At 42.3% G+C, this 62,871-nt stretch overlaps 1 protein-coding gene and 1 long non-coding RNA gene across 2 annotated transcripts; one reads left to right on the forward strand and one right to left on the reverse strand.

The window, feature by feature from the left end:
• Positions 1–15,912: 15,912 nt before the first annotated feature.
• Positions 15,913–38,840, reverse strand: LOC310680484 (uncharacterized protein). The gene is made up of 3 exons (XM_083447171.1): positions 38,441–38,840; positions 37,330–38,099; positions 15,913–16,472 (listed from the first exon to the last, which is right to left on the reverse strand). Exons 2-3 carry the CDS (start codon positions 37,718–37,720, stop codon positions 16,291–16,293), a joined length of 573 nt encoding a protein of 190 aa, XP_083303297.1. The 5' UTR covers positions 37,721–38,099; positions 38,441–38,840; the 3' UTR covers positions 15,913–16,290.
• On the forward strand, positions 16,391–22,781 carry LOC310680485. Its single transcript, XR_014512810.1, has 3 exons — positions 16,391–16,499; positions 16,893–16,962; positions 22,716–22,781. It is a non-coding gene; the product is annotated as an uncharacterized lncRNA (long non-coding RNA).
• Positions 38,841–62,871: the final 24,031 nt, after the last annotated feature.

Consider the following 62,871-nt stretch of genomic DNA (forward strand, 5'->3'; position numbering starts at 1 on the left):
GGGTAAGCCCTCTGTGTGTGAAAACAGTAGCAGCAATAGTGATCACATCAACACCACCCATTAAAAAACACTCTTATACCACTTTAAACCCAAAGAAGCCTGGGAACTGTAGTTTCTCAAGGGTGCTGGGAATTGTAGCTCAGTGAGGGGTCTCCTCCCTACTCCCAACTCTTAATGTGGTATAAGAGCTTTAAAGAAATGGTGCGGATGTGACCTCCATTGCTTGTTGCTGCTTATCTTCTGGGCTGATTTATTAACTATTAAATCGATATTATATCCCATTACTTCCTCCAGCAAATCTTAGGAGTCTTTTGCAAACCCATTTGTGGTCTTATTTTGCCCGCACAGTGCTTTCTAACATGCAATCTGCCCAGGCCAGCCCTACAGGAAGGTGAGAAAACAACCTCATGTGGTAGATGCTGGGGGCCAGGTCGGAGTACAGAGTTGTGTGTGGCACACAGTGTCCCCTGCGTCTAAGGAACCCGCTGCTCTCAGATTTAGTGGGGACACTTTTCCAGTGCCAGTACTGAAACAAGATCCAATTGCCAGCTGACTTGTGTACATGGGATGGTGAGGGTTATGGTTGGGGTGGGGCCGCCATCTTGTTCTTTGCCTTGGGAGCACAATGTCTTGTGCTGACTCTGCAGTCCAGACACATGTTCTGAGAACATGATTCCAACAAGAATTAATTGCCAGGTGAGATACCAGAAACAGAACAAGCCAAAGTGGCAGGAATAGAATTTCTCTTAGGATTTTCTTTACATTTTTTGAGAATCGAGTGCAGCTGGGGGAGGTCTCCAGGCATGCCTTTTCCTGGGCTCACTGACATTGTCAAACTGTCATGGTTTGGGGCAGGTATTCCAAACGAACAGGCCATTCTAACATGAACCTTTTTTTAATTTAACCAGATTTCTATTCCACTTAATCAAGAACAAACGCTCTAAGCCCTTTTCATAAACCAATAAGAAATGTTCATAATAAAAAACTGATAAAACCAAATTTCCAAAAAAAGAAAACATACATTTTATCAAGCTATACATAAAAGCAATAGTTTTAGAACAAATGTACAGAATAATGCTACATGTTTCTGTAAACTTGCCTAAACAAAAGAATTTTTAGCAGGCACCAGATAAAAATACAGTGAAGGCGCCTGTCTAATATTAATCCTTTATGGAAATCATTTTGGAGTAGGAAATTCATGCCATCTGTGTGTATTTAACTTTGTGCTAGTTTGCACACATGCTGGGAAGCTGCAAGCAATTTTGGCTCACCCAGCCTGCACATGGACACGAAGGGAACTGTACATGGTTTCCTTGTAACACATTGGGGTCTGGATGTGGGTGGTGTTATATGTATTACAGACCCTCCAAGTGTCCCTATTTTCCAGGGACGTCCCTGATTTAGAGAAGCCACCCCGGATTCTGATTTGATCCCAGAATGTCGCAATCTTCCTTAGGATGTCCTGATTTCCATTGGAGAAATGTTGGAGGGTATGGCGTTATCTGACCCCCAAACCATCTGAAGGCAATCCCGTACAGGGATTTTTTAATGTTTAATGTTTTATTATATATTTTGGAAGCTGCCCAGAGTGACTGGGGCAACCCAGTAAGATGTGTGGGGTATAAATACTAAAATTATCACTATGGAATGGTACGTCCCTATTTTCATTGGAGAAATATTGGAGGGTATGGTATTATTGTACATGTGCAGCATGCAGGAACTGCAAAGCAGCTCTCTCTCCCCCCCCCCCCTCTAAAAAGACATCCTTCAGTCATGTGATCCTGGCTCATGGAGCTCTCCAGGGAGGCAGTTTCAAAGTACAGTGGTACCTCGGGTTACATTCGCTTCAGGTTACATACGCTTCAGGTTACAGACTCTGCTAACCCAGAAATAGTACCTTGGGTTAAGAACTTTGCTTCAGGATGAGAACAGAAATCGTGCTCTGGCGGCGCGGTGGCAGTGGGAGGCCCCATTAGCTAAAGTGGTGCTTCAGGTTAAGAACAGTTTCAGGTTAAGAACGGACCTCCAGAACGAATTAAGTACTTAATCCGAGGTACCACTGTAATTGGGCAGTAGGGGAGGGGGGAGCCGGGAAGGATGTTGAGGGTGAAGAAACTACTGAGACAAAAGGAGTGGGTGACAGGAGAAAGTGAGTTTAGGGCAGTGCAAGCTGACCAATCAGGGCAAATGGGACACTGCCCCACCAAGCTCAGTCTGTTGGCCAGATGGCTTTCACCTGCCTGCCTTGTTACTTACAATCAGATGGTCATGTTGCAATTGATTTGTAAGGAAACCCAGGAGGCGTGATAATCCAGGGTATGTCTATCAGTATATCCAGTACTTTTTTTTCCTTAAAAAATGTTTAAGGGTATTCTCATTTTGACTCAAGAAAATCACCATTTTATAGTTCAAATCGGGGAAAATAAATACAGTAAATGAACAAAAGTGCAAAGATTCACAAAATGTTTAGGGGTATGCATCCCCCTGTGTCCCCCCCAGAAAAAAGCACTGATATATCCCTCTGTACAGTCAGCTACTTTCCCCCAGGATACACCATATAGTTTCTCCCCCCCCCCAAACAGCATTCATTTTCATTACAATTTGCATTTTGCAAATGAAAATGCACTGCCATTAAGTCTGTCTGAGACAATGTAGTAGCTCAGCAAGGCAGGAGGCTCTTTCAAGGTGTAGGCGTTTTTATATTAACATTTTTTAAGGTTAATAACAGTGCATATCTCTGAAGGGCAATCAGCCCAGAAATTTTTTTCACAGGCCTGGGTCTTCAAGTAATGATGGCTTTAGCCAGGAAAAATTATTCTATTGTATAATTATCAAAGGTCTTTCAACAATCCAAGCAGTGAATGGGTCCTCAAAGTGCTTTTAGTCGGTTTTAGAAACATTACAATTCCTCTTCATTTCATAAGACCTACTTCTGAGTTGTGAATGTGCCACAACTTATTGAAGGTAATTATTTGTCACCTCCTGAAATTTGCACGTCATTAATGAAGTGTGAATTAGCAATTTGCTCCTTCTCTTGATTCCATAGAGAGGTACACACCAGCACTTGATAGGTTAATGACCTGGATCACAGATCTGGAGAGAGAAGGGCTGTCATGGAGTTTTTTCTTTTTTAACTTCATGGATATTGGGAAGAAACAGGAGCCTTTTAAGGATGCCAAGTACAACCTCCTGACCCACACGTCCCTACAAGCATGCATATATGAGGAGCTTCCTGGGGCTCCTAATGCAAAACACTGGGATAAATTCAAGAAGTCTCACCCCAAACATTAAGGGGGAGGAAAAAACTTTTTCTTCATCCGTCACCTCAATTAAAAGCTCCCTGTTTATTTGTCACAGGCAGCTCAGCCCATTTGGGATTTGGAAAGAAGCAGCAAACAGAGCAGTGAGTCTGGATTAGGCTGTTAAAAATAACCTTGCATTTCTCTCTCCCCACATTCCTGTAAGATGCTTAGGACAGGAAAAGCAGACTTAGAAACCAATCCCTTGCATTTAATAACCACTGCATGGGGAAGGCGGGGGCACTGGTGAGCGATTTACGGCTGAGAGTTGGGATGGCAAGATTCCTCCTTGGCTTTGGTTCCCATGAAGTTTTATGAACCTTGCGTCTTTGTGCTTGTGACCTCGGTTAGATTGTGAAGATGTCATTGGGGCATGAGACAGGCAGTGGGAGGAAGTTTTATAACTTCACAGGACTTTCCCCCTGAGATCAAACCATGGATGGGGAAATAAGACTCAGGCATCCAACATTTATGGGAAATCATTCCCATTTGAAAATGCATGCTTCTAAGACAGCTGCTAAGGTCTGTGCTCACAAACTCCCTCCAATAAACCCCACGTACTATGATAATATTACCATCTGAAAGTTTGTCTGCCTCGGTTTCAGGAGACATTACTTCTGACCAAGCTAGGGGGTAGGGGAGACAGACATGCCCTTTTCAAGAAGAACCCCCATTCATTAGCTCCTATGGCAACAAATCACAGGACCTGTTGGGCAGTTTGATTGCTTAAGCAGTCTCTTTTTGCAAACAGAGTCACAGGGCTGAAGACACCCCCAACCCATTTAGCCCAATCCCAATCACACAACAATAGTGTTGAGCTCTAGAGTTGGAGATAGGGATTTGAACATAAGAAGAACCTGCTGGATCAACCAAAGGTCTATCTAATTCAGCATCTTGTTTCCCACACTTGCCAACCAGATGTCTATAAGAAATCCACAAGCAGGATGTAAGGCCAACTGCACTGTCCCCATGTGTAATCCCCAGCAACTGGTATTCAGAGGCATCGTGCCCCTGTATCTGGAGGTATCATATAGACATTGTGACCAGGAGCCATTCGTAACCCTTTTGCTCCATGACTTTGTCTAACACCCTTTTAAAGCCATCTAAGTTGATGGCCCTCATCGCCTCATCTTGTGGAAACAAGCTCCATTAGTAACTATGCACTGGCTTTGTTTGCACATAACAAAACCATGGTTAGGCATGTATGAGTAAATCTGCTGGTGCAACTAGAAAAATGTGGACACTGTGCTCCTCCCATGCGCTTGATGCACTAGCCAGAGCTAATACAAAGTTTGGCTTGGCATTATGTGTAAACTCAAGCATATGGTTTGTCTCCCCCAAACAAGTCATGATAAGTAAGCCCAAAACAAACCTTGTTTACAATTGGTTGCTTGTTTGGAGTGAGACAAACCACAAGCCCAGATTGGTACACAATACTAATCCAAACCATGGGTCCCTATAATGCTGTAGGTACAAGAGTTGGGGAAGAATAAGGCAGCCTTGATTTTCAAACTGCACACCAGCAACCTTAGTCATTTACACTTACCCATGGTTTGGCTTAGTATCACATGTGAACCAGGTCAGAGTGTTTGAGGAATTTGATCTTTGTGGATTCTGATTTGAACAAACATGAGCTGCACCTCACAAACTATTGTTTGGACTAAGTTTGCTCTTCTTGAACATTCTAGTGTCATTATCAACTTTTTTAAAAAAAACTTTTTAAAATGAGAGAAAAAACACTGAGAAATGCATATTGAGATTTTTTTTTAAAAATGTGTTTAAATGTGAATTTAAAAAATATTCAGATTATTAATGCAGAAACATCATGGAATGGACTTAAGAATGAACACAGACAAAAGTTATATGGATGGGAATAGACCATTGGTAGCTGGATTGGGTAAAGCTCAGCCCTGTGTGCATATTTTCAGCCTCTAAGCTCAGTCTATTTGTTTGGCATCTGGAATATGTGTTTTCTCTGCAGCTGATGACTTATTCCTAGTGCAGGGCTGCCACCTTCTGGAGAACACTAGCCTTTCAGCTTGTCTTATCAGGTATACGGTACACAGACAGAATACCAGTCAGGCTGACCTACTATGCACAGGGGGGAAATGTGATTCAGAGTAGCCCTTGGTGAGAAGCAGGGATTCAACATACCTGGTGCAGAGAGCAGATTTTTGCTTTGCCACCTGAGGTCATGATAGCAGCTGCATCTTGAACATGATCACTGTTACACTGGACCAAAAAGAGGCCCATCAATTCTAAAAATAATTGCCAGCAGCAAATGTGGGTTGATTCACACAGCGCTTGGGCGCATGCTTTGCTGCATATCTTTCCCCCCCATTCATTTATATCTTTACCCAACCTGATCTCAATAGTTCCAAGTAGGCGACAACACATTTAAAATATGAATACATATGAAATACTAAACGAAATAGAGAAAAGGAAGCCTCTAGCCATGAACATCAATGGAGACAGAGTTTACAGCCCTATCAGGGGCAGCCCCTGCTCTAATATGTTGTTTCAGGACTCTCTACATTTAGGTTCTATACCTTTCAGGGGCGTAGCCAGGGGGGGGCAGGGAGGGACAGCTGCCCCTCCAAGTCAATAAAAATAAATAAAAATACATAGCTAACTGCCTCCCCTAAAAAAGATCCTAGCTACGCCCATGATACCTTTAGATGTCTCTTGACTGCTTTGGGTGAAGTTAAAATGCTGCTGAAACTGGCAACATGTCACCATTTTAGCACCCAAAATCTGTGGCCTTGCTCTGCTTAACTGTAGGACTGGTTCTGAACGTCACTAAGAAGCCACCAATATCTAGCGAACCACAAGCGTTGACTAATGGGCTGCACAAAGAATTCCTGTAGTGATACGAAATGGCCACAAGGGACCGACTTCACATATTCCAGACACGATCTGTAATTACAGAGCCTTGCAGACTTCGACTTAGAAAACAGTAAACTTACATTCCACATAATTCAAATACAACTGTTGATATACAGCTCTCCGTTAATAGCACCTGCTATTTATTATTATTATAAAAAGATCATGCCTTTCCAGTATTGCCTAGTTTGGCTTTTGAGAATGGTTTGAGGCTTCAGTCCCACCATCATCAAATGGATAGACTGGACAATTTATCTGTGCTTTGAGAAGCACCCTCTGTTGAGCAATCCAGGAATGAGAAACCCTTTTCAGCCTGAGGACTTTCTTCCCTTTTGGGTAACCATCTGAAGCAGTGCTTTTCTTCAAGAAAAAAAAGGTGCCTGAACTGTGTACCCTTGAGTACCCCCCGGGGAAAAAAGCACTGATCTGAGGGCTACATACCCAGTAGTGGTCAAGGCCAGTGGCAAAAGTGAGTGGAGCAACAAATGTAAAATTTGCCTTGTAGACTGGTTTCTATGCACACTCACATAGCCCTCCATCCAGACAAGCAAGAGGTGTGATCAGAGTTCAAGGACATGCTCCAGGCAGGAATAATGTATGGGGTGTGAAGCTGGGATAGTGAGATGTGGAGCAGAACCTGGGGAAGAAGGTATGTGGCCTGGAGAAAGCTCTAAGTCAGGCTTCCTCAACCTTGGCCCTCCAGATGTTTTTGGCCTACAACTCCCATGATCCCTAGCTAGCAGGACCAGTGGGCAGGGATGATGGGAATTGTAGTCTCAAAACTTCTGGAGGGCTGAGGTTGAGGAAGCCTGCTCTAAGGGCCAAATAGAAAAGCCACATTTGGCCCCAAGCCTAAGGTTCACCACCCTGCTTTATGATTTACGATAAAGTGGCAACTTCATAAAATATACTATTTGCCATAGAAGGAATAAATGGTTGGTTCTTTTTGCTGTAAGGTCTCAAGTCTTAAAGATGAACCATTTGCTCATCCATTTCATTAGGGAAAATGGTGACGATGGGGGTATGGAATTTTCAAGGGTTTTAATCAGTGCTTTCTTTTTATCAGTGCTATTTTTCTAGAAAAAGAGGTACCGGAACTCACCATCAACCCCTCTTAGAATGGCAATGGCTGAAAAAAAGCCCTGATTTTAAGACTCTGAAATGGCATTAAAATGAAGGTTTCTTTGCTCTGCACAGCCTGAGACTTAAGCATAGCTACCTGGTTTTACCTATCCAGAATCCAGCTGCTTTGTAAGGATATGAATAATGTGTCACGCTAAAGCGTCAGTGGCAGCACTTCATAGTCATTTTTGAAAGTAATGCCAAAACTGAATCTTGGTTCCACAGCAGCAGTCTAAGCTCATTTGCATATTCTTACCCAGCATCCTCAGGGTTTTGCTTCTCATCTTACAGTAATTAAGAGAGGATCAGTTTTTAAGAACAGCCTCATCCAAGTTATGCTCACAGCAGCTGCGACTGAACAACTCAGGAATACATTCGGGATTTGTTTGCTTATGAAGCAGATTTTGCAGGGTATTTGTCATTGTAACTTCATATTAGAATGGCGGATGTGTTTTTTGCAGAATTCAGTCAACAAATGATAAAATATTTGTATGTTAGTACTCTTAATTACCAGTATAAATGATTCTGGGTTTGGGAAAATATAAACTTCCAAAGTTCAAAGGTTTCTTCAAAATTAGAATCTGTAAGTAATAATACATTTTCTGGCAAAACAAGACTTTCTTCAAGAAAACCTGACTACATGGCAAATATTTGGGGGAAATAAATACTATATATTTTTACAGCGACTGGGTGAGGAACATTTTTGTTTGCTAGATAATAGTTCAGAATGGCTGTTCATGACTCTTTTTGGCAGCTAATTACTAGCAGGTGGTTGGATATTTCTGTAGTATGCATTATCCTCTCTATTTTTTAAAAAGAAAAATCAATACTATTTTTTTAAGAGAAAAGTTAATGCTTACATGGAGGGACGACATTTGCATTAAGACTGATGGTTGCAAAGATGTCTAATCCTTCTCTTTCCAGTCATGCCCTTGGTGCTGCTATGGGACTAAGAAGAAGCTTCCATTGGCACTAGTGGAAAATTCTCCCCCTAAGCCTCATAGCCATATTTTTGTCATGATCTTGGCTGGGCGCGGGAGGATTAAATTTGGCCTTCCCTCATGATACAATTCTGATGAAAGTCAGGGCTCCTTGTGCTTAAGTATTGGATTAAGATGCAGAGGGCCTTCTCGGTAGTGGCGCCCACCCTGTGGAACACCCTCCCATCAAATGTCAAGGAAATAAACAACTATCTGACTTTTAGAAGACATCTGAGGGCAACCTTGTTTAGGGAAGTTTTTAATGTTTGATGTTTTATTGTGTTTTTAATATTCTGTTGGGAGCCACCCAGAGTGACTGGTGAGACCCAGGCAGATGGGCAGGGTATTATTATTATTCTGCTTCACACATTGTGTATTTAACATAGCATGCACTTAGGCCAGTTGCCAAACTCTATATAGTAAGAATGTAGTTGAAAAAAATTATTATCCTCTGAAAATTTTAGCTCTTTTTGTACAGTCACATTTATATAATTCACTACTTTCTCCCAAAACTTAACATTGTACAAACATGTTTTAAAGAAGCATTATCCTTATTACATCTCCAACAAAATGCTGATCTACTCTCGACATTGTCCTCTTCCTGAAATTTCTGCTAGCACCTTAGAGAGGAGCATGCAGAAACAGTAGATTCACCATGAGACAAAGCAGAATGGTACCTCGAATGCACTGTTATGTTTTATTCTGTAACAGCTGGTTGGGTAGGTGGTGGTTCCCATTGGGAAAATGACACATGCCAGCCTTCTCCAGACTGGTGACCTGCAGATACTTTGTGCTGCAACTTTAACCAGCCCCCATCAGCACATGCACCAAGTATTTGGAGAGCACCAGGAAGGCAGCAGGTTGGGAAAGTCTGGCATATAGAAAAGGGTTACTCCTCCACCTAAGCACTCTTGTCTTAATTTGAATTAAACTTCTCTTAAATAAATGAATAACAGGAGGTCCTGTTCACAAATCTCCCCTGCCACAGCTAGCTCAGCACACATCCTTCTAAGGGAATATGTGCTAGAGCCAGCACGTGCCTGAGGTACACCAGCCTGGATTGAATGTGCTTCTATTGACCTTACATCTGCCTAAGATTTGGTCCTAGGCATGATGCCCAACTGAGGACATTTGGGAAGACTGCCCTACTAATCATTAAACAGGCAGGATGGCGGATTTATGCTCTCTAAGCTCTTTTAACAGGGATTTGATGTGAACTTTGTTCTGTCAGTTGGCTCTGGGGAAAAGACTCCTCAGCAAGGCTGTTACTGTTCAATGCATGCTTTTTTGTTGTTGTTGCCTCTCCTCTTGAACCTCCTCTCGCTTTAATACAGAGTAGCCTTAGTAAATCCAGCTCCTTATCAGAGCTGACCCAATGGAGCTTGTGCTGCCTCTGTCACTCTCTATCAGCCTGGCTCACGCTGCTCCGCTAGTATCTGTGAACTGTGGGAGAACAGCAGTTTCATGATAGGCTTGGAAATGCTATTAATATGCAGGAAGGTTTGTGAGCATAAAGCCCTGTGCTAGCAGCTCGGTTTCAAAGCTCTTCGCTACAGCTAAGAACCTATCCCAATTTCCTAATCTCAATACTCAGTAATTACTCAAACATTATTCTCCTGGCTGGTCTACTTCCTACATTTACCCTATTCTTTCAGACATTGGATGCATAGATCCTTGAGCATTGCCTTTTTTCCTGTGGCAGTGACAGAAACAATCCATGCAATGAGGCATCTGATGGTCACACCATAAATTTGTGCAGTCAGTCAACTAAAACCTCCCCCCCCCATAGCATTAGAAGACTGCTTGCATCTCTGCAACACTGCCCACCCCTCAAAGACTTCCTTTCTCTCTCTCTCTCTCTCTCTCTCTCTCTCTCTCTCTCTCTCACACACACACACACACACACATTTGTGAGTGAAAAATTAGCACAGACTGAGATCAAGCCTTCATAACTCAGATTCTAGCTGGACAGAATGCTTTTACAAACACCTGGAAGAGAAATCCTTGGGAATGTGTTGAGTCAGCGCACCTGAGAAGAGAATGCTGCTGACATATGGAATAGGAATTTGAGGGACATTGAATCAGGCAGCTGAGACAGGCCTTTAGCTATCCATTCCAAAGACCCCCTTCTTGAAAAACTGGTAAGTGAACAGTGAACTTGATGACCTTTAAGTGTCTTGACCCTGGGGTCAGACTCCCCTTTTTCAGGGGATGAGGCTGGGGATTTGTGGTGTGAGAAGGAATTGCTGTCAGGGGCAGCGCCAGAAGCATCTAACCGACAGGAAGTACTTCTGCAAGAAGATCATATGGTGCTGGTGTTCCTCTGGGTCAAGGACATCTCATTCCTTTCTTCTGACTCTGAGGAACCCAGTTCAAAAGCCTAAATGCAACTACTAGAGTCTCTCCCACTCAGCTGGAGCAATCTAGTCAGATGGGCGGGATACACATAAACAACAACAATAACTGGCAAAGAAGGTTGGACTCCTTTAAATGAAAGGCTCTTCTCAGTGAAGGCACAGCTACCCACTCAAACTCCTGTTTAAGGCTTGTTTAACTGCTGCTGGAGCAACACCCAAAGTCTGCTTGCATGAAGTATTCAGCCCAAGTCCTGCCTGGAGCTGTCCAGGGTATTCTCTGCTGATCTCATGAGGTTTGTTTGGAAAGACAGCCATTCATGATCCTAATTAATAACCAAGGACAAAAATAAATTCTCCATGCCAAAGTATGATGTAAAACATCCAGAGGCTTTGTCTAATAGCACTACACATACCATAGATTTGGGAACAAACCATGTAATTCTTCTGGTCCCAAAGCTTTTAAACTCATGTCTTGAGGGTAGGTTTGAACTTCAGGCTGCCAATTTCACAGCCATTTGGCTTATGCAAGCAGCCTTCCCTTTAGCGCTATTTCTTTTGCTGCCACTGGGCTCTGCTGGAAACCTTCCCTGCAGCACCCGTCACATCACAGCTGATGGGCTTTTCAGAAATGCATCCCCTGCCATTTGAAGGTACTGTGAGGCAGCCAATGAAACGAACACAGCAAGGGAGCATCAGTTAGTTGTTAAAAAGCATTTCTCTCTCTCTGCTCAGACAATGTTTCCTTTGAAACAGCTGCCACTTCCCAACCTCTCACCCTAGATTAATCCCTTAGGGCAGCGGTTCTCAACCTGTGGGTCCCCAGATGTTGTTGGACTACAACTCCCGTCATCCATAGCTAGCAAGGCCAGAGCTCAGGGACGATGGGAGTTGTAGTCCAACAACATCTGGGGACCCACAGGTTGAGAACCGCTGCCTTAGGGGCTCTCCTGCTATATTCCCTAGCTCAGTGTTTCCCAACCTTGGGCCTCCAGCTGTTTTCGAACTACAATTCCCATCATCCCTGACCACTGGTCTTGCTAGCTGAGGATTATGGAAGTTGTAGTCCAAAAACAGCTGGAGGCCCAAGGTTGGGAAATGCTGCCCTAGCTGATACAGCAATTGCAGCTAGCCAGCAGCCGGCCTTTCTCCTTCCTTGACTTCTCTTAGGGACAATTCAAATGGACACCTCCCCTCCCACTGTTGCCTCCAGTTGTTGCTTGGGGGAGGGTAACAGTTTCATTTTTCTTCCCCATGTGTTGGGGAAAAAGCAAGAAGAGTTAGCACATTGATCCACCCCAGTGCCCCAGGAATAAGCAGTGGTGGTGTGTTAATGCTGCATACAATGGGAGAGACCATGCAAGAACCCATACATTAATTCTAGCCATTTATGGGTTGCTCTTCAGTGACAGTCATGGGTCGATATGCTTTGCTTAACCTACAACTGGCCATTCTCTCAGAGGATATACTTCAAGTGGTGAATTAATCATGACCTGCAGTTGTGACAACACTTAAATTAATGTGCTCCTTGGCCCCAAAAGGTAAGGGCCCCTTTTGGGGCCAAGGAGAGGATTTCAGCTACTGCTCATGATTCTACTCCCACCAACACCCCCTGGTACACCTGGCTGAATTATATGTTTCCATAAATTGAAGATTAAAACAGTAAAAGGACTATTATTTTAGAAGTGTCAAATTTGTTTGATCTTGTCCTGGCTGAAACTTTCCTCTCCTGGCTGAAACTTTCCTCTCCTTCTCAAAGGAACAAATCAAGCTTATGGCTATCAGTGTAACTTTCCCAGCATTCTATCTTCCAGCAGAATGCACTTGATCTAAATCGTTCCTTGATGGATATCAGTGCAATGTATTGAAATCTCTCTTTTTTTGTATTAACTGCCTATTCAGTTGTCAGAACTGCTTTTAAAAGGGGAAGAGGATGGCTCTCATTCATGCAATTACAGACATTTAGCTGACAATGAGCTGGATCTCATTTCTATGCTAACAAGTGTTCATTTACTCATTCATGGACTGGAGCAGAATTACTATTTTTAAGTCCCTTCCAAGAGAAAAGAAATACCATTCTTTAAGAGTGACAGCAGTAAAATAAATGAGTGGGAACTTGGTTTCTTTCGTCATAAAAAATTCAAAAAACAAGCAGAATGAATTGTGGAGAAATCTGCTGTCCCAGATGCATACCATGTTAAAACATATTTTTTGTTAATTTGTACAGCCATCCATGCCTTACTCTATACTCTGAAGCCTAAGGGCTTCAGTGGTCAATAGCAGCCAATTATATGAGGGCTGTCGAGTTTGTTGTTCTGTGTTTTCCTGCGCCTTTGGTTTAACAACAGCCGGACATATGTATAAAAATGAAGGGAATTCAGTTTCATCTCTATTCTTCATCATTTTATCCCTTTACCTGTCAGAGGCAATGGAACAGGACCAGGAACAAAACTGAGATGAGACAGTGGAAGTCTTATGGGAGTACCATTCACAACAGTCCATTATTTGGCTTTTCTTTCACAAAGACCAGGTCCTATATTTTTCTGCATTAGCAGGAACAATCAATCAACAGTGTACAGGTGAGACCCCTTCCCTTGTTTAAAAATACATCTGTTAGGAGTTGAAAAGCAGGTTAAATTTGCTATGTTTCCTAACCCTGTCCCAATGCATTTCATTTCTATGAAATCAAAAGTAACTTTGAATTAAAGATGGGGCACTATTAACTGTCTTTCATTCCTGTCTTCTGACCAAAGGAAAAGAGCAAAATGTATCACGTTTATTTCATTTTGACATATTCCCTCCCTTTTCAGATAGTAATATTTTTGTATTACCCGTAAAGAGACATTCCCTCCTTGGCTGGTGGGTTTCGTTGGCAAATATTTGGGTACTACTGTCGGGACTGGGCTAACCATTATGCTACGTATTGTACAGAGCAGGCTTCAGCTACCATAGTTTAGTTTTCTGGCTCACTCCAATGTGAAATGTATTAAGGTTGTTTATTAGGTTTCTGCACTGGGCTTTTAGAAATCATCTCCAGAAACTCCCAGGATGGCTGTGTTCTTCAGGATAAAAACCCAATCTTGAAAGACTTAAACCTTGTAAAGTTGACCTAAATAGTGAAATTTGTGAACATTGTTTGTTGGGGAAGGAAACAAGACCTTCTATCCCCCAAGCAAAGCCAGAAAAGTTCAACAGAGCCTTTGTAACTTATTAATTCTGATATATGTGGTCCAATTCAACTGATGTCTCATGGGAAAAACTACAAAATGGGAAAATAAATTTTCTGCTTGTATATGCTGTTGATATAATTTTGGTTACTGAAAATAAACAAGATTGAAGAAGAAGAAGAAGAAGAAGAAGAAGAAGAAGAAGAAGAAGAAGAAGAAGAGTTTGGATTTGATATCCTGCCTTTCACTCCCTTTAAGGAGTCTCAAAGCGGCTAACATTCTCCTTTCCCTTCCTCCCCCACAACAAACACTCTGTGAGGTGAGTGGGGCTGAGAGACTTCAGAGAAGTGTGACTGGCCCAAGGTCACCCAGCAGCTGCATGTGGAGGAGGGGAGACATGAACCCGGTTCTCCAGATTACGAGACTACTGCTCTTAACCACTACACCACACTGGCTCTCAAAAGTTGTACAAAAGCTGTTGAACGTTTAAATAAGAAAAAATTGAGACTTTACATGCTAAATTGAAATTGATTAATTCAAACAAGGCACATTGAGAAGGGGACTGTAAGAAAAAGACCTGGGGCCTAAATTGAATAGTAGAGTGCCTGGTATCTGGTGGGCAATCTCATCCTTTATTTCCACACTGTGGCTCCAGACCAAATCATCTGTCAGGAGAGCTGTGGCCTGGCCAGGACACAGGCCTGACTAGGACACAGGCCAACTGGTAGCTTGACCAGCATAAGAAACAGAATTTAGCCTGAAGTACTGCAAGGAAGTCAACTGACAAGGCAGAATAGGATTAGAAGAGGTTGCTTAGGAGAGGCATGGAAGTTTGGGTCCCCACTTGCATTGTGGGGCACTATCACACAATATGAATCTGCAAAGGATCTTCATGTTTTTGCTTGGGCCTGATGATTCTTACAGGTAACACTTTTTAAAAAGCATAATAACCCTAAATATCTGGGCAAATTATCAGGGCAAATAATTAAAAACTCTCCTCCACAGTTAGGGGAAAGCTAAAGGCCCTAGCTCAGCAGTAGAACATCTGCCTTGCATGCAGAAGGTCCCAGGTTCAATCCCTGGTGTCTCCAGGCAAAGCTTGGAGAGATTCCTGCCTGAGACCCTGGAGAGCCACTGCCAGTTATTGGTAGACAGTAGTGAGCTTAATGGACCAATGGTCTTGACTTCCTATGTTCCAGTGTAATACAAGGCTGGCTTGCAATGCTGCCATTCTCTCTTTGCAAGCAGTCAGAGAAAATTCAGCCAGGAAAATCAAGCAGAGACATGGCCTCCTTGCATCTGTGCCCATCTTATACCACCAGGCTGATCCTGGTGGAGAACACGGTGGAAACAGATGCTCTGCCCCTGCCCATTTGTTTTGTGCCTCCCTGCTTCAGTGCTTCAGGAAACAGAAACATTTGTACGACGGGGAGAAGCAGCAATGAAAAATAAAGGCTGAGAATGCAAAAGGAGTGTGTGCAGGGCGGCGGCTGCTTCTAATTTTTACAAGACAAGACAGAAGAGTCAATCATTTCTGAGGCTGAGCAATTTTCAAAATCTTGTTTTTTACTATTGCACTAAAAAAAAAAATGAAACAGGAAGTGGAAACCTATAGAAACAAAGAAAAAAACCCCAAATTGTTCCACAGAGAAGATGGTGCTAATATGTGTGTCCAGGCACACATTGTTCCGCTAAAAAAAAAGGGCTGACATTAAACTAACCAGAAGGCGGATTAACAGCAAAAATTAGAAAGGTGGTGCATATATTTTGCACTTTTGCACTTTGTGAGACTTCATTTGAAATTGGCAATGCTTTCCGCATCTGTGGATAATGTCTCCTTTTCTGCCTGGCAACAGAGTCCCCATGCTTGTTTCAGAGTCCTCATGTTTATCTCCGTCTAAGCCTCCTTGTGCTGAAGGTTGCCAGCTTCAGACGCAGAGCAGGCTTTTGAGCCTTTAATATTTGTGCAGTGGCGGTGGCAGGAATTAACCAAAGAAGCAGGATCGCTCATTGCAGTGCTGTGGTAGCAAGAAATGCTATCCTCAGGATCAAATACTTCTGCTGAATACTCTCCATAGCCTCTTCCCAAGGAGAATGCCACCTTACACAACACTATGGGATCAGAAAAAACATGGCTTGTCTTGCAGATTCACTCCTTATTATGCTTCCCATGGGATTTCTGGAAGTCTGTGTGGAGTGTTTCAAAAAGCTGCAGCCCTCTGTTTATATATAAAGTTGCAGTGTTTGTTGGTATAGAGCTGCTTCGTGCTAGATTGTTGCATGGTCATTGGATGCTCCCAAAGAAAGGGACATTGCACACTCCAGTATTCGTACAAGGTTGCCAAGAATTGAGAATGTAGCCCTCATCAAAGTCGCAAAGTCATTTTGAGGGTGGGGAGAAAGTACCTTTTTAAAAAGGGAAGCCCATCCATTTCTACCTGTCACCCTCTCAGCACTCTCTGCATATATCCAGGGACCAGCTTGTTCATATCTGCTGGGGTAGATGACAAGAAGAAGGTTCACTGATGGAAATCACCACATCCTGAGGCTGGGACTCCTGGTGATTGTGCGTCCCCCGAATCTCGCCCATCTCATTCACGTTATTGCTGATGCAGTTCACGTCGCTCTTGTTGTTGTTGTCATCAGCGTTGGGACCAAACATCCAGTCTGCAATCAGAACAACAAAATGTAGGAGTAAGTGCTGGCAATGAAAATGGGAAGGGGAGCGAGAGGCTGGTATGGTTGATGTGTAGGAGGAGCAGCTTATTCAGGGTTTGCTTTCTATTTAGCAATCTACCTGAAAAAGGGTATTTATGTGGGGAACCTTAAGCTTGGGGGCTGAATGTGGCCCTGCAGGCCTTTCTATCTGGCCCTTGGAATCCCCCCTAAGCCACACCCCCTCTCCTCAGACCATGTCTTTAACTGGCTCTGTTCCAAGTGCTTTTTGCCTGGTTGTAATCAGTCCTTGAACTCTAATAATGCCTCTTGATTGTCTGGATGGAGGACTTTCTCTCTCTCTCTCTCTCTCTCTCTCTCTCTCTCTCTCTGGTGTTTCTAACTATATTATCTCAACAACCTCCCTTCTAGGTAGGTCATGCTAAGAGCGTGATTGGCCTAAAAGTCTCCAATGAAGCTTCATGATGGAACAGGGATTTGGGTGAGTATGTCTGGTTCAACTGTGGCATTTTATACCAGATTGGATATCTATATGTCCTGAAGCTGTTTCACATAGCTAATTGCTTCCCGGGCATTCTAATGTCACACAGTTTCTTGTATTAGTTCTTCTGCATCTGTATCCAACAAAGTAGGATAACTTTATTGTGGTGCTGCTGGTGTTGCTTTCTGGGTCACAGCCACCGTCAACAGCCTTCCAGTCATCATTTTGATATTGCTATTACTATTTTAAGAAACACCTAGGGAAGGATAAATTTCCATCCATCAAAGAGGTGTCTTTTAATAATTTGCCTGAGGACAGGGAACTTGAACAAAATAGATATGCTGAGAAATGGAATAAATTAGTAGGTATACTTTTTAAATGAAAAGAAAGACACTTTACTAACCTAGCACTGAATTGTTTGGTCCCCAAATGTTCACTTTCTCATGGTTGTCTCAGGGCTCCTGTTTCCTTTCTACATGGAGACCTTTATCACACAGTGTTTGCCTCATAAAAATAAGCAACCATTTTGCAATCTCTAATGCAGTTCATGGAATACAAGATACACATAGTTTTAACAGAAGATGTTGCCAACTTCTTCTGTTGGGAGTGCATTTCAGACCACAAAGCAGTGTGGTCATAGTCAGCAGCTGTAAATATTCAGATGCAGCGAGGGAGTTTTGTATCACTAGTGACTGTAGCAACAGTACTAGATATTGCAACAGGTACAGCTGGTGTTACATTGCAGCTGTAAGGGAGGGTGTTCACACACAAAAATGCCTCTGAGTACCACTTGTGGTGGCACAGCACCCACGATGGTCTTACTACTCTGCACTAAGTGGAGTTCTTATAACTCCCCGCTTTCATTACTGAAGGAAAGTGTTTGTATGACCATTGAACAAAAATAGCCCCACTAGTGTTCCGTGGTCTCTGGTGACATGGCACTTGGTTTCAAATATGTAGGTCTAAGACAAGTCTACTCTGGAGATAATGACCTGTCTGGGCTCACACATCCCCCCCCACTCACTTTCCTAGGGGACTTACAGCTACTGTAATCTCCCCAAGCAAGAATGTATTGGAATCTCTTCCCTAATTAAACATCCCTGGGGATTTTGAATCCCCAGATCCCTAAGCATCTCCCATCACTCAGCATTTATTCAGCCCGTCAGCCCTTCTTGGCTGTCTGAGAAAGAGAAAATCTACTCTTCATCTTCCCGAGGAAAGACTGCGGAATGCAAATGAAAGCGAACTGTTAATTCCCAGGGGAAATAAAACCAAATTATGTCTGTCAGAAGAGACTTGCCACTTGAAGTGTTCCTTGCTGGGAAGTAGCCTAATATTTAGCAGTGCTGGAATGCAACCTATGTGTTTGCTGGAAGTCACAGAGGGATCATGCGGCTGCACTAAGGTCCTGCTTGTGGGCTCTCCCTGGGCATCTGATTGGCCACAGTGAGAACAGGATGCTGGACTAGATAGAGTTTCTTATGTCCTTAATCCATTGTGACCAGTGGATTTGTGCCCACTGACACCACAAACAGAAATGAATGATGCTGCAGACATGGAACTATGGTGTTTGTTTTCTATATAACTTGCTTGGTGCCCATTGGTCAGGAGTGACTCAGCCAGAGAGGCTGAGAAGGCAATGGGGTGCTAAAATTTGGAATTGAAAAATTGAAAAGGGTAGACCAGCAGCCAACAGCACAGTAAGGCTGCTCGCTTGACCTCCATCCAGCTGAGTCACTGCAGCATACCAAGATGTAGAGGGGGAAGGAGCACTGGTGGAGCCAAACCGCTGAGCCCCTCCCTTTCCCTTGCAGCAGCAACTCAGCCAGATGGAGGCTGGTGAGCGATTTAGCCCCACCATGCTATCCACTGCTGGAGTAGGCAATTAGGAAGGGAAGGACATTAACAGTCAAAATGAGAAGATAGTATCCTGGTCCTGATCATTCACAAAATGACTTGTGATGCTGCTCACCATATAATAACTTTAACCTGCTACAGCAAATCCAATGAAGAATCTTGTGGTACCTTAAAGACTGACAGACTTATGGCATAAGCTTTCATGGACTAAGCTCTGCCACATCAGATGCAGAGTTTTAACTTTGGAGGAGGGAGCAGAAATCTGAAGACTGCCAACTCTAATACAGGTTATTTGTGCACACTAAAAAATATATTTTGAAAAGGCATCTCCAGAATCTCCCCCAAAGGCAAAATAGAGGCAATGATTTACCAAGAAGAAGTACCAAAAAAGAAAGACTGTTGAGTAAACAGGAACAAAGATAACATATGTATTACTGATATAAAGCTTTAGCTTATCTGTTTTCTTCCATATATACTTAGCCTAGTGGAGGCCAGGTTCTCCACTAGGGAGATGGCCTTTTTGGTGGTGGTGCCTCAGTCACAGAATGCCTTCCTTGATGATACTTTGTATTTTTTTTTATTTAAGCAATTTCTATATCACTTAGCTACAATAGTTACTAAGTAATATACAATAGAGAGCAATACCTTAATCTCTCCAGGCCTTTTAGTACCATGTTTAGTTCTTGAGACAGATTATTTTAGGGATGTGGCTTTTAGAATAGTTTTATGTTGAATAGGCTGGTTTTCATGTGGGTATTGTAGTGAAGGTAAGTGTTCTAACTTGGTTGATACTGTCTGAATTTTGGGCAAATTGCCCAGAGGATGTTGTTAATGGCCAATCAATCTCAAAAATACATATATAAAAGGGAAGTGACTGACGCAGAATAGCAAGTGGCAAACAACCTACTGAGAAAGACAAAACCCATGGAAGAGATGAGAAAATGGTTAAGGATCTTGGTTCAGTTTGCATTTTAATGCGAACCTACTTAATTTGCACTTCCTGAAATAATGCATGAACACAGCCATCCTTCAAAATCCACAAATCTCAAGATTTTATTATGCTGTTCTTCAGCTGACAAATGTGTACAAAAAAACAGTGTCATATTAAAGGATGGTGTGCATAAAAAGACATATCTCAGTGAAAATAATATACAAAAAAAGCATTATATTAGGGAGAATTGCTTGAAAGTGGGTGTATATTAGGTGAAATTGCATACAGCAATGTGCACCAAAATACTGACAAATTTTCATGAGAACTTTTTTTAAAAAAAGAAACAAACAAATAGTAAACAGATATGGACATGAGGAGAACTGAACTTAAGACTAGGGAAGTGAGTAATGGAGAGAAACTGAAAATGTTAAATTTGCTGACCCCTAAAAAAAGCAGCTGAATTACTGTCAGGATGTAGACAGAAGAGATGGAGAGAGCTCTGGAGTGAGCATGGCAGTTCCCAATAAGGAAACGGTCTCCAGCCAGTGCCCTGAAGTGCCAATGCCAAAAGCAGGAATATTTCAGTCTGCTCATTGAAGATAAGGCACCAATTTAGAAAAGGCTCCCGAGAGGCAGAAATGTAGACTTGGTAATAGATTCTAAGTGACAAGATGCAGAATGTCTCTCAGCCACAAAGGCAGGCATATTAAGGACTCCATATCTATGCACTCTGATTGAAAAAAAACACACACAAACCAAACAGTTCTCTCTGTAAAAAAAGTTGCTTTTCTCTTTGTAGTTTGCATTTCACTCTAGATGTCATTCAGTGACACTTCACCCTGGGAGACCCTGTTAGCAAACTGTACCATATCGTTCAGCTGATCTAGGTTCCACAAAAAAGGCTCCCACTATAAATGGAAAAATTACACACACACACAACATAGCAATAATGAAATAGTAATAACAGAGATTAATGATATATGGTTTATTATTGTTTATATTTTGAATTAGATATATATGGGGGCACCATTTTTAAAAAATTGTTTAGGGACTCTAAAGGTCTCAATCCAGCCCTGCTTATATGCAACCATCCTCGCACATCCTCCCACACTAAATCTTTCTTGCAGAGGCTGTATTCACTAGGAAGATGCCTACTTAATTTCTGAAGTGAATATGGAGAAGAATGCAACATTAATCATATGCTCTAATGGTCCCTATATACCAGGGACCATTTCTATTTTTCAAAAGGGTCTCAGGGTTCGTCCTTACATTCGCTTGCACCATGCCTAGAACGCATGGGTCTGGGTGGTTTTCCCCTTGCCCCACTCCTTTCCAAGGGAAAACCTGCTCTTTAGCGATAGATTGGAACAAATGGCAATCTGGGGAAATCCCAAATTGCTGTTTGCTATGATTGAGCACTAAAGAACAGTTTTGCCCAGGAAAAGCAACAGGAAAAGCCCTCAGGTAAACCACTCTGCCATATGTCCCCCCCCCCCCAATTTTGGCGATACTTTATTAAGATGTTGTTCGTGTAAAATGCTATGCATTCAGCCTCCCTCTCTAGAACCCCCGGAAGTTAAATATCACACATAGTGCAAATGCATGTATATACATAGCATGAACACCAAGGCTACATGCAGGGCACAGCCTGTGTACAAGAGAGGGAGGGAGGGAGGGAGAGAGAGAGAGAGAGGGAGAGGGAGAGAGAGAGAGAGAGAGAGAGAGAGTGAGAGTGAGAGTGAGAGAGAGAGAGAGAGAGAGAGAGAGAGAGAGAGAGAGGGATAGGGGGTGGTATGGCAGTTTTATATTCAGTGCTCATTAAAACACAATCATAAGGCTGTATGGTTCCAATTGTCTGTGTATAAGTAGAGCAGAGTCAGGGCACCTCAGCAGTTATGAAAATAGAAGACTGTGGCTGATAAGCAAAATCTCAGCTAATGAAGTAGAGCTGAGATTATTAGCATGCGGCCACAAACAATGAAACCTGTCTGTTTTAGAAAGACACATTTTCTAACTAGATCATTTAATAGATATCACTTCCATTAATGCATTGGGTAGAGGTAGGGTTGTCAAGATTTATTTTGGCAAAAACTTCTATGCTTTTACCAGATATCACATAGAAATTTAGCAGGTAAAGTCCCCCACACCGCCGAGCATGGAGATGAAATTATGACAAAATTTTTACCCACTAAATCTCAGCCCACAATAAGAGAAAAGGTGTCTGTGTGGAGGGTGGTGGTGGTTAGAAACAGACTGGCAACATGATTTCCCACCATAGGAGCCTACTCCTAGGGGCTGAGCTCCCTTCGCTCCTCCCCAATAAAATATTAGAGGGGGCCATGCCCGCCAAGTTGATGGACATTGCCATGATGTGTGTGAGCCACGTCTTGTGATTGATGGGGCAGGGCTTACCTGGGCCCCCCAAATATATTATTCAAGTTGGCACCCCTGTTTCCCACTGCGTCCGACTCATATCTCCCAAACTGAATAAAGGTCTCTTTCCTTCTAAACAAGATTTTATTATTTTCACTCTCTGTCCTTTCAATGAACACTGGCAATTGTATGTTTTCCTCTGTTTTCAGAAGACCTTTCAGTTCAACAACTGAAATCCTCTGGGGAGTCTGGTTTAGCTTCTGCCTTCCAAACAATTGGTTTATTGTAGCAAAAGTCTTGCCCTTTGAAGTGGAGTGTTGTGGAGACTCTGCATATTTACTCAAAGATAAATCCCACTTAGTTTGGCTTACTCCCAGGAAAGGGTGGGGAAAATGGCAGCCTTAGGGTAAAGGTCATAGTTCAGTGAAATAATGCTCTCTGTGTTATATGGGTTCAATCATTGACACCTCTAGTTGGTTTTTTTTAAGATGTAAGGCTGTACACACAGTAACTTGCTTGTAGCACAAAAATGTAATTTTTCCTCAGTCTGGAATAATTCATGCTCATCCTCAACATGCTGCTTTCAATCTAGATGGATTCTAGATCCTGCTGTCAGCAAGAGTAATTCTGGTTATGCGATACACGTTTGAATGTCCTCCCTTTGATTTGGTTATCCATACAATTTCTTTCCTGCGTGCCCCAAGAGAAGGAATAATAATAATAATAATAATAATTTATTATTTGTACCCCGCCCATCTGGCTGGGTTTCCCCAGCCACTCTGGGCGGCTTCCATAGAAACAAATACAGTAAAATATCACAGATTAAAAACTTCCCTGAACAGGGCTGCCTTAAGATGTCTTCTAAATGTCAGGTAGTTATTTATCGCTTTGACATCTGCTGGGAGGGCGTTCCACAGGGCGGGCGCCACTACCGAGAAGGCCCTCTGCCTGGTTCCCTGTAGCTTTGCTTCTCGCAATGAGGGAACCGCCAGGAGGCCCTCGGAGCTGGACCTCAGTGCCCGGGCAGAACGATGGGGGTGGAGACGCTCCTTCAGGTATACTGGGCCGAGGCCGTTTAGGGCTTTAAAGGTCAACACCAACACTTTGAATTGTGCTCGGAAACGTACTGGGAGCCAATGTAGGTCTTTCAAGACCGGTGTTATGTGGTCTCGGCGGTTGCCCCCAGTCACCAGTCTAGCTGCCGCATTCTGGATTAGTTGTAGTTTCCGAGTCACCTTCAAAGGTAGCCCCACGTAGAGCGCATTGCAGTAGTCCAAGCGGGAGATAACCAGAGCATGCACCACTCTGGCGAGACAGTCCGCGGGCAGGTAGGGTCTCAGCTTGCGTACCAGGTGGAGTTGGTAGACAGCTGCCCTGGATACAGAATTGACCTGTGCCTCCATGGACAGCTGTGAGTCCAAAATGACTCCCAGGCTGCGCACCTGGTCCTTCAGGGGCACAGTTACCCTATTTAGGACCAGGGAGTCCTCCACACCAGCCCGCCTCCTGTCCCCCAAAAACAGTACTTCTGTCTTGTCAGGATTCAACTTCAATCCATTAGCCGCCATCCATCCTCCAACCGCCTCCAGGCACTCACACAGGACCTTCACCGCCTTCACTGGTTCTGATTTGAAAGAGAGGTAGAGCTGGGTATCATCTGCATATTGATGGACACCCAGTCCAAACCCCCTGATGATCTCTCCCAGCGGCTTCATAAGAAGGAAGTAGAGATTGCAATATGACTTACACAGTGTCATTGGGCAGGCTTAGAGATATACACTCCATTGCTGAATCCGCCTTCATTTGTTTTCAGCTGTTTTCAAATAGACACACTCCAGAGTAATGGAGAATCACTGCGCAGCGAGCTTTTACTTTTGGAATGAAACCAGTTTCTCAAGAAAAGCTTAAAAAAATAAATATATTGAAGTAACTCTGGGTAGTGGGTATGGACTATGCTTTTTTTTATTTATTTAAAGTAACCAGTTGCCATTGATTCTAAAATAAAATGTTTTGTGCATCCTTAGCAGCATGACAAGGGAAGATCTCTGCCTGATGTTCAGGAGAACTGCTGCCAGGTCAAAAATGCAGTTTTAAGTTGATGGCCCAATCACTGATTGTATTCAAATTTTGACTTGCAAAGAGAGCATCTGCTGCAGCAGGGATGGGGAACTAAACCCCGTCAGTCCCAGCCAAAATGGCCAATGCTGCAGGGTGCTGGGAGCTGTAGTTCAACAACACCTGGAGGACCACAGTTTCTGCTGCAGGGAAGGACGATCACCTGTTGCATGTTAATGCCAAGGTTTCGGCTCAAAAAGTCTTTAGGATGATGCCGTTCTCAGCCATCCCTGAGTGCTGTCCACCCTGCTTCTTCCTACTCTGCCCCACCAAATCTGTGAAATGGGCCAACTGCCGTTGCCAGCCCTGCATTCTTTGCAACGGCCGTGGCTGTTGCTCCTTCGGCAGTGAAGTTGAGGCTGAATCCCTGTGCAGGCGTATTGATCTTATGAGCCACTGTGTCAGTGTAGCAGCTCATAGGATTAGCCTGCTAAAACGGATTAGTTACTCTTTATCACTCCTCCAAACATCCTCTCTTACGCACAGTCCAACTGGGGAAAGGGTGGGTTCCCCCCACTGTTTCAATTCCGGCCAATGAGCGGAGTGGTGATTCTAATCAGTGTTTGTGCTTGTAATTATAGTATAGATGGAATTGAGGTGTGTGGGGGGGGGAATTGAAAGGGTGGCTGCTGCTAGTTCTTTGGGATTAATTAATCTAGGGTTGAAGAGTGTTATCCTGAGAATGAATAAGCTCTGAAATATAATGCCAATTGAAGTAACTCCCATCTGCGGCTGCTCTCAGCTGACCTCGTTCAGCTCACTGCTCAGGATTAAAAGCTTCTCATGTCTGGAAGAACTCCAGGAAATGGGCATGGGGGGGGGGCAACAGTGAGCCTGTTGGACCCAGTGCACTTAAAAAGAGATCACTATGGCATTTGGTCAATCTTTTAAACAAGATATCGACACTTCTTCCTGACTTTTCCGTAAGACTCTTTTAGCATCTTAAGCATGAAGGCTAAGGGAAAGCCCTGGTGAACTCAGGTGGTGGGACAGGAAATCACAGGAAATATACTGGAATTGCACTGTACAAATGCAGTTTATTGTACATAAAGCTGGTGGCACCCTGGGCTCCTTTCAGAGGAAAGATGGGAGATAAATTTAATAAATAATATGTATGCCACTGTTTCTAACCCTGATTGGACAAAACTAACAAGGTATGGTGTCTCGAAAAACCCCAAAACAACCATGCAGTTGTGCTCTGTTTACTGATACTGAGCATTTTTAGCGCTCCCCTGTCATGTTTTCAAACCTTTTTCTAGTCATGAGGGCTAGATACTTTCTGGCTCTGGGTGCAATCTTAAATCCACTAAAATTGCCAGCAAAAATACTCTGGCAGTTAGACATTTTCTTACTGGCTAATCTTTGCCTCCTTCCCTGCAGCAGTCTGCAGTAGAACCTCTTGGCTTTAGACTGTTCTGACCTGTTATATCTCCCTGTTTCTTGCTTCCAAAAGGAACAGGAAGTGATGTGGGAGGATGAGTGTTATCATAATGAGATTGCAGATACTATTAAGGTTCATTGACGTCAGTGGCCAAATGTCATTGGGAGCAGGTGGGTTATACCGTGATGGGAGATAATTCATGACCTGAGAAGGCACAAAGATAGGCCCAGAGGTGTGTAATAAAGACATTGGACTAGGTTTAATTCAAAAGTTCTTAATATGGAAACTTGCATAAGGATTTTCCAGAATCAGAGGGACCAGAATGTTAGTGGAGATCACATAATTCTATGCAGCTGCCCAAGCTACCTTTATGGGGTGAAGATAACACAGTGCTAGTTTTTCAGTAAGGCTCTTCCTTCCTACAGTTGAATAAAATTGACCTAGACACCCGGCAACTATTTGCAAAGCCCTTGTGCTACTCTGGCATAAGACGCACATCATACAATGTATACTTTTTATTTTAAATGGAGGAGGATTTTCACATGTTGAAGACAAGTCAACAGAACTGAACATTCTTTGTATGTTCAGTGTATGTACATTTTAATGCAAAACATTAAAATGTTTCACAGATTCCAGCTCTTTTGGGACTACAACTCCCATCGTCCCTAGCTAACAGGACCAGTGGTCAGGGATGATGGGAATTGTAGTCCCAAAACAGCTGGAGGGCCACGTTTGGCCATGCCTGCATTAAGGCAATTACCTTCCCAGTGGGAAGGTAAACGGCGTTTCCGTGTGCTGCTCTGGTTCACCAGAAGCGACTTAGTCATGCTGGCCACATGACCCGGAAGCTGTACACCGGCTCCCTCGGCCAGTAAAGCAAGATGAGCGCTGCAACCCCAGAGTCGTCCCTTTACCCTTACCTTTAACTAAACAGGAGGCTATGGTTTAGAAGGTAAGAGAGTTTTATGAGTGAAGAAAGTAATGGCAGACTATCTCCAGTGTAAGAAAGAGTCTTGGTATCTTCTAAGCAACACGAAGATAACACAGACAGAGGCATAGGACCACAAATGTAAATTTAGTCTCTTGCTCAAGCAATGTCTGCAGGGTGACCCAGCCATATTTATTTGGATAGCTGTAGTCATTACGGTGAAGTCCAAGCTGGCCTGACCATGATGGCTATTGAAATATCTTTTTCATCAAATTTGGAGAGCAATTATGGGGGTGATATTTTTGAACTGACCTTGTCTAAAATACAACACTCATTGTCTAAGCCTCCTGCAACAGCAAGGATCTCAAATATGCTGATAACAACATTTTGCACATTGTTCCTGGAGGAATTGCATTAGGCCTGTGTGGAGAACGAGGTTGCAGAATAGGTTGAAGCCAGCCCTAGGTAAACCCCATTAGAGGGTTGCTGACAATGTAGCAGGACCACAAGTCAGTGTTGCTGGATCAGAAGCCAAAAAGTCCCTACAGAGAATAAGATAATTTCCCAGTCACTTGTCTCAACAAATAAAATGCCACATGTTCAAAACTGGTTGAGGTCTTGAAATTCAGATTTAAAATTTGTCTCTGAAGCCATGTGAACACACCTGGGGTCTTGCCAGTTTCCATGCTAGAAACATATAGTGGACTGGAGATCACAACAACACCATGTCTGATTTCATTGGATTTGAATTTGCACAACATCTGCAGGAAGACAGCGAATGGTCGACCACAGAAGGATGTGAATTGCTATTACTGTGGTTGCCAAGGACAAAAGCATATTCCTCTGCATTCCCAAATGTTTCCATAGCACTTTGGATCAAGAGATTTCAATTTTGCTTGCAAAAAAGAGCTAGCACAGAACCTCTGGCAATTGCCTTCTAAGCCTTGCAGACTGTGGGCACCCCTTGCAAACTGAAATTCAGTCTGATTTCAGTATAAACAGCACACTACAGCAGACCAGGGGGAAATTATATAACGGAAGCCTTTTCTAATTCCAAAGTAAATAACAGGATGGCTTATTTCTTCACAGGCTAATCTGCAAGATGGTTTCTGTGGGGATTATTTTGGGACCTTCTAGATTTAATATGTCATCCGCAGGGAGAGGTAATTAGGATGTTGCTAGCTAGTACTTAAGGAGATGCTGTTAGGATTTTTCTCTATGAGCAAGGAGAGCAAAGGTACCCTTAAGACTTCTTAGCATCCAAGGCCTTATATCCAGGCACAGGGCTGAGGTCTTTATTAGGGAGATCAGAGAAAGCTCTTCCTTTGGGGAAGCTTAGGTTTCCAGACAAAGCATATATCAGGCAACTGTCCTCATCTATTTCTACAAATTTAGTGCGGAGGTTATACAACACCACTGTCAAGTGGTTGTTATCGTGCATATGCTGCTGCAGCTTCACATAACTTTTCTTTCCCCCTCCCAAGTCTTGATTTTTTTTGAAAGCCAATTTGTCGCACTGTTGCTATTTTTCACAATGTACCCACTTTCTGTGCAGTGACTAATGAAGGTGCACTTTTATTGTGCAATGGCCGTATACTGGCATCTATCCAAACATTGAAGAGATAGGTGCAGAAATGCAGAGGTCTGAAAGTGACCTTAGATGCTGTAATAGTAATAAGTGTTAACTGCCCTCTCCTGCTATGGTAACCTTTGTTGGCTATTGCTTTTGAGTTTATGCCATGCTTTGCCTTTGTTACAAACCAATACTATTTTAACCGAGCAATAGTTGACAACAGCCAGTGGAAGCAGGATTCAACAGTTATGAATCCTATGGGTTTTATCCATGCTGCAATTTTGCCTGTTCTAGTATAAAGGAGTCAAAAACCACTGCATCTGTAAAAAGAAAATTGTATAACCCTCCTATGCAATTAAGAATGTTATAAGATCAGCTGGGTGAACTCAAAGGGTCCATTTAGTCAGATAGCCTGCTTTCTGCAGCAAGCAACCAAATCCACAATTGAGATCTAGCTCACCATCATAGACTTCTCCCTCTATTGCTCCCCACCAGCTGGTATTTTGTGGCCTCTTGAGGTGTTCACAGGGTGTTCACAGATTACCGTACATTCAAGCAGTGTAAAATCTGTACTTGTGTACACAATAGTAGAGCTGATTACTCATGCAGTTATTCACATGCAACATTCACATGCAACATGGTCTGTGTTCACAACAGCTGAGCTATACAAATCAACAAGCTGTCAATTCTTTCACATAAACACCTCTACAGGTATAGTGTTTGTGCCTCAGTTTAGTTGTAATGAGTGAACAAACCTACAGTCATGATAGATGAAGGCCCCAGGAGGATGAAAAACAGCAGGGAAGTTCAAAATAAATAAGCATGGTAAGGTTGAGCAGATAAAATTATCCACTTTCAAAACATTCGGAGTCATCCAGTGAAACTGGTTCTAAACAGAGAAAATAACATTCTTCTTCATTTAATGCACAACCAAACTGTGAAATTAATTGCCACAAGCTTCGATTGCTTTTTTAAGAAAGAAAATATGCATAGTTGGTCTATCAGCCCAAATGGTCAGCATCTGTAACAAAATGAAGAAGAGGGAATCATACCCTATTTTTGAGGTTCCCAGAAGCAGCTGTCCAGTGACCTTGGGAGGGAGCATGCTGAGCAATGAGCTTTTGTAGTGGCACACTTGGGAGTGCCACTGCATGACTGTCCACACAGCTACACACCCACACCATGTGTCCAAGGAGGCTGCTGTGCTGACTGACTGACCGACTGACACACACACACACTAGTACATGCCATACTACCTGATTTTTAGGATCAACACACCCTCTGCTGAAACTGCCAATGCTGCCTCTAAATGCCTTGATGCTTCTTCTGCAAACCTTTCTGTGTGCTTAAAGCTTAATAAATTCACAAATACGAGAGGTCATGGCTGAAGCCTGTCTCAGAGTTATACCCAGGCCTTGATCCCATGTATGTAGGTGCTGATAGTGGTTCCTCAAGGGCAAGAGGGAAAACAGTCTTCAGATGCTCAAACTGACACTTTAAGTGAGCTGAGCTCTAACATCAGGAGAAAACCTCCACTTTTTTCACCCGGTGAGCTTTGCCTCAAATTAAGTCTGGGATATACATTTGGAAAAAACTAAGGTACAGATCATATTACTGACTGAGCGAAGGCCAAACAAGCCATAAAAAGGTAACAATTATTAGTTAGTTAGTTAGTTAGTTAGTTTCTATACCGCCCTATACCCGAAGGTCTCAGCGTGGTTCACATAAAGGATCACATACATAAAATCAAAATACAAACAACCCAATAACACCCCCCAGCTTGCAATCCTTTTTCCTTTTATGAGTCCTTTCTTGGATGACTCGAAACTGATGGCAGCTGCCCCTTATGCTCTTGAAGAGCACATTTTAAAAATCAGCTGTGACAGCTCATGCGGGAAATGTCCTCCTGAGGAGCAAGGCCAGGAGTCCTGTAATTGTTTAACAAATGACTTTATCAAAGTGGCAGGTAAGGAAATAATCCACATCTTTTTGCAGGTACTGTCACAACCAGGCTTGCCAGGAAAATTTCCTGACGTGTCCTGGTTTCCAGGTGTAAAAATGGCATTGGGGGGAATTTTGCCGAATCTGCAAAATGCCAGGGGGAAGAAAGCTCAACAACTTTGTGGGTGTCAGGATTTTTACTCTACAAAAAGTGGCCTTGCTGGAACTTTGAAACTTTGAATATTGAATCTGAAGAATGTGACTTCACCTAACTTCAAGGTTTCAACTCTACTGAAAATCCTGGAAAGTTCAGATTTGGGACTTTTCCTTGTTCTAATGCAGGGGTCGGCAACCTAAGGCCCATGAACCGGATGCGGCCCAATCGCCTTCTCAATCCGGCCCACGGATGGTCTGGGAATCAGTGTGTTTTTACATGAGTAGAATGTGTCCTTTTATTTAAAATGCATCTCTGGGTTATTTGTGGGCCATAGGAATTCGTTAATTTTTTCCCTTTCAAAATATAGTCCGGCACACCACATGGTCTGAGGGACGGTGGCCCGGCCCATGGCTTAAAAAGGTAGCTGACCCCTGTTCTAATGAGTGAGTCCAATGTGAGAGGCAAGGAGGAGGACAGGCTTCCTGTACATTTCACAGAGTTTTATTCTGATCTGCTGAATTTTTTTTTAAAAAAAAACCAAGTTAGTCTTGGCCATTAATTTCAATGGATCTACTCTGAGTAGGACTAGCATTGGATACAACCCGCAGCTGTGCAAAAGCAGAGTTGCTTTTCCAGCTTGTCATGCAGCTTGTCATGCAGGGATGATCTAAGCCAATGTGACATGTTTGGTCAGTTATTCAATAGATACACTGATTTATTAGTAGCAATTATTAATTTATATTTATTAAATTTGTATTCCATCTTTCCTCCAAGGAGTTCAATATTGTGTACATGGTTCTCCAACTCCACATCTTATCCCCACAATAGATGAGACTGTGACTGGCTCAAGGTCACCCAATGAGCTTTAGGATTGAGTGGGGATTTGAATCTTGGTCTTCCAGGTCCTAGGGGAGGCACCATTTGCAATTTCCATAGTGCCACTGATATAGTGTCACTCTGGATCACTGTAGAAAATTTAAATGGTGGTGTCATTGGACTATTTGCTCCCACTGCTGTCACCAGGTGAGCTCACTGAGCAGGGCTTCTCAATGACGCGTGCTTTACCAAGGTTCTTCTCAAATCCACACAGGAAAGGGTGTGAGAAAAGAAAGGCCCAGGGTGATAATCAAACTGGTTAAGAAAAGGAAGCTCATCTGATCAAAGAGAAGTCATCCAAGTTCTTTAAAATGTAGGGGAATTTTCTCAGGAAAGCATTTATCCCTCAATTAGTGTATACTTTTGGAGAGCATCCATTTTCATTGCTTAATTGCTTAACATTATCGGGGGTTAATGGAGGCCCAGCTTAATTGGCAGCCATTCACAAAACTATCCAGCCACTTCTAGTCTCACACTGGAAATATGTATAAATTGACATTGCAAAAAAATTCCAGCATTGCCACTAGTTGTATCTATTGTTGTTGTTTAGTCATGTAGTCGTGTCCGACTCTTCGTGACCCCATGGACCAGAGCACGCCAGGCACTTCTGTCTTCCACTGCCTCCCGCAGTTTGGTCAAACTCATGCTGGTAGCTTCGCGAACACTATCCAGCCATCTCGTCCTCTGTTGTCCCCTTCTCCTTGTGCCCTCCAGCTTTCCCAACATCAGGGTCTTTTCCAGGGAGTCTTCTCATGAGGTGGCCAAAGTATTGGAGCCTCAGCTTCACGATCTGTCCTTCCAGTGAGCACTCAGGGCTGATTTCCTTAAAAATGGAGAGGTTTGATCTTCTTGCAGTCCACGGGACTGTCAAGAGTCTCCTCCAGCACCATAATTCAAAAGCATCAGTTGTATCTATTACACACATATAAATAATATTCAGATATGCTAAATGGAGAAACAATATGGCTCTGTTACCTCCTTGGCTCATGGTTCACTTCAAGAATGGTCCACAGTGTTGAATTGCACTCCCACTCTGTTGTTGATATTTTAAGGGAAATTGCAGTATCAATGGCAGTGTAAAATAAAACCATACATGGTTAGAATGTTTGGGAGCGCAGGGTTCGAAACTTCGCTAAGCCACGAAGTTCACTGGGTGACCTTGGGCCAGTCACCATCTTTTAGTCTAACCTACCTCACAGGCTTGTTGTGAAGATGAAATAGGGAGGAGGAGAACCATGTACACCAGCTTGGAAGATAAAAGCGGTATATAAATGTAATAACTAAAACAAACAAATAAATAAAAGTGGCTAGAGATGTGTTATAGCATTCTTCCTCTCTCATAAATCCAGATTAGAATGACTGAAAATTCATTCATACCCCATTTAAATCAGTTATCAGTTGCTTTCAGAAGTTCTAAATACAGTCCTAATTTCACTCACTTAAAGAAAATGTTTCTTATGCAAAAGAGAAGCCTAAAACATGGTGTTTGGAGATAAGGCAGAAAAAGAACAATCCAGCAAGGAGGCCACTGAGAAACTGCATTTATTATTGCTATTAGGAGGGGTTGTTCGTTTAGTTATACATTTCTTACGAAACATGGCCAAGTTTTTGAGCATTTGTAGCTGGATATAAACCGAATGCCATGTCTATACTGGCTGTTGGATGAAGAAGACAGGGGCAGTGTTTACAGGTTAAATTAGTTTTTCAGTAATGGTTCTCCTGCTTTGCTTTACAAATTCTTTGTGCTTCATTCAGCTGGACAGAATTTCCTGCTTATGGTTCTGCTTTCTCTTTTGTATGCAGTCATATTCCCTAGATCAGCTGTATTGTTATCCAAATTCACTGTTGCAAGACAAACTTTTGTTTTCAGTCTGCAGGTGCAAATGCATTCTGAAAGCTCTGTCATCTGTGGAAGGTAGGAAACCATGCTGTGATGAACTCCCTACCGCTTTAGGATTTCTCAAAGTACGGGAACAACATTGCCTGAATTTCTTCAGCATAACACAAATATTTTGAATATTTTCAATCAAGGTTCATACAAAAATAAGGCAAATCGCTTTCATATTTCCCCCACGGAATTTATGGATAATCCAAACAAGCTTCTGAAAGAAGGGCTCAGAGCAACAGACTGTCAACATATCAACAGTTCAGAACATGTGTGAATTGTCTACCTGGGTGTAGGGTAGGGTTGTTCAGGTGAGCAGCCTCTGAGTGTTCCTGCATAGATCACTGCTCCTGCCAGCACTGCATTTCACCAATTATGCTTGCTTCAAGAAGTTTGTGAACATTCTGGGAGGTCAGATTTAGTCAGAGCAACCATACTTCATGTGGTTCATACCTAGAACATTGTACTATGATCTCTAATGGACCATCCTTGATGGCTGTTCAGAGTTTGTATGTGTATGTTCCATCCTGCCTTCCTCCAGACAAGGATGGGTGACAGAGGCAGGCAATAATGGTATGGGAAGTCACCCCACCACATGACTCCTTATCAATGTTACTGGAGAGTAACATATAGGCTGCAATACTAAATACAGTAAATACACAACTAGGAAGCAGGCCCCATTATACATTAAGGGATTGATGGATTAGTAGGCACAAATAGGATGGTAATGATAATGTAATTGCCTCATGCCAGTGCCTAGAAGCCAAAGCTATTCAGAGCCCTAGTCCAGATCCATTTTACAACAAACAATCCCTAGAGCAGAGGTGGGGAATCTGTGGCTCTCCAGATGTTGGATTCCAATTCCCTGGCTATTGGCCACACTGATGGGTGATGGAGCCCAACAACACCTGGAGGGTCACAATGCCCTCATCTCCGCTCTAGAGCAGGCATAGGCAAACTCTGGTCCTCCAGATGTTTTGGACTACAATTCCCATCATCTCTAGCTAACAGGACCGGTGGTCAGGGATGATGGGAATTGTAGTCCCAAACATCTGGAGGACCGGATTTCGCCTATGCCTGCTTAATCTGTGAGGGACAGGTTCCTCAAATCTAGCAAACAGTTGGGCTTCAGAGTTTGCTGGCAACTCTAGGCACCTTCTGGTGTGTTTTTGAAATGAGCTGAGCAAAATGTCCTGATGCTTTTTAATGAGAGGTGTCCTTTTATTTGCCCACCTCACAGGGCATATTATCCTATTCGGCATTCATTTTTAAAAATGAATCCAATCTCACTCTGCTCACTCCCTGTTGGCAAAATAAAAAAAATACAACTTTTTCAACCTTCATCCCTTTCCATAAGTCAGAAACACATTATAAAAGGTTTTATATCCCCTCAAAAGTGACTTTTCTCAAGGCTACGATGTCACTTGGACTCCCTTTGAATTTTCAATCTGAATAAATTGAGTAACCTTGAAAACGGAAAGAAGCTGGTTCACTTCATTTGTTGAGAGATGTTCACTGTAATGAGCAAAGCAGTATGTTTTAACATTATCTAAGAACCTGTGCATACAGGTATATCACCCGCCATCTGACTTAAATACACTTATTTAGCAAAGTCTATAAACTCACAATGTATTTATTTATGCCTTAATCCAAAACAAAACAAAAACACAGACATGTTGTAGCCTTCTAGATATTGGTGCATGCTTTAGCAACACAATTAGGTGCAAAGATCAAATTCTAAGAGCGCCTTTGTGATGCAGAAGGTCAGGTTCAATCCTTAGCATATCCACTTAAAAGGATTTCAGGTAATACACTTGGAAAAGACCCCAGCCTGATACTGTCGAGAACTCCTGCCAGTCACAACAGACAATGTTGCATTTGCTCAGAGTTGGGGAATCTGCAGCCATTCGGATGGTGTTGGATTCCAACTCCCATTAGCCTCAGGAAGCATGGACAGTGGTGGGATTCAACAGTATCTGAATGGCCCAGGATCCCCACCGCTGGGTTAGATGGGTGAATAGTCTGACTCTGATAAGGCAGCTTCATATGCTCATATACGGTAGGTATCAATTGGCTAAAAGGCGGGGGCGGGGTGTTTGGGCTGGCACTTGTAGGTCCTCTACCTTCCATCTCATAATCAGTACACTGATTAAATGGGAATTAATTATAGGGAAAGGCTGCATGACTGAAAACGACCTAACTATGGCAACTGTGTGAAACGAATTCCGATCGAACTGAGAGTTGCTTCCCACTTCCCTTTCACCTTCTGTCTGATCCCAGAAGTCATTTTATGCAAACTCATTCAAATGAAGATCCCTCTTGGGAGGAAGGGAAAATGATGACTCACCTGACAATGTTAACAAACATCATCTCCCTCTCCCTCCTTGGAGAATTCAGTAATTTGGAGCATATAAATACGAGTAATGCATGTGCTGCCTGCTAAGGAGATGTAAGCCGGAGCGTGTGCTTCACTTTAGCAGACTTGAGGTGCCCCTGAAACTCATTTCCATTTTCTATTTGCATGAGGTGAAAGCAGGTACAAATTTTTGTTCTGATCATAAATAAAAGATTGTGAGTTCCAAAACTCACTCTTTAGCAGAGCTATTATTTCTGACAAGATGAAGGATGTTTCTGTGAGCCCAGTGAAATGAATCAGATTTGGAGAACAGTTGCCATCTCCCAGCAATGAGGGAGTACCTGGGAAGACCTAGAAAAATGACATGAAGCAAGAACACTCTCTCCCTCTCCCTCTCTCTCATTCGCACACACACAGACTTTGATTTTTCCTGTTGTGGATTACACCTAATAATACGGATGAATGTCATTAAAATTAAGCATGTTCTGAAGCCTTTTGCCAGAGTTACATCAATAATTATGATAATCACCATCAACATAGCATAGCTTATTTGGAAATAATCTAAATTCCAATTCATTAATATGGAAAGTGCATAGAGATCTTGGCACCTGATCAAGGTCACAGAATGTCAGCAGGTCTCCTTGGAATCCTGTCAGGTAAGATCCCCTTGCATTGTTCCCACAAGTATATGCTTGTGTTTTTGCAGAATGAATGGCTATGTGAATTGCTACCATGCATTATATTACCCCATAAGTCAATTAATCAGCATCTAGGAAAGCAAGAAACCCAGTTAAAGATTGTAGTCCTATATTTTACAATGGATCAAAGAAACAAGGTCCCTGCTCCAGAGGATTTGCTGTCTAAAATATTATTCTGATGGTGAAACCTGATTAGGCTTTGGAATTCTGTGTTGACCAGAAGTTGTGTGTCAGCTCAATCATAAATTATGAAGGATTCACTTTGATTCTACAAATGCTCCAAATGTGGCAGTTCAAAGTTTGAACATTACTATAGTACCTGGTCTTCATTTGCATAATCCAGACCTGTATGCTGCACCATTAAAAAGGTTAGGGCTCTTTCAGCTAGATGGCAAGCCAGGGATAAAAATTCTGTAGCAAAAGCAGGAAAAATAATAATGGAAACCATTCTGGGATGAACGGAGCATGCTACATGGGAGTACATGGTGAGATATAAAAACAATGCAAAGTTTTAAATGATCTACCTTTGAATAAAGGGAGCATTAATTGTTTCTAACATTATGGATCATTATTACTTAGCCACATTACTTTGCTGTAGTAGTTTTATTTAACAAGGCAGTACATATTAGATCCAAATCCAAACAGAGCAGAATAAAAAACTTGAATCAACACCACCCTGTTCTGAATTAGAGTCTTTTCTGGTGTTTTCTCATGTAACACCTAAAGTACCTTTGAGCATCTCTCATGGTGCCAGCACACATTTAATTAAGAAAAGAAAAGAGTAATTTCGAAACTGTACGTTATAAGTGTTTTAAGGTTGTTAGCACATCAGGGCAGGGACCTGCCCATATTTTTAAGTCACTTTGTTAAATACTATGTACGTCAATGGCACAACGTAAAACAACAACAAACAACTCAAATGAATGCTTAGGTTATAATTCTACACACACTTATTTGGGAGTAAGTCTAACTGAATCCAATGGAGCTTCTTTATGAGTAGACAGGTATTGTTAGGCTGCAATTCTAACTTCCTGATATTAGTGGGGTGGCGGGTAGGATGACATATATGAACTTATCCTCCACCAGCAGAGAGGAGCATCACTGGCGGTAGTGGTGTGAGCTCTGCCACTCTCTAGAACCCAGTTAGGATTATTCTGCCCATCAACACTGGAATTACTGATATGTGGTGGTGGGGGAGGGGAGAGAGTAGAAACCAATTCCAGCATTCCATTTGAAAATGGACATTGTCACCAATGCTACACACGGTATATAAAAACGTGTTCCTCCAACACTCACCTATCAAATCATGGACAAGATCCTTGATGAGATGCCCAACAATGGCATACGCCACAGCCACCACCACAAGTACTGCCATAAGAAGGTAGAGCACAGCTTTGGGCAAAGGGATTGCATCCCGAGGAAGAGGTTTGTACTCCTTGTAAAGCTGGTCATTGTCTGAATATGAGTATTGGAAAAGGTGGTCCAGGCCAGTGGTAAAGTTACTGGAATTCATGGACTGGCTGTTGGACAAATAGCTGCCTTGATCAGGATCCTGCAGAACACTCACCACAGAGCTGGTGGTGGCTTCCACTTGCTGTACCAAGTTGAGAGTCTTGTTGACACTGGGGAGGATCTGGGAGAGAAATGTGCTCCAATCTTTTATTGCACTGATGTTGCAAATGATCATAATGGCAAAGGAGGAAAATGGATTTTCACAAACCCGGGAACAGCTCAATGCACTTCCCCCCCCTATATGTAAACCATCCCTACTGGTAAAAAAACAGAAATCAGTCTGTCCAAGAGCGACTTGCCATTCAAACTTCACATGATTGTCTATGTGGATCCAATGGCGTCACATTATCCTTAAAGCGTAAAAGGTATTAATCCAAATTCTAAAACAAGGAATAGTTCCTGGAAGAGAAGCAGATTTGCCCTTTCCGCTTGTCATGGATATTTTCCATACAACTCTTCCTGATGCTAAATGGGAAAAGATAAAGTGATACAAGCTGGCTGCTGGCTTCACTCATCTGGACAGAAAATATGGAGTCCAGTATCTCAGGATACACCTACAAGAGAAAGGAAACACAAGCACAAATAAACAGAGCTGTGTTAAATGAGGCTTATTTTTCAGTTGCTTACTGTTTGTTTAGCAGCCTCAATGTGTCAGGGGCTGTACTAAACAGCGACCTTCCGAGGACTGAGCTGGTCACACTCATTTCTGCAAGACGGAGAAGAGTCTGCACGCACCACTGCCCAAACTAAAGGACAAAGCGCACTAGTTTGGGTCATCATCGCCAGCATCTAACACAGATGAGCTAGGAAGCCTTTCCATAACTTTTTGAAACCCGAGAATCCCCCGCTCCCCAACCTTTCCTTCATAGGTCAGCGGGACGAAACATTAACAAACCTAAGGCAGGGTCGACTCGAAGGACGCCTCGTTGCCACACACAGGGAATCTCTCTTGAGGTTTGCTTGGAGAGGGAGGAAAAAGAGAAAAAGAAACAACAGACTGCCTCGATTGACTGTCCTCAACTGCCAGACGCCCACAGATTGACCTATGTAGTGGTGCTGTCTAGAGAGAGAGTCTGGACTCGTCTGTTTCTCCCCACCTGTAGTTTTTTCCTCTCTCTCTCTGCCTCTCACGCCAAGCGGCTCTCGTCCGCGGAGGAGCTGGCCGAGGTGCTGAACGCTTCCCTCCGAGATTAATAGAGCCGCCGAGGGAGCTCTGATGATGTCGAAAGACTTAAACCCCGCCGTTATACTTAAATCGGGGGAGGGGAAGATAAAAATGAGACAGTGACATATGATCAGCTCTCTCTCTCTCTCTCTCTCTCTCTCTGCCTTTGTTGTTCCCTCCCCTTTCTTCTAATCCCTGCACAAACTCTTTCCGTGCCAAAACCTGGGGACTGTATTTGCAAATACAGCAAGAAGTTGGATCTCACCAATCCATGTTTAGGGATGCCCAATATTAATGCCTGAGAGTGATTTAATTCCGCCTAGCAAAGCAAAGACTATCTAGCTCCTTGTCCTGAAGGAAGGGAAAAAAATGCCACGTGATTTTCAAACCCTTCACCTATGAGCCATGGGCTCTTAGGAGAAATGGTAGGGGGTGGGAGGGGGAGACACAGCAACTCTGTACATATCTATTATTTACTGTGTGAAACTCAGCAGTGCTAAACTTCTGGTTCCAAGAATTGATAAAGTTGGGCTGCAAATGATTCTACTCAGCATGTATAGAGGTCTTTAGAATGATACAAGCACTTGAAGAAGCTCTAGCTCATTATTCCTTACAACTATCATGTAAGGTAGACCAGAGTGAGAGAACTGTTTAAGGTCTTTCCTCCCACATTCATAGCCAAGCCTATTGTTTAATCAAGGAGAAATTTCAAAAGGTAAAGCACACACACACACCCCAAACACAAAAGACCAGTTTTAGAAGAGCTAACTCCTCCTCACAATTGAAACAAGCTCTGCAACTAAAAGTGTTACCTTTTGCAATCCTATACACACTTACCTAGGAATAAATCCCTTGGAATTCTATAGGTCTTATATCTGAGCAGACATGTGTACAATTGCACTGTAAGAAGAGAGGGTGAATCACAGCAAAAGTATTTCTATTGTATTTTCAAAATCTTTCATATCTTAGCATTTTAAGTTTGAACATTGCAATAGACAATCCATGCAAAACTGGTGGAAACGCAACAAGACCTCCCCTGTTGTTGGCAGTGTGTGGGCAGGTTCGTGCTGGAGGAAACACCTTTTCAGATACCCTTGTCCCAAACTGTTTATCCAGCACCCTGAACTTGTCTGAGAAGGTAATTAGAAGTTGATATGATGCCAGAATGGTACAGTCAAAAATCCACACTCCTGCCAACAACCTTGCAGCTACATTTTGCACCACCTGAAGCTTTCTGACACTTTTCAAGGGCAACCCAACATAGAGTGTGTTACAATCCTGAGGTTTCTGTTCATTCCAGTTTATTGGATATAGGTGAGTACAGTCATACCTCTTGTTACGTTCGGTTCAGGTTGCATCTTTTCAGCTTGCGTCCCACAGCGACCCGGAAGTACCAGAAAGGGTTACTTCTGGCTTTCGCTGCTTGTGCATGCACAGATGCGCAAAATGACATCATGCGCAGAAGCAGCGAATTGCAACTTGTGTGCGCACAGACGAGGGTTGCATTCCTTTCAGGTTGTGAACAGGGCTCCGGAACAGATCTTGTTCACAATCAGAGGTACCACTGTATACTACACAAAAAAAGTTCTAAAAATATAAACTATCTTAGTATTAGCAGGTATGCACATAATTAGAAAGTCTTCATTCACAAAGGAGATTTTGCCCTGCCAAATTCTTACTCTGCTGAAGGGTTGACCATGTTAGTTCTATGTAGCTTTGAGCATCAGGACAGGGTATCCATACTTTTAAAGGATGAAGGCATCATTGCTTTTGGAGATCTTTTGGTTGCTGCCGTTGCATCCTACATTATTCTACCCATTATATTCAGTGGACTTTGGGTTGTGCCCTTTAGCCTCACCTTTTGAAGCAGGCCTTCATTTCCTGCAATCTTGAGTCTAGTTTATCCAATCAGTGGAGGAAAATAAAAGCAAATGAAATACGTTTAAAGAAGGATACAAAACTGTCATGGATTTCGAAGAATTTGCAGCAATGTAAATATTACTTTTACCCCAAATCCTATTCTAACAAATCACATAATTCTCCAGAAAGTTTGCAATTTATTCAAAACTTCACAGGTAAGTAAATAGCTAGATCTAGCTGAATGTAACCCTTATCCTTTCAAAATTAAAAATGCATTGGTGATTACTTACCTAGCACTAGTTCATTTACATGACTTTATGTTTACTATTCAGAACTACTGCTGGAGAAAACACTGAGTTTCTCCTACAAGAGAATTAGCAGGCCATTTTCATTTCTCCTCTTGCAAATGCAACATACAGGAAGAGCTAGCTCAATTATTCATTGCATACACCTATCTCCATCTCCTGTGTAAAGGACAAAATCTTTATAATCAGAATATTTTCCATTTCATTAAAGGAGTGGGGTGACAGTATTGTAAGAAAAAGATTTGTTCCATTAAAACTTTCCTGGATTACTCAAAATCATAGCTCATATTTTTGCTTCAGTCAAGGGGAAGATTAACAGGGATATGGTTACTGATTTTGATAAATCACTTTAAATAAAAATAATCATAGCTGCAATTCTGCCCAATGCCTCTTGACAGAGGAACTGATTACAGAGGCAAACATATTTTCAGGATTAGTTGCTTTTCCAAATGCAGTTGGAGAAACTAAGCTTGAGACTGCAGAAATGGGAAATGAAGCAATATTTATGGGGGTGATTTCAGCATGTGGAAATAAACTTATTTTATTTATTTATTTATTTATTTGTGTGTGTGTGTGTGTGTGTGTGTTTAAAATAACAACAACCTGGTGTCTTGCACTTAACTTTCTGTAAACCCAGGAAGTTTATGATAAAATACAGAACTACCAACAGTTCTTAAGAGCACCTATTGGCTTTTATCTCACCAGGGCTAGTTGATGACCCAACAAAGAGGTGCTTTTGTTGGGTATTCCAGGGATGTTCCATGAGCGCCAGCTGAACCAAGCACTTTAGTGAAGTTTGCTTATTACACTGCAGGATAATGAGCACCTGTATACTGTTCCTGCAACTCTTTTTGGAGAAGACAACAGTGAAAGAAATACACTTGTGTAGTCAACACCAGCATTGCTTGATATCTGTTGGTAGCTGCTCTAAGGACCCATTTCTGAGATACCCAGCACTACTGCAATCCCGTTAAGACATGTGTACAGAAGCCTAGTATGGGAGCCTAGTATATTGGCAGCAGTATCTTGGAGGAAGGAGGAAATATGAGACATAACTTCAGCACTGTACAATCATCATAATGATTTATGGGTTTATTTTAACACCATCAGAAACATGAGGGGCATTATTGCAGGGCATGCAAATTCTCCCAGACAGCCAAGTGTATAGTTCCCAGGTCTCTCGATTCTGAACAATAAGCACTGCCAAGAAGGATAGGAGTTACAATCATAAATTGCTTTCTTTCCTTACTCTTGCAATTTTATTTTGAGATAACTATCGGTCCACCCAGATGAAAGCTGTCCCTTCAATAGATGGAATTGTTCTTCAAGCTCACCTCTGTTTTCGCACGCCTGTCTTCAATGCCATCCACTCTGGCCAGCCAACCTTCATCTGAAAAAGGTTTCCTTTGCCTTTTGTATACCAGGATGAGATAAGCTTTGGTCCAGGCCAAGGTGAAATTGGTACCAGAGACCTCATTGTTGCTGCTTTGATTTTAATTGTGGGAGGCAGCAGCCCCAGACAGCAAATTGGAACCAGCTGCATTGTCTCTGCACATAAAAGCTTTTGGCGCTATAGCAAAAAGCTGATGAGGGAGTATGTGCTAGGGAGAATGGACTGCCAGACATGTGAATAAGGTTGCCACCTTTCTATAGCTATATATTCAACAGCTTTGTGGCAGGTAGAAATTTGATTGTTTGGGGGTGGGGCAAAGCTTCTCAGCATGGTGATGCTATGACTGGGAAGCTTAATGATTAATCAATTGCATTCGTACCCCATGTTTTCTCCCATGTATATGGTTCTCCTCTTCATTTTATCCTCACAACTCTGTGAGAGAATGACTGGCCTAAGTGAGCTTCATGGTCAAGTGGGGATTTGAACCCTGGCCGCCCAGGTCTTAGTCCAACACTCTAACCACTACACCACATTGGCTTTATCCAACAGCAAGGAACAAAGATCTTATCTAACACTTTATGAAAGATACTCATACTTTGGCCATGGTGAAGTCACCACCACTTTGATCCTCTCTCCTAAGCATCATTGCTCTCCAGACAGTGTGCATGGATGGTATTGTTATGAGGTCACCCTGAGAAATTGCAATGACCCATGGGTAATAAGGCATACTTTTGTATGAGACAGGGCTCTAAATGGTTTAGTCTTGATTGTTTGCTTTCTATACTACAACTCAGTCCTGGATAATTACAAATGACATATATAAAGTCATAAGACTTTGTCTTTTGGTTTGTTTTGTTTTAATCCCACTTGGTCACATATATGCTGACATTTCTAATGTTCAGAGAAACCTTCCATTGGACTGCTCATCTTACAGTGCAGGGGGTGGTCCATCACTACAAAAGGGAGTAATTTGAGGGGGAAATGTTATAGTTCCTGTTCAGTGCAGTATGAATTTTCTGGCATGTTTCCTGAGAGTCACTGAAGTGAATGGTGGGGCTGTCTGCCCTTCAGAGCATAGATCCTAAAATGGTTTATGGAGCACCACAAAATATGGCAGCCTCTTTTATTTCAAAGTGAAAGCAAAATTATTCCTACTGAACATTTGCAAGGAAAATTTGGAAGCCTTCTGCACGAAAGGAGTGCTGAAATGACAATCTGCAGCCAGCTCTCACTTATTTCATTTTGCTATTTGGGACTGACAAAAACAAAAACATCATTAAAGGCTGAAACCAGAAAGAGAGACGTGTGCATTTGTCTCCCTTCCTGCATTCCTTTGCTGCTAGATTATTCATGCTTTCTCTGGAATGAAGCATGAAGTCGAGATTATAATAACAAATACCACAAAGGACACACTGCTTTCAAGATTTTACTAGGGCTGAGTCCCCCTCCCCCCTATGAGCTATGCACAAGCAGGATCCTAATTTTCATTTGCAACAGTAGGTGAATGACAGTTCCTTTCTCTTCACTGCCTATCTGTCATAAACGAGGCCTGTGGATTTAGTTGTCAATAAGAGAAGAGGAAGCTGTCTGCCACTGTTATATCCCTAAGCACAGCCAACGTTTGATTGATTCCAGGAAAGAATAGACAGCTGCCAATTCTGCCTAACAGGTGGGAATAACATTAAAAAGGAACTGGTCTGTCTCCAGGCAATGGAACTGTAGATTCTTTAGCTTGTAATGTGGATAAGACATAATAGTGGCAGGAACTAGAGAAGATCAGATTTCAATTGGTTTATTCATTGTGGCTAGAAACTGAATCCTGACCCTTAAAGCCTTACCTACTGAGATATTCTTTAGTTCAAACAGAATCAGATTCAAATTGTGGGTATAACAAATTCATATAAATTCTTTTTTGAAATATTTCTTTCTGATTTCACTTTGGAATCTTTGTCTGTTTCAACGAGTGTTGTGACCTTTGAGTAGTCAGAAGAAGAAAAAACATTGAATGGTATTCTGCTAACAAATCCCATCAAGGCAAGGATTTCCACTTGCACAATGGGGCTTCCCCTCACACTTTGTGCACCCTACTCACTCCCCAAATCTGCTCCAGATGGTTGGTGGAATCCCTAGCACAGATTTAGGAGGCATGCAGGGGAAGAGAGGGAGAGGAAGTTCCATTGTGCAAGGAGAAATCCGTGTGTTGACGGATTGAAAGATTTAGTGCTGCATCAAATCCACCCATTAATTCTAAAGTTAGTCATCCATTTGGGTCTTCCAATCTAATGCCACACATATTTGTTGGATGTCAAACTCAGCCAAGAGCATAAGGTCAAACAGATTCCTCACTGGCCTTGCAGACAACTTCATTGTCCAGAAAGTGGGAGAAGCAACAAGAGGAACAGCCATTTTAGATCTGGTCCTAACCAATGTCGATGACCTGGTTAATGGGGTAGAAGTGGAAGGATCATTAGGCGCAAGTGATCATGCTCTTCTGAAGTTTACTATACAACGGAAAGGAGCAGCCAAGCATACTAGGACTCAATTTCTTGACTTTAAGAAAGCCGACTTCATAAAACTTAGGGAAGTGCTTTGTGAGATCCCATGGACAGTAATACTAAAAGGAAAGGGAGTTCATGATGGCTGGGAGTTTGTTAAGAGGGAGATAGTAAAAGCACAACTTCAGGCAATACCAATGAGACGGAAACATGGAAGGTGCCTAAAGAAGCCAGGGTGGCTATCTAAAGAACTTTTAACTGAGTTAAGATTAAAAAAGGATGTGTACAAAAAATGGAAAAGGGGGGAAACCACCAAAGAGGAATTCAAACAAATAGCCAGCACGTGTAGACACAAAGTCAGAAAAGCTAAAGCACAGAATGAACTCAGGCTTGCTAGAGAGGTTAAAAGCAACAAAAAAGGCTTTTATGGGTATGTTCGTAGCAAAAGGAAGAACAAAGAAACAGTGGGGTCACTCAGAGGAGAAGATGGTGAAATGCAAACAGGGGACACAGAAAGGGCTGAACTCCTCAATGCCTTCTTTGCCTCAGTCTTCTCCGATAAAGAAAACAATGCCCGACCTGAAGAATTTGGAGCAAATGATTCAGTAGAGAAAACACAGCCCAGAATAACTAAGGAGATAGTACAAGAATACTTGGCTAGTTTAGATGTATTCAAGTCTCCAGGGCCAGATGAACTGCATCCAAGAGTATTAAAAGAACTGGCAGATGTGATCTCAGAACCACTGGCAATCATCTTTGAGAATTCCTGGAGAACAGGCGAAGTCCCAGCAGACTGGAGGAGGGCAAATGTTGTCCCTATTTTCAAAAAGGGGAAAAGAGAGGACCCAAATAATTACCGCCCAGTCAGTCTGACATCAATACCAGGGAAGATTCTGGAGCAGATCATCAAGCAAACAATCTGTGAGCACCTAGAAAGGAATGCTGTGATCACCAATAGTCAGCATGGATTTCTGAAAAATAAGTCATGTCAGACGAACCTGATCTCATTTTTTGACAGAATTACAAGCCTGGTAGATGAAGGGAACGCAGTGGATGTAGCCTACCTTGATTTCAGCAAGGCATTTGACAAGGTGCCCCATGATATTCTTGTAAAGAAGCTGGTAAAATGCGGTCTTGACTATGCTACCACTCAGTGGATTTGTAACTGGCTGACTGACCGGACCCAAAGGGTGCTCATCAATGGTTCCTCTTCATCCTGGAGAAGAGTGACTAGTGGGGTGCCACAGGGTTCTGTCTTGGGCCCAGTCTTATTCAACATCTTTATCAACGACTTGGATGATGGACTCAAGGGCATCCTGATCAAATTTGCAGATGACACCAAACTGGGAGGGGTGGCTAACACCCCAGAGGACAGGATCACACTTCAAAACGACCTTGACAGATTAGAGAACTGGGCCAAAACAAACAAGATGAATTTTAACAGGGAGAAATGTAAAGTATTGCACTTGGGCAAAAAAAATGAGAGGCACAAATACAAGATGGGTGACACCTGGCTTGAGAGCAGTACATGTGAAAAGGATCTAGGAGTCTTGGTTGACCACAAACTTGACATGAGCCAACAGTGTGACGCGGCAGCTAAAAAAGCCAATGCAATTCTGGGCTGCATCAATAGGAGTATAGCATCTAGATCAAGGGAAGTTATAGTGCCACTGTATTCTGCTCTGGTCAGACCTCACCTGGAGTACTGTGTCCAGTTCTGGGCACCACAGTTCAAGAAGGACACTGACAAACTGGAACGTGTCCAGAGGAGGGCAACCAAAATGGTCAAAGGCCTGGAAACGATGCCTTATGAGGAACGGCTAAGGGAGCTGGGCATGTTTAGCCTGGAGAAGAGGAGGTTAAGGGGGGATATGATAGCCATGTTCAAATATATAAAAGGATGTCACATAGAGGAGGGAGAAAGGTTGTTTTCTGCTGCTCCAGAGAAGCGGACACGGAGCAATGGATCCAAACTACAAGAAAGAAGATTCCACCTAAACATTAGGAAGAACTTCCTGACAGTAAGAGCTGTTCGACAGTGGAATTTGCTGCCAAGGAGTGTGGTGGAGTCTCCTTCTTTGGAGGTCTTTAAGCAGAGGCTTGACAACCATATGTCAGGAGTGCTCTGATGGTGTTTCCTGCTTGGCAGGGGGTTGGACTCGATGGCCCTTGTGGTCTCTTCCAACTCTATGATTCTATGATTCTATGATTCTATGATAAATTTGTATTTATGACACTCGTGTTACCATTACCAGGGATGGAGGAGAAATTTGATTCAGTTTGAATTTAAAGGCAAACTCCACACAATCCAAAACAATATAGGAACTGAAGCACAGCCATCCTTGGAAATTTGCACTTTTCTAAATTTTGCGGTGCAGTTCTGCAGCCAAGCAACTGGTACAAAAATGCAGTGCAAGGTGTGCATATAAATGCACATATTTTTGAAAACAACATACAAAAAATGCAGTACATTTGGTGAAATTGCTTGTAAAAGTTTGTACATTAATCAACACTGCAAACAAAAAAATGTGTTTATTGGGATAAGTTCACACTAAAATGCTGTTGAATTTTCATAAGGATTTAATAAACAACAGCTCACAAATTGCTGCAGAAAAGTAGAAAACTGAATTTCAGATTGGAAAAACAATGAGAAATTGGAGAGAATGTAGAACTGACAGGTTCGTCCATCACTACATCACACCTGGAAGCTTTCAGCAACAACATTCAACACAGTGAGATTCTGAGCATAGAATAAAGATGTGGGGAGAATTATGGGGTGTAGTTCCTGTCTGTGTCTGAGTAAAAGGACATGGCTTCTAGCGGAGAGTACCTGCACATGCTGTCACTCTCCCACTCCTGCATAATAAATAAATAAATCATATGTTGATGAATGCCATAAATTAGATCCCAATCAAGCCTGTATTCTTCTGGGAGTCAGCAAGTGTTAATGAGTGAAGTGGGATTTATCTGAAAGATCAGATAAATTATAGGGTGTACTCAGCGGTACCTTGGCTTCTTACCAGAATAAATAAACAGAGATATGAAAAAAGGGGGGAAATTAGGTGTAAGTGGATTTTAACTGAGTCAGTGGCAATTGCATTTTGTAACTTCTAATTAGCAGAGGTTCTTGACGGAAATGTTATTTACAGGCAATTTACTCCTTTATTTGGATGTCCATGTAAAGTTCCCTTTTCTTCTCTTACTCTACCATATTCGTATTGCCAACCCCCATACACAGTATATGGCTGATCCTTCAAGGAGGATAGGACCACCAAGGCTTGCTGTAGAGTGGTTAGTGACTAAGCATTGGCCCCTCCTTCCAGTCTCCCCCCCCCCCCAGCATGAGTTTTGATGGCTTAGATCAGGGTTTGGGAACCTCACACCTGAGGACCTCCAGGCCTCTCTATCTAGCTATCTGGCTTGGACAACACAAATATCAAGCAGAAAATTGTTGAGGAAGACCCCAGAGCAACAGACAACTCTTGCATTATTTAGTGTTGGGATTACACAGTACTTTGGTTTGATTCCTAGCAAAATACTTTCCTTGTGTTGCTTTGGGGCTTAGAGGGACCTTGGTGGAACAAAGAACCACACACACCCATTTCTGCATTTTCCATCCATCAATAAGAGGGAAGCATAAGCCTCAAGGAAGCAATGTTGCACTGCCGGTTGTTGTTTTTTTTAAGCCAAGAGTGGAACTCAGGTCTCCCAGGGTGATGAAATTGCCGTTCTTATAACTTTAAGAGAAAGTCAAAGGAAGGAAGAAATAACAGGGGAACAGCTGGGAGTTCTCGCTACCCATTATCAGGCTACTGTTCAAACATAAAAAGCAGCAGGAGAAAGCTTAAGCAAATTATGGATGTAGGGAAAGAAAAGGACAAATGATTGGTCTTCAACAAGCTGTCATTTGTTGCTGTGTGGTCTCCCTGAGCTAGGCATATGCAAGCAGAAAGGCGACTTTGAGGAGGCTGCACACATCTGAAAACCACAAAGCAAACTTGAGCACTGTAAGGCAGGAGAAAAACAGTGTTTGATACACTAACCCATAAGGGGTGTTTCATTAGTGGTCAGAAGGGCTCCAGCATGATGACATTTTAATTTTAAGAGAGGAAGAGGAAGAAAACATCAAAACAAGACACAGTTCCTATGACTCTCTAACCAGCTTCACTTATTATTTGTCTGATTCGGGGCTGCTTTATATGTTGCAATGCATGAGATAAACTCAGTTTAGTAAAACACATATAAATCATGAGTACACCAGAACATAGTCCCTCTTTTCTCCCCAAACAGCCCTATGTCCCCCAGTCTTTTCTGGAGGATTGGGGGAAACCACAGAATAGATTGTTTGTGAGGGTCCGGGGGAGGAAGGATCACTGCACAGACAGAATCCCTTTCATTAATGGAATTACTTGCTTGGATACAACAATTTGGAACCAAATTGTTCCAGATTACATTAAAATATATTTTGCATGTTGCTCAACTAACTATTCTTAGTACACATGCTTTTTGCAAATTTTTTGAATGTTGTGATCATGCAAGATTCATCAAGCATGACATGCATGATGGGCAGTTACCATATGCCCCAAAAGGGTACTGGCTCTAGCAGGAGAGGTATAAAACAACTCCATGTTGGCAATATCTTGGTGAGATTGGGTAAACTGGATTCGGTAAGAATTCTCTATCACAGAGACAAACAGAAACACCTGCTTAAGGGAAACAGAACCAGAAGCAAGTCTGCAAGGTTTGGAAAGTCAACTCCTCAAGAAACACACTATTCTAGTGAAACCTTTTCCCCATTGTAATTATCCCTTGGGAGATGAGTTACTGTACACAGGCAGAATTGACATAGGCAGTGGACCTATTTCTTCATCTAATAAATTCTGCTGGGTTTCAGCCAGGTACAGCCCTTAGAAAGCTTTGGAGAAAATGTTGAAGAGCTGGAGGAAGGAAGCATATCTCTTAATCAAACTCTGCTGAAGCTGCTAAACAGCCAACAGCTAATCAAGGCTAATCAGAGAGAAATCCCAGCATAGGCAGAAGCACTGATTACAACAGAAACGTGAGTTTGGATCAAATTACTGGGAGAAACAAATGCTTGGGGGAAATGGTACTTTAAACATTTATTTTTCACAAAGCAGAGTCACATGTGATGGGACAAAAAGTGACAATATATAGTAATCTCATCAGCCACATTGAACACGGCTAATAATCAAGGATGGTGTGTGTTGTAGTGCAGCAACATGTGGAGAATGTGATGTTGGCCATGGTTATTAAACCTTTATGAAGTGGCTTCTGTATTTGCTGAGGTTAAACAAATATGATGTGGTGTAGCATTTAGGTGGATCGTTGGTGTGATAGCGTGGGCAACAGCCTGCACCTTGAGAGGGAAGGTAGGCCAGTCAAACAAACAACCCTTCCTACTTGTTAACGGTATTGCTGTCACCAAGTAGACAACTTTCTTTTACTCTGGCTGCTCCTTTACATTTCTGGACTTCAAGAGACCCAATCGACTCCCAGTTCTGAGAAAAGAGGTATAGCAATTAAATGTGGTATGAATAACAAGGCCTCAGACCACGTGTTTTCCAAAACAAAATATGTTTTTTCTTAAGGTTTCCATAAGGCAGCATTGTCCAACATGTCGATCGGGATCGACTTGTAGATCATGTGATTGTTTCTTGTTAATTTCTCTCTCCCCCCCCCCCAACATCCTTTTCTCTGAGGAGCCAGCATGCGGGGCTTCTTTCTTTCTTTCTTTTTCTCTCTCTCTGAAGGAGAAGGAGAAGCAAGCTGGCGCGAGGCGGGCAGAGGTGTGTGCAGACGGAGAGGCTGGGCAGGAAAGAGAAGCCACTGAGTGCAGCCATGCAAAGTTTGGGGGCAAAGTGCCATGAGAACACGGATGACATGCCGCTCTACTTCTTCATAACATCTGAGTCAAGAGAGGTTGTGCATGTTCTGGACCATTATGTGGGCACAGTGATGGAGTGGATGAGGGGCATTCTTGCTTTTGTCTGGCTAGAAAGTGTCTTTCAACATCTTTTGAATGTTGGGGTGCTGTATGTATACAACCCCCTGATTTTTGCATGGCTGGAATGTAGCGAAGAGTAAATGTTGCCCAGCCCACTTCTGTCTTTGGCCATGCCCATCATTGGCAAGTGGTCCCTGGCAGGAGCTCACAAGGGAACTTGGGACATTCTCTTAAAATAAGAGACTCCTAATTGATAGTAAGACATCATTCCTGTGGAAGCTTGAAGACTCTTTTTTTGTATGCCAAAAAATGTCCTTGAATATGTCAGAAGAAGCCTATATCTCAAGGGTACATTTATTTAACTTTATGACAGAATTCTTGAAGGCTTAGATTAAGGAAATGGATGGAGGGAGAAGAACAAGTGCCATATGCACAAGCAACTGGAAATTGATTACCCCTCAACTATGAATAGGAGGAGGTAAGGGGGACCCCCCCCCCAGGTGCTAAAGCACAGCTTTGAATTGATGGCATGAAGAGCAACAAAGAAGACATAATGATGATTAGCACTCTGAAGAAATGTGTGCTGTGTTTGGTTTTTCTTTGTATGCTTAAGGCATGCACTTCTCCCATTATGCATTCTTTCCCAGATCCCGCCCCTTCGCGGGAGTCACCCATTTAGCTAATGAACCTGCATAAGGCATGTACCGTAAGTGACACACCCAGTGAAATATCTGAGATTCACTCTGGGAATTCAGATTGGGCATGGCACCTAATTCGCAAGTAGGTTTACAAAGCAATCTTCTACACATCGACTTGCAAGTAAATTCCATTGAGTCCCTATAGGATTGCAGCCACGGTCATGTACTGTTGGCTCAGATACAATGCAAGAAGAGGGATGGTTTTATGGGGTTTCCTGTCTTCTGCAGCAAACTCCCTTGCTACCAAGTGGGTATTTTACAGGGCACTGGAATAAGCCAATGGTCCCATCACTGTGGCTGTGTTCAGTGTATCACCCCCACTTCCATCCCTGACAGTGGGTGAAGTGAGCAGTTCAGCTTCTTCACCTTCTCCATGCTCTGGCTCACTTTCATCCCTGCCCTGCTCTCCTCCACTCTTATCTTGGGCTGGCTTTCTCCCATAGAAATCAGTGATAACTGATGGGAGAATCATATTTGCGTTCCAATTTACAGTCATGTACACCAACCCTCACTGAGAAAATGATACTTTCTATCCTGTCTTTCCTCCCAAGAGAGCATAGGATGGCTATACAGTGGTACCTCAGATTACATATGCTTCGGGTTACAGACTCCTCTAACCCAGAAATAGTACCTTGGGTTAAGAACTTTGCTTCAGGATGAGAACAGAAATCGTGCTCCTATGGTGCAACGGCAGTGGGATGCCCCATTAGCTAAAGAGGTGCTTCAGGTTAAGAACAGTTTCAGGTTAAGTATGGACCTCCAGAACAAATTAAGTACTTAACCCAAGGTACCACTGTATAATACCTGAAAAATGATATAAAAAAACAAAACTACTGAGAGTATAGTTTTGCCATATACAACAACAGTTTTCAAGGCTGCTAAAATCCTTCTACACTTCAAGTACCAAGTGCCTGGGCGGACAAAAGTCCATGGTTCAAGAGGGGGCCTGTCCATCTTGAGAGGCTTTTCATGGAATAAGGAACTTTCCTTTCATTAACTTCCTTAACTTCTTAGGACCCAAGGCAGAAAAATGTACAGTATAACTTGCTCTCCTCTAGAATTATGTACCTACTAACACTCCATTCCATGAACATTTTTTCTGCACTCCAAATCCATTACTATAGAATCACAGTTTGTGTCAATTCTAATACTGTCCTTTAGCACAGGCAATGAAGTTACTAAAGTCTGCTGCTGACTTCCATTGCTGTTTAGTCAGTCAGTCTATTACAGCTGGCACCAGAATTCATTTGCATTTCCACAATTGTAGTCCTCTCATTTCTAGTGGGGGAAACTCAACAGCTGACACCTCTGTTTCCAAAGCCAGCTTCATCTTCTTTGCTTTCCATTCCTCAGCCTCTCTTAGGTGAACTCCTGCCCTTGGAAACTCTGCCTCCCTGCTGTGTGTGTGTGTACAGTGAACAAAGTTCACTGAACTACTTCAAAAATATCGAAACTACACCTGAAAGTCATTCCCATAATTGCTAGGCAAACTAAAGGTGAATTAAACTCATTTTGGGGTAGAACTTTGAATGATTTCTAGTTCATGTTCAAATTTATCCCCTCCTATCTACTCTTCTCCTCACCCAGTAAGAGGCCTGGATTCTTAGCATTAATTTTTATTTCAAGAAGTCAACCAGACCTCTATAAAGAAAGGTAGAAAGCAAAATGTAGTGGGGACATTCAAAGGCTTATTTGGAAGATATGGAAGTGATGCTGCTGCTATGGTTGTTTAGTCACTGATGCTAAAAAAATCAGAAGGAAGCAATGTGAGGGGTTTCCTGTATCTTCTCCTGGAAAAGATTCACTCTCTTCCAACCTTTTCTAATATCGAGATACATTTAGGGGGAAAGCTTCACCTGTTGACATTCTGTCTGTCGGACGTTTTATTACTTGTGTGTGACCCCTGGTTTGCTTTTGGACCCTATACTTGCAGTTTGTAACATTCTGAATCCTGCAATTGTTTTGGTCAAGGATGGACTTTCTATGAATTAAAAAGTTCATTTGGGTGAACTTGAACTAAGCTAGCTCATTTTGTAAAAAGACAAACTGGAACTGGAACTAGTTCCTATTTGGACAACATGAACTTTAAAATGAGCTTTCCAAGCACTGATTCCAGGAGAGGTCTGAACAAGGCAAAATAAAATGGTGGTGGTTCTCCTTGTGATATAGACACCAAACTTCTACTGATACCGCCTAGAATTGCATTAACTTTTTTAGCTGCCACATTGCAGTGCTACTTCACATTCAGCTGAGATGTAGAAGAACCCTTTCACATGTACTGCTGTGCACAGATATTGCTCTACAAAACTGAGCCAGAAGTAGATTTCACTGAGTTAAACACAGAATGGGTTGCAGCAGGAACCTTTGCTTGGACAGAGGTGCTAATCCAGGTAGATTTCTTTTAAACTGATTTTGAAGGAAATAAGAAGTGAACTATGATTTACTGCACTCTCAGCATTATTTGTGCTTTTAATCTCCTAAAGATTGCAAACAAAACAAAACAACCCAGATACTTTCCAAGAAAATCTGACTCTTGGGAACATTTAACGACCTTCTAATAAACAAAAGAAGACCAAAAAAAGTTCCTTTATTATTGCCTTTGTATGCAAATGAGAGATAACCAATCAAAGTTTCTCACAAGGGAAAGGAAATGTGACAGGAGGAAAACATTCTCTGGAAAAGACAGGGATTGATTTTTATTTTTTTAATCCAACAGTCCTTCTACCTAATAACTATCTGCTTCAGAAACTCAAGCTAGAGAATGACTGTTGTTTATATGCAAGCGAGTTGCAATGAGTAATGAAGAAACTTTGTAATTACACAGATCTTTCTTTCTTTCTTTCTTTCTTTCTTTCTTTCTTTCTTTCTTTCGGAATTAGCAATGTTTAATGTACAACTGTTGTTGACTGGGTGACCTGCCAAGATTCTGGCTAGTCTGACTCTCACAAGAAAACGAGAATTTTCCATTATGAAATCTCTAATTAATAGGAGATGAGGGCTGCAAAGGTTTCTAATAACAGACTCTGCCTACATCTCACATGCACAAGCTACAAATTATCAGTTTCGGTCATGACTCAGCTGTCAAGCAACTCAAGAGAATTAAACCTTGTTCAGAAAATGTCCTACTTCTCTGCACTACAGACCCTTTACTTGGTCTTAACCTTCTTTCCCTTTTCTTTTACCGTCGAACCTATCAGGTGTTACTAAAGATGTTCTTTAAGAAGTACAGTTCATGTATGTGGGGAGGGGGCCAATCAAGCAAATAGGTAAATCAGCTAAATACAAAGTACAAACTTCTCAGGTGGGTAGCCGAGGTGTAAGTATGTAGCTGTAAGAAAGATTAGCCCTTGAATTAGTTATTCACTTTTATAGCTGCAGGATCCTGGAATTAATTCCTGTCTCTCTCTCTCCCCGCCCCCTCCGGATCTGGGGGAGCGGTTAGGTTGAATTACTTGTTTCGTCTCATTTTCTTTAAATAAAAATATTATTATTGCATTTGTGCAGTGTAGTCATGGGTGGAGTTGAACCTATTACAACTGATCTTTCTGCTCTTTTCTTAAACACTTCTAGGAGGGAGTTTGCCCACCTATTTTGTTCTTCTTTTCTCCCCATCAGATGTTTTCCTCTAGCACAGCAGTAACAAACAAGGCGCCCTTCAGATGTTCCTGGATTGCAGTTCCAACCATGCCTGACCATTGGCCATGTTGACTGGGGCTGATGGGAGTTGGAGTCCAACAACATGGGGAGGGCACCATGTTGACTACCCTTGCCAGAGGTGTTAGGAGGCTCATTTGGAGAAAATGACAACCTCTTCCATGAACATTACTTGATGTAAATGAGACTACAAGTAACCATCATTGAGAGAGGCTTAAGAATAAAATACTTACCTGTCAGCAATGTACTTTGCAAAATGGCCTAGTTCCCCATTACATAGCAACCTAGGTGGCATTCTTATCCCCACTTACATGGAGATGATTCCCTCAAAGTGGGACTTACTTCTGAGCAGACATGGTTAGGATTGCATCCCTAGCTGTCGTGTTTTGAGCATCTTCCATGCACACAGGCTGGTTGGTTCTGTCTTGTTTGAAATCTCTCAAAAGTTTTCTTTCCTGGATTGTGGAGGTGTGGTGGCTCATCTCTCTGGTTGCTCCTTACCTGCCTGCTGGACCTGCCATGTCCTAATCTCTTCCATTAAGGTATATCATACTCACATGGCCATGCCTGATGGGGTGACCCTCCCCCAATCCATCAACCCCATTTGCTGACTCCACAGGACTAGAGGGGGAATGAGAAGTTGTTATCTACTGAATATCATGGATGAGCCTTTCTCTTCAGAAGTACTGTAATTCTGAGATTCCTCTTTAAGATTGTCTGGACTAGATATTATAGATGGTGCACTCTTTTGCTTCTTCTTATGCATTCTATCTGTTCACCCCCTTATATATCCATCCTTGATATATAACTATATAACAACTAGTTTCCCAGTTTGAAATCTGGGTTTTCACACTATATTTTGACAATGTTTCCCTTGTGTGTTGGACTGCACAATCTTTCCCCTGTGTGTTGGCCTGCACTTTTTGACACTATATACAACGACACTATATACTCCATATATACAAAGGGAGGTAAAGAAGAAACAGGCTGAACTTCTACAGTGGTAACTGGGGAATTAGCTGGTAGTTGCTTCATCACAGGCAGAAAATTAACCCACAACTCCCATTGAGTTCCTCTTCTTCAGGAACTAGGATGAAACTGAGAGGTGGTTGCAGATGTAAGTGGGAGATTCCACACTGGCCTTGCCCTCAGGGCAACCTGGCACTTGTCCACAATTCTTCTCTTAACACTCTATTACATACATGGAAAAGGTTGTTTCCCCTCTTAGTTTTCTCTCCTGTAAGTTCCTTTGATCTTTCCTGTTTTTGTTGTAATGGATTCTGTTTCCAACATTCAAGTCCTTCTGTGGTCTACAAAGCTCTGTGATGTCTCTTTTGCTGTTTCCTTATTTTATGTAAGTTGCCCCATAATTTTAACATATTCCCTGCTTTATTGAGATCTACCTTCCAGCCCTCTTCAGAAATCAATGCATGGAAAGCATCCTAATGTTATTCTGATCATGTTCTCCTTGGCACACTAGACAACCTGGTGCATAATATCCCCAAGGCTACATATAAAACAAAACAAAGTTTCAACACAGCATGCTCACTCCTTCCAGACAGAAATGATTGAATCCTAGCCTTGGTACGATCCCACATCCAATGCAAACCTAAGTCGAGTTAGCAATGAACGTTACTGCCTTGCGGGGAAGAGTCACGATCAAAGACAATATGGGAACTGTGTTCTTTGATGTTATGCTCTGGTTCTCAGCTTCTTTCCCTCCCTCAGATCTCCCTCTGTGTTTTCTAAGAAAATATCCCTCATTCCCTCGCCTGCCCCTGCCCCAAAATTATGATATTCTTACAGGTTGCTTCAGCGTGTGATCTGCTTGTTACTGAGCCTTCAAGGGATAAAAACAAGGATGTTACAGACTACTTTGAGCCACAGGGTTTGTCTTAAGGTATTTCCTAAGTTACAGAATCATAGAATTGTAGAGTTGAAGGATCCCAAGGGTCATCCAGTCCAACCCCCTGCAATGCAGGAATCTCAGCTAAAGCATTCACAACAGAAGCATCCAGGACAGATGGAAGCTGAAGGTGATAAAGCAGCCCAGTTGGTGTTGTTTTTCTTCCTAGGAACATCTTCCTCCCCCACCAAAAAAATAGCAGGACCTTGTCTGGAAATTTTCTCTCTTTGTGTATAAGAGAGTATCTTTAAGGAATTGGGTGCAGGGTGATCTCATGATCTCAAAAATCTGATTCCCAGTTCCAGTTCCTGATGGAGTCACAGTACCCCTTTTAAAAAACAACAACAACATATTTGTACTGATACTTTCAAAGCAGGAAATAAACCTGTAGCTTTTGGAGGTTGAAATCCTACATTCTCAGGACCGTTTACAAGTTGGAGCAGCATAGATAGAACAGAAAATTACACCTGATGGTACTGTAGTGACAGGAGACCATATCTTTGTCTTTACAGTTCCTGTATCATAAGTTTACTTTAAAAAGAGATTTTCATTTGTGTGAAGTCTGGTTCCTGCCTACAGGAGGTTGACAATTAGATTTTTCTGGCAAATACAAGGATTAGTGCTGTGATCCTTTCTGCAACTGTTAGGGTCAGGAGGTTAGCTGTTCTTTCCAGGTCACATAGGAGAAAGGAGCTTTCACCAGGTTCACAGATAGTTCATGGGGAGTAAGTTTATATTATACATATGCCAGCTGTACTGATCATGATGTGCATGATCCATAGAAATAAATCATTGTTACAGAAATTGTGACCCCTTTTCTACTACCACCAAGCTTGAATTATCTACTTGAAGGAGGAATTTGAGCTATTTGCTATTCAGAAGGTGGAGGAAAGCAGGAAGAATGGAGAGCTATAGAGATAGTGCCCCATCCATGGCTTGAGTCAGGAGTCCACAACTCTCAAGGTCCTCCAGAGTTCGCTGCACTAGGAGCTATCTCTACAAGCATCTGGACCTAACTGAAGCCTTATCTATGTTGGTTTACTTACTTAGTAAACCTCACTTTCCCAGAGGAGCTGACTGGCTGGCTGCAAAAGGGTCCTCACCTTACTTGGCACTCCTATGGGGCTGGGGAGATGCTGAGGAAGGCTCCTCTTCTGAATCAGAGCAATTTTAAATATTATTATTTAATTCACACTGAAATGAAGAATGCCTGTGTGTATTACTGTATTGCTGAAGGCTTTTACATAGGGATTTCTCATGAGCCTATATTAAGCTCTCTGAACTCCTAGATGGGTTGATAATCAACCTGTTATTGTTCCCTGCTAGCTCTGATGAGGTGTTTAACTTTAAATCACATGAAGCTTATTGAATTGCAAAATTGCTATCTTGGAAGGGTGGTGGCTGTTCTTTTGTTACTAGGCTCTTTGGGAAGGATGTGTAATTTTGGTGAGTGAATACAGCTCCAGGGAAAATGGAGGCTGTAAGGAGAGAGACCTTTGCTTCTAGGTGTGTTTGGAATTATCTTTTATTTCTTGTAAGATGCTGGACATGCACAACATATTGTATGGAATTATTTGTATGTATCTTTGATGCTTTTGTTCTGTTTTGAAGAAGGTTCTGCAGGTAAGGTTTTGAATCCATCTAATGGTCTGGTCAATGTTTTATTCTAAAAGGAGTCAGTTTTTATAGACCCAGTTGCTTCAAGCTGCACAGTGTTAATATCTGCAATATGGAAGCATCCTGAGGAAGAGTCACTTCTTTCATCAAGGATGGCTCCTCCTCCTCTAAGTGAGTCCAATGCACAGTGGATTGTCCCTGATAGTCATGATGACAGAAGGATGTCAAACACATGCACATAGTTCCCTGGTCCAGTGTCTAGCTACTCTCCAACCAGAGCAGGATTGCCCTCGCACTGTTCCATTCCTTCCAGTCAGTGATTTACAGCTCTGTAAGGTCCTTGGTACAGTGCCATGTACTAGCCTGTTCTCAGCCTGACACTGATTAATTACTCTGCCATGACACTGTCTGCTTTTGCTAATAAAACCCTGGTCCACTCATCTGGAGTTTTGTCAGCTGAGATGTGCTTGCTTTAGTTTATTGATTGACTAATTAAAGATGGTTCTTGCTGAGACAGGCTCTCCTAAAGCAGGGGCAGATTGCCTTTGAAAAATTGGAGACAGGGTGGAAGGAAGGTCTCACGGTCAACGTAGTGTGATAGTGGCCGATTCACATATTTAAACCTGCATCTGTCACAATCATGGAACAAGTCAAGGTGAGGATGTATTTTAAGGAGCTAAAGGGGCAGATGGGGAGGAATGAATAACCCTCCTCCTGGCCACTGCAGCTCTCTCTCCTTCAGCACTTTTGGCCTTAGCAAGTTCATTTCCAGTTGAGAAGAAAGTGATTCAGGAGGAGAGATTGCATAGAACTAAGCTATGTCCTCACCTGTGCATACCTTTCTCTGTTAAAATCAGGTGCCAGCCATGCATTATACATTATGCATTGATTTTTGGATCTGCCTGTGACACTTCTATTTTGATGCTTGAGGTAATACAGAAAACTCATCTTTGTTGGCATGCTGTTGCTGCTGCTTGTTGTCTGACACATTATTCAGCTTCTCTAGCAGTAATCCACATGGAAAAGAAGATTTAGCATTTGCCTTTCTAATTGCAGTACAACATTGTAATACGTTTGGGTTAAGACTAATGGGTTTTCTAAAACCTGTGATTCTGGAACTATAAGATGGGCTTTTTGCAGAAAATGGGACTGCTGAAATAGTTAAATCAATTTCTTTCTTAAGTAAACGGTCTAGCCAGGTCTGTAAAGTATCTGATTTTATAGAATATTAGAATTGTATAGTTGGAAGGGACCCTAAGAGTCATCTAGTCCAACCCTCTGCAATGCAGGAATCTCAACTAGAGCACCCATGACAGATGGCCATCCAACCTGTGCTTTAAAGCCTCCAAGAAAGGAGAGTCCACCACCTTCTGAGGGAGTGCCTTCCACTGTTGAACAGCTCTTACCATCAGAAAGCTCTTCCTGATGTTTAGTTGGAATCTCCTTTCTTGTAACTTGAAGGCCTTGGTTCAGGTCTTACCCTCCAGAGCAGGAGAAAACAAGCATGCTCCATCTTCCATGCAGCAAAAGTGGGCAAAAGTGTTGCCATTAAAACTAAGCAGCTGGAGATACTTCTGGAAGCAAGCTGAAGGGGACATGTCTTTCTTCCTCTGTCCCCTGACTAGAAGTGGTGTCATCAAGATGTGTGTGAAAGAAAACAATAGCCAGGCAATCCTGGAACTGGACACTGAAAAACAGAGGCCTGATTTGCTCTCTGTGAGCACCCAAAGGTATGGTTTACATTTCCTTTCTCTGTACCATTAGAAGATGGTGTTCCTTTTTTGTAATTTAATGACACGTAAATTATATAATTTATGTAACCAGCTTATTTATGTTCTGTTTTGGGGTTTTATGTGGGTCCTCTGTATGAGTCCTTTGCTGTGAGTCCCTTCAGAGATCCTTAAGAAAGATATTTGGTAAACATTTTTTTAATGAAATAAAAAATAGTTGCCCATACAAAGGAACCCTGATGCTGATTTGATCCCGGCCTTGCTGTAGAGCAAAACTTACTCCCGATGTAAGTCTTATGAACTCCCAAGTAAGCTTACATAAGATTGCTGCACCCTAGGACCACACTAGTAATGTTTGCAGTGGTTATAAAAAAACCAAAAAAGGTAGCTGATCATGCTGCATAGGAATGTGAAGTAATTGCTTGGTAGCAGTTCTGTTTCTAATTAGTTTTCTAAGTACATAACAAGGTGCTGCTTGAGCAATACGAATGTAGTTGACCTTTGGAAATATTGGAGTGTACTTCTGAAATGCCAGGCCGCTGCAGGAGCATGCGGAGGATAATTTCTCTGACTTCTTTCTGCTGTGATGTGACTGCGCTCAGAGTGACAAGAGCAGGCGAGGACTGGGCCTTTCCCAGCTCAGAGAGTTGACAATGTAAGGGACGTGTCAACAACAGTGCCTCCCTTGAGATGTACTTCAGAAATATTATTAAATAAGGAAGTGGAAGATGGAGTGGCCTTCTTGCGCGCTCTCTCTCTCTCTCTCTCTCTCTCTCTCTGTCTGTCTCTCACGTGCTTAGAGCAAACTGCAAGAAAGAGAGTTATGTTGTCTAGCATCTATTTTGCTCTTCTAGGTGCAGCCACTTTTCATTTGTCTTAAACTTCAACAATTTGTTCTGGGAGCACCTGAGTGAGTTCATCTTATCTTGACACAAACCTGCTTTGCCAGCATCTTCTGTCTTCAGGTTAAATTCTCTTGTGTTACTTGAGATCCCATCGTTTCCTTCGATGGATCTTGAAGACTGTGCATAATGGAAGGCCAACCAAGACTGCTGAAACAAAGGTGCATGGACAGCTTGTCCCAGTGGGCCTTCCTTAGCGTTCAATAAGTCTGGAGTTCAAATACTATATATGTCCTGATCGTGCAAAGGATGGTGATCAAATCCCTGTATTATTTTATCCTAATCCTTATATTCCGTACCTGAGAATGTTTGCTTCCCTCTAAAATCTACAAATCCTTAATAAGTTTTCAGTATACACTGCTAATCAAGGGGATTTGGAACTCTGCCAAAACACCCTTAGATTATACTTTTTACATCAACTTGTGATTCTTCTATTACCCAAGTATAGGTACCAACAAAGCCAAAATGAATTTTGCACTCAAAAGTGAAATTTAAGGTTGTGTATTCACGATTTAATCTCCAAATGCAAGTGCTTTTGACTGCGGCCAATTAAGAAATCCCATAAGCTTTCAGCTATCAAAAACTAAAGACTATCATGAGCTAGCCATCAACAAGTCTGTTAAATCCAATATCAATGAATGTTTAATGTTGTTATCACATATACAATAGACAGTGACTCTCTGAATATTCAGATTGGTGAATATACAACATCAGAATTCACAGATATGAATTTTGGGAAGCAAATTAATGTTGGTTGTAGTTTGCATATTTAACATCTGATATCACTTAGAATGTTGAGCTCACTTTTATTTTTGAGTTGCCCAGAATTAATGCGGAACTCTTATTCACAAAGTGCACAGAGAAATAGGAGTTACTTGTTTTGACGGTATGTGTTGAAAAGACATATATATGTGCATGGATAAAAGAAGTGACCCATTTCCAAGCAGATATGAGCCATAGCGAGGAACAGCGGAGACAGGAGTGGAAGCTTAGCTCCTCAACCCTCTGGGAGGATGCAGAATTTTATGCAATGAAGACTGACAACCAGCACATAATCTCCATGTCTCCCCTTGTTCTCCGCAGCCAACAGTCAGACAGATACAAATTGGCCACATGTCATCAGCTTAGTCACAGCCTTTTTTACAAGACAGATGGAGGTAACAGAGTTTTGTCTCAAGTCAGTGATTTCCAAGAGATATTTTTTTTTTTTAAGAATAAGAATCTTGCTGGATATGTATGTCCTCTGTGCTTCCATATCTTAAAATGTATATCTTAGGGTTTATTTTCATTTTATTATTTTTATATTCTGCCTTTCATCTTGGAAACTGAGGTAGTATATATATATACTTTTGCTTCAGCAAGGTGGTAGCTTCTTGTAACTTCAGGCCATCTGAATCCCAGGATTAAAGGATTGTTACCAGCAACCAGTCTCTGAGTGATGAGAGGCTCCAGGTGTCCCAGCACATAAATTGAGATTGGAACCAGGGTCACTGGAAAGTGGAGAGGAGATTGTTCCATTTCTGAACAGGCTTTTTGTTTGACTAGTTTCAAGTATCTGTGTAACCCCCTAATTGCTGAAGATGCATACCTGTAGATTTTGAATTTCAGTATTATTAAATTTAAGGAAGCAGCTATT

The sequence above is a fragment of the Podarcis tiliguerta genome (genome assembly GCF_965153285.1).
Source record: "Podarcis tiliguerta genome assembly, chromosome: 6".
In the NCBI taxonomy this organism is placed as follows: domain Eukaryota; kingdom Metazoa; phylum Chordata; class Lepidosauria; order Squamata; family Lacertidae; genus Podarcis; species Podarcis tiliguerta.

Excerpts from the sequence above, each read along its gene's own strand:
- LOC310680484 (XM_083447171.1), bottom strand. The coding sequence starts at position 37,720 with ATGATCATTTGCAACATCAGTGCAATAAAAGATTGGAGCACATTTCTC. Across the intron at positions 16,473-37,329 it reads TCTTGTCCATGATTTGATAG|ACTGGATGTTTGGTCCCAAC; the intron begins GTGAGTGTTGGA and ends TTCTGATTGCAG.